The following is a 72,089-nucleotide window of genomic DNA, read 5'->3' on the forward strand; positions in this document are numbered from 1 at the left end:
AGCTAACCCACTTGTTGATTGCAGGTTTGCTCACTAATGATCAGTGAAAAGAACTTCTATGGAGAGCATTTAATGCTTCTACATCAGGCTGCAAGAAAGACATGGAGCCCACTGGAGCAAAGATTCTTTTATATGGAAAGCCAGAATAGCTGTTGCTTCCAGCCAGCTGGAAAATGCAGGAAGACAACCACAGAATACTTTCAGTAGTAAAATTTTTATTTCTAAGAAAAGTTATTTCGAAATTAACAATGAGTTACAGGGTTGGATTTCAAGTGCCTGGAAATTAACCAGGCTGCATTAGAGAAAGACTTCAGGGTGGAAGAATTAAGTAATTTTCCTCAATACGCAGATCTGAGAAGTCATGCGTGGCAGGGTAACAGCTCGTAAGAACTGCTAGAGATGTTGTGAGAAAACCCCAAAACCAAGAAAAACTTCAGCTTCCTTAGGATACAATCTAATGTTTACTAAATGAGCCAAGACAATTCAACACCAGTTGCAAAGGTAGAATGCCATTTTGCAGCTGTTAAGAGATGGAGTAGTTGCACAATTCTGTAGGACTGTTTAATAACAATTAAACCTAAGGAAAAGTTGAGATTTGAGACCATACCTTAAGGCTCATGAAATTGCACATTAGAGAAGATATGGTCAAAATACTGAAATAAAGTGCTTTTTGAATGTTTGCTGCAAATGTGTATCAGATTTAAAACCAGCAATCCGTTCCTGCTTCTTAGTGGTGTATAGCATTGCTGTGGACTGCTGAGTAGCTGTCATGCTATGCAGCCTGGCTGCTTTCCAGTCCTGGGTGAAGCAATCCCCACAACATTTGCATGGAAGAAATGATGGGTTCCTTTGATGTGAATGATCTTGAGTGAATAAAAGGTGGGTATGGGTTTTTCTGGCACTTATAAGAATTCTTTGTTGATGCCTCTTGCTCACAAGTAAAAGCCTATGCCAGGTGTCCCAGAAACTCATCAAAATGTTTAAGTATTCTCTCTGAAGCCCCATGTAGAAAATATCCAATCTTCACATCTTCTGTTATGCTAGCCTTTGCCAAAGCAGAAGGCAATCCCTTCTTCGATAGCTGTTTTTCTTGTATATTCGGGAATTGTCAGCTGCAAGTACACTGTGAATAAGACTGTTCCTTTGATACAAGTGTTTTTTGTCAAAATGCATTTGTTGGTTTAACTTTACAGTTTTAGACAGTTTCTGCAAATAATTTTTGATAATTACTTAAATGTTATTTCATATGAAAGTCATTACTACTAAAATCTGCAGTACCCCATCAGCAAGAGAAAAAAAAAGTGGGCAAAGTTGCAAGCACAGCTCATCTATTGTTTCTGATTCAAGCAGGGTTGCAAATGCTGGAGACTGTCGGCATTTTGAAGTGTCTGGAGACTCCTGCAGTTCTCTGGAATTACATGGTATGCCTCTTGATGCTCCACAGACATCACAGTGGACTCACTGAAAAAAATTAAAGATGCATTTCTCAAAAATGTGTGTAGTATGCTCCACGCCCAATTGGAAACAGGAAACCCATATACTGATGGCTGCCTAGTCAGGCATGCAGAGCCACATGGTCACAGTGGCTTTAGAACAGGTATAACTTTTGTACCATAAAATAACAGAGAGGGCGTGATGCATGATGTGCTCCAAAAGTTCATTGGCCTACTGAAGTCCACCTCTACTCTGAAATTTACCCTTTTGTAACAAGGATCCACTAGCACAGAGGCTTACAGAAAGAGAGGAATAGCATGTCTGCCATTACAAGCAAGTTTACATTAAAACAAGATTCAAACCAATAATCTAGTAAACCCTTAACCTGACTGGGAAGCATTCCCAGACTGTCAGTTTATGTGCCCTTATAGTTTACTACTGGCTTTAAGTGACACTGGCAAATCCATGCATAAGTTTTTGAAAACAGGGGGACCTTGCAGCATAGTGTGTAGGTCAGTAGGAAATTGCTGAAGTTTTTTTAGCATCTGCACAAGACCCAAACATTTCACCAGTGAGGTGTCAGGCAGAGACATCCTCACTTCTTTTTTGTGCTGGACAATGATTATATTAGCCCCATCCAGACCCTGACACCAGTAGAACCATTTGGTGTTTGAAGACTCAGTCAAGAACAAGTGAAGTGTGCTTTCAGCCTCCTCACCCTGCATCTTCATTTTCACAGCTTGGGGATTTCTGCCCTCCCAGGTTTTCTGTCCCGCTTCCATCTGCATCTGTGCTCTGTCAAGATGTGCACCACAGCACCTTGCCCAAGTGTAACAGAGAGCAGCAGCTGAAGTTTGTTGTGAGGTTGCTCTTCTTCAGTGTTGCAGTGCTTCGTTCCCTCTCAGAGACCAAACAGCCCCACAGTAATGTAACCTTTCAAGGAAGATCTGGAGTTTCATCATTTTTTCTAAGGTACTTTTCTAATCTGTTCTGCAATTAGGTTGAAAAATAACCAGTCTAACTAGTAAGTGAGCAGGAACCCAAAATATTAGAAAAGTCTTTCTAGGAAAGGTGTTTCTCCCAGTTTTAGGGCATGTGATTATTTTATAAGCTGAGAAAAATATATTAGTTCCTAAGGCTTTCCAAAAAGTTTATATCCAAATCCAGAGAAACATTTTGTCTAAGAACGAACCATTGCTTCAGTAAAATGAATCTTCTAGTGGGTGCAATAATTTAAGGTACAAAAATAAAACATCTGAAAGTATGTCTAATATTTTATGTCTTCCAGTCACTGGAAGAATAAAGGATGAAAACCAAATGAAGTCAAATTTTTTTGAGGGTCTGTAATTGCAAAGGTTACAAATACTAAAGCTTTACATAAGCATATAGGTTCCAATCAAAGATAATAAACTTTTACTTTAAGGCAACCACCAAAACCTAGGAAAATTTAGGCTCCCAGCTCTGTGACCAAAACAAATATCAATCAATCTCTTCAGCAGGATCTACAGAGAAACAGCACCAGTTAGTCAGGCGCCATAACAATTTTGGTTGTTGCCAAAATTAGTGCCAAGACACTATTCTGGCTTTAAAAAGCTCATTTTAGCACAGGTTAAGTCAATTAAGGTAAACCTAACTGCTGGAAAATTATGAATGGGATGTCCAAACAGGGCTTGCCTCAACTAATCTGCTTCTCAACCAACTTTAAATTTAACCAGGACAGGCTGCTTATTTACACAGGACATACAGAAATTTCTAGGATAGCTTAAACAATCTCCAGTAAGTAGCTTTTATGTTTTCAAATGCTGTAGTATAGAAAGTCTCCTGAAAAACACTGGGGCTGTTAAGTTCCTGTCAAGTATTTGCAGTATCTTTGCACTTCCTGATACATATTAGAAAAGGCAAAAAAGCATTGGGAAGGGGTTTTGGGGGGTTGTTTTTTAGGTTTTTGTTTGGTTGGTTTTGTGTTTGGTTTTTTTATTTCATTTTTAATGTACAGTTACATAGCCTTACACTAGTACTCTGAAGCAGTTTTCTAGAATATCTTTGTTAATATTCAGTCACAAAGGAAATTCCAGTGCAGAAAAGAACAACTACATATAAATGCATTTCTGAAGCAAGCAAACAGAAAAAAGTCACAATAAAAATAGTTGTCCAGACTTCAAAATTCCTCCACGGTGTTTACCTCCCAAGCATTTCAACCCTTGAGTTTAAGACATTTAAACTAATTTCTCCTTGTTGATTTGTGGTGGACAAGGAGACCACCACCACAACGCATCTTGAAAAAACAAGAATAAAAGAAACAACTGGATACCTGTGTTACTCTGAGGTGTTACTGGGGATACAGAAGTATTCAGTTAAATGAAAGTTACCTTCAACTATTCACAAAACTTCATTATTTTCTCCTCCGAATCCCCTTTTAAAGCTCTCCTCTGCCACAGCCGTCACAAAAAAAACCCCCACCCACCACCAAAAAAAACCAAACCACAAAAAAAACAACTCAACTTTAAGGCCACTGGAAGTGCAAATTTTACATCTATGTCTGCTGTTGTCACTCGTCACATTTTTCTTGCAACTACTGAGACCTGTTACACCTTTATTTTTTTTACCCATGTCCATGGAGAATCTTGTGTAACAGAGACCCAGGCTTCATACAGTGCCATCAATTCAGATGAATAATACATTTAAATAATAACACTGAAACCAATAGGGAAAAATTTAGAAGCAGGGAAAAAATAAGGATTGCTAGGGGTGGAAGTCAGTCAGATACTTCCACAGGAGGCTAGAAAGGTTCCATGCATTTGTGTGCCAAGGCTTCTTTATAAGTACCATTTCAGTGCTGATGGCATCAGAAAGGTTTATCCCAATAAGCATGGTTTTTTAATGGTACCAAGATATACCCTGGTCTTGAAATTAATAAATTCAGTCCAGTTTAATACTTAATACAATGTATTCCATTTAATTGGTGGATAAAGAATGTGCTTTTTAATTATGTACAGAGACAGCCTGGATTTAACAAAAAATAAAGTGTAATCCAGAAGCTAGAAATGGTAGGTGTCTAACAGCATTTACACTTTCAATAACCATGGTCAAGTTTTCTTTGTGTAGAGCTCTAAGATAAACTCAAGAGATGATTACTGTAATTAAGGAATTTACAGATCTCTTTCTTTAGAGACAAGCTATTTGGCAGAGATTTTCAGACTGTTGAATAAACTCCCTCCAATCCTCCAAAGTCACTATCTTCTGCTCATTAGGTTCCCAACCAGCATACACATGCTGCTGATATTGGTGTCAGTCAAAGCCCTATCTGAGCCAAATAGCCCTTGCAAATAGAGATATTTTGCAGCATCTGACTTCTCCAGGAACATGGGAGCACTTCCAGACCCAAGGGAGGAGGCAGACTCCAGCAAGCTCCAACCCACCAGGTACTTCAACTCAAGCATTACACAGCCAGCCACTCCAGTTACAGTCCCAACTACATCTAGGTTAATACTAAGTAATTTCTTTAAAAACAGAGGAGAGAAAAAAAAAAAATCCAGATTTACATATGTGTAACTGAAGTCAGATTATTACTTCTCTCCAAGGTTTCGCCCCCCCCCCGTCCAAGTCATTAGGGGTTTATATGACACAACCAGGTATATTACAGATATGCAAAAGAAGGTTATCCCCCGCTAGGAAAGATGGGTTAGAGACAGCACACAAGTCTACATTATGACAGATCTTCCTTCCTGACAACTACATCTCAGATTTCAGCTGGGAATAAGAGCATCTAATCATATGCCACAGACACTGATGCAACTGGCTACATCTTCAGATACGGTATGCTTATCAATGCCTTAGCGAAGCAAGTAGTGACAATACCTCTTTTAGCTCTAATGTAGCATCCAAGTCTGCAATAACCTGAGCTCCCAACTAAATAAAAACTGACTACAGAGTCAACCAAATCAGTGGAGGTTTTCAAGTCAGTGATTTTGGTTGCCCAACTTGAAATACCTCAAGTAGTATGATTTTTTAAAAGATAGGTGGAGGGAAGGTGCTGAACTTCTCAGACTGTACATAGAAAAATTTGTCACCAGCCATAGTTACTAAACTATCCTCAGTGACAAAAAATGGATACAGTAGCAGTAGCTGTTCTCTACATTTAACTCTGTGAAGCCATCACATTTGCAATGCACTTGAGAAGACTGGTTCAAGAGGAAAGGGGACATTCGATTACATTAGAACTTACACTGAGTTTACCACAATTCATGCAGTAGGCTCTGAAATTCATTGCCGCAAGTAAAACAAAAACAAACACCAAAAACATCCCCACACTACTATCCAAAGGCAGATCAAATCTAGACACAGATAAGAATATTTAGAGGAGTTAGAGTCAGCAACCTAAGACGACTGTTGGAAAGGATAAAAGCTCCTGCTTCAGTTTTAGCTCAAATTCTCATTAGAAGGGATTAGAATGAAATTTTCATAGAAGCCTCTAATTCCTATGGGGTCTACCATCCTCATCTCAAGCATCTGGTATGGTCATCAGAGAAATGGTAGTACATTAGACAGACCACAAGCACAATCCAATATGGCAATTACTACATGTTTTCTTCTGCTTGATAAAAAGTTAAACAGTCCATCTGATGCTGCTGTCAAAATGCAATCTTGGAACAAAGCACCAAATAAACATTTGCGTATGGACAAAAGAAAGACTGAATAGGCTCACTAGCAGCAACAATTAATATTCAATTCAGGAAATGCAAGATTACCTACTCAGACCACAGTCTATCCCACCAATCCCTTTGGGTGATATTTTTTGAGAAGTTACTATGTGAATTATTTCTTTAGATTGCAGTAAAAACAAGCATCATCACTAAACTATACAGTTGGGTTAGGAAAAGGCAGAGTTCACTGTATTTTTTTGATCGATGTGGGCATTTCAGTAGGAATTTGCTGCTCAGTGAGAAAGAGCAAAAGAACAAGCAGATGGTTTTCTTCTGAGTATCTTCTCTGTTCTTTGTGGAGCAGGCAGTACAGCAATTCTCTGAGCCAAATGAAAGGGGGAACAAGGAATATTTAAAACTTAAAGTTACTGGAAATACTTTATACATAAAACTCTCCTTTAGCCAAATATAAAAAAGGAAAGGGGGGACAAGAAGTACCATTGTTGCTCACTGCTTTCTCCAAAACAATCACTTCCTAGTAATACACTAAAAAAAGTGACAAATACTACTCACATGACCTCTTTAATTTCTCTTCCTCTTCCTTCCAGTACAACTGTGCAAGGATTACATATTTTATTACCTGTATTTATATAAGTTAGCAAAGATACAATATAGGCCAAATACATGGTGCACTTGAAACTGAGGTTTCAACATTCTCAGACCCTGAAGAAACATAGCCCAGCATCCTGGATCAATCCTAAGCAAATTCTTTCTTAAAAGCAGACATAAGTATCACAGGCACAGCAGACCCACAATGTCAACAATGATCTGCTCACAAACACATTTTCAGGTGAAGTGAGTGTCACGTGTTAACCAGTGTTCCAATACAGCAGCAGCAATAAACCAATTTTACAAACCAAATTTATGAAGACAGCCTCTAAACATACTCATGGTATTTCATTCCTGTCACTGTACCTGGAAGAGATCAAAATGAAATCACTTACAAAGGGGTAAAATCCTATCAGATGTCTCAGACAAGAAGGCATTAGAGACCTTTACTAGCTCCTTTTCCCCTAGAAAGTGTGAAACCATGCAAAAGCAATGGTAGGACAAACAATGGGAAGACACTATTTTTTCAAGCAGAATAAATACATTACTTGCTTAAACTGTACAGCCCAGTATCTACAACGTGGAAAAAGTTTCTCTTGCTTTTGATATGTGGAACAGGGAAGTTATACAAGAAAACATATTTGTAGAGATACTTTAAAATTTCAACTAGTAAGAGGCAAACAGGAAAATAAAACAAAAAAAGGGAGATACAGTCTTTCACAGTACCTTCTATGTCCTCTAATCAGAGCCTAGAGAATGGGACTCTGCAACAAGTGCCCTGAAAGGGTCGCTTCACTTTTATGCCTTCACTCCCCAGCCTAGGCAGGAGAATGATACGTACCCGCCCATAAAAAGGGCTTTGCAATCTACAGACAGCAGGTAGCTTTGAAATGTTGCTATAGAAGAATTGTCTTAATAGGTAAAATACCTACAGAATTATTGAAACATGTTGTTTTCTCTCACTTGATTAGCATCTATTTTTCTTTTTTCTGTCTGCCTATTCAGTGACCAAAAATATTTCACACTGGTTTGCCTGTGCATCATCTTTTCTGTTAACTGGCAAGAAGAAAGCCTTGTTCTCCTGGATCTTACCTCTGGTGCCTTCCAAAATGATATGCAGAATTCAGTGCTTACCTGCTTTGGAGGAGACCTCAGCAGTATGAAGTCATCAGCATAAGCTAAAGCAGAAACACATCCCCAAACCTGAAGAGACTCAGAAAGCAGAGTCTGTGATGTTAACTTCACTCATTTCAGCAGGTGATAACTCTGATGCTAATGAAGGCACTTCAGAAACACCAAATCACATTAACAGTTTTACTGCTAAGCAAAATAAGCAGGTAAGCTTGAAGACATTCATCTCTATTTCAGCCACAAGAACCTTTCCACTAGTCTATGCTAACTGGCTAAATGTTATGTTGCTAGCCAGGATGAGAAACTGAGGAAAGCCTGAAGCATATTTAGCATAGTCTAAAGCTAAAAACATGCATAGAGACACTGCATATTTGCTTATTCTTCCCTACAACAGATTCATTTTTGCAACTTTCTGAAGCACTCTCGGAGGGGAAAAAAAAAAAAGTGTCTGGACAAGTTAGAAAGACATTCCTACACTCCAGAAAGCATTCAGCTCTGGGTAGGAGAGGAGAGGAGAGGAGCCAGGAGAAACTAAAGATGGATAGCCTTTAGGAGGATACAGTGGAGCTGGAAGGGATATGATTAGTTCCATTTCTTGAAAGGATTCGGCTTTCTAACATATGGGGGGGAAGTGGCTTATGTGGCGGGGGAGGGAAAGGAGTAGAAATCAGAGCTTTTCTCAGTCAACAGGCTGATTCGTGCTCTAAGACTACCTTTTATGTGCATATTCTGTGGTAATCACCTAAAACTTTAATGTAACATACTTTACAATCCTAAAATGTAATTTGTGTTTTTTAATCTAGGATGATCCATAGGAATTAAATTGATGGCTAAGACCGTTATTTTTGATACCCATGAAATACTTCAACTGAAAGAAGTGAAAAGGGAGATTTTGTACCTACTAAGCTGATGGAGCTTTCACTGAGAAATGTGAAATTATGCAAATGTAGACTTTAAGAGCAACAGAGGAACTTTCTTCTATTATGCACACACAAGTATGAACAAAAGGTCACACAGTGGTTAGCTAAGATTCAAAGCAAATGCAGACTATTTAGGAACCACGTAATGGTATATAAGGACTTGACACAAGTTATCAACAGCTACAGCAGTGATGTAAATTTGTGAGTTCTGGAATGACTGTTAGTTCTTAGCAGATTTAAACAGGAATAAGCTGCTGTTCTTCGTGGACTCAGATGAGATAGGAAATACCAGCACACCTTGGGCAAACAGTGTTTCCTCCAAAAAGAGGACTATTTGTTTCTCGGGTCAAAAACATAAATATAACACATCTTAATTAAGGTATCTTTCTCCATATTTAGTCATGTTATATCCATAGTTTTTAGGAAATTAGTTTCTTCTTTTTTTAAAATCACATGTCTTTTTGATGAGCACCACATTTCAATACACATGAAGCTTCAAGCCCATGCATATTGAAATGTTTTTGTTAACAATTTGCTCACAAGATGAGTTAGAGGACAGTGAAGTTCCACTAATTCTAGTTACAGAGCCTGAGAAATTGGAACAAGCAAAAAGGAAAAAAAAAAAATCCAGTTTATATCCCTTCAAGATCAGGGCCAGTAGTTCAAAGCTCATTAAAAAGAGGATTGACATTTTTCTTGTACTTTCAAATTTCTGAAGCATAGTTTTGTATTTTATTAATATTTATAATAGAAGATAAGCCATAAAATGGTTCTCTGCTCATGCCAATCATAAAGCAGTTAAAGATATCAGTAGCTATTAATTTCCAGGGGAATTCCCCAATAAATTTAAATTTAATATTAATACAACATGCCAATTTCACATCTACCCCATATGCATTTGAGATCGCTGAGGCTATTTTCCAAACTCTTGGTTCAGAGGCTTTACTCCCCACAGGGTAGGTGTCTAGAATCACCACTTTTTTTTTTAAAGTATTCACATAACTTCATATTCTCATAAGTGTGGATTTCATGTGCATCTAAAGATGCAAACATAGTATCTCATTAAGTGTTCTGAGATCACTGGTTCTCAATACTTTCAAGCAGTCTAGTGCTGGCAGCATATTGACCTTTACAAGTGCCTTGAAATCACAGAGTTTGACTGTATTTAAATTACTACTAAGATGCACTGCATTTGCAAGAAATACCAGACTTCATGCTGAAGAGTAAAAATAACATGATCTCTAATAGAAAGACTGCCCTTAAAACTGCACTATACCTCACGTACTGCTGGAGCATATTGTGGGGTTTATTCATCCAAATGATCAAGCATGAGTGTGAATGTTTGAGCCGAATGCACAATACATAAAAAGCTGATCAAGTCTAATGGTTAGATTTTTTTCAAAAGCTCTGAGCTTTAGATTCATTAAAAAAAATTAAAGCCATCTCTGCTAAACAGATGACTCTGATAACCCACCTGAAGATGAAAAAAAAAAAGTTGCTTCTTATGTTCTTATTTTAAGCAATAATTTTTAAAATTTTTTTTCAGTGAACAAATAAAAGATAACTTTTCTGAATCACATCATACAGTGACTTTCTACACTTTCACAAAAGATACTTTTTTCCTCCCCATGAAGTCATGATCTTTCTCCTCACCACAGAAATAACAGCCAACCATGTAGTATTAGCATGTGAGGTAGGACAAAGGGGAAGTTCATTCGCACCACTGGTCATCATGTCTTACATGTCAGTTTGCAGCACAACACACATACTAGTAACATTTTTACTCAACGATAGCTAAATCTGATTGGGCTTTGAGAGAACTTAATTTATGCCCGAGTTCACAAAGGGGATTAAGTATTTGAGATATCTTACATTATCTTTTATTAAAAATACACAACACATTATAATAAAATTGACCAGAGTATTCCTCAGCCCTGTAACTCCACTCATTTGGATAATTCCATTGCCAGTCACAAACATTTCTAAAAAGCTTCCCAGCTAGACTGAGTTTAAACACTAGTAGAATAACAGATTTTTCGCTGTTATAAAAGCACCAGCAGGTAGATAGAATGTAGAAATAGGAGTTAGATCAGAAGACTTCAAGCTTTATAGCTGCCATTGTAGCCTGTCAATAAGTACAGTGGCTTTCTTGCTTACTTTCTTCTGAGTGGTCTCCTGCTTTTCACCAGCATTTTGCAACATCACACATGTCCTGCGGGCTTTGCCCACTAACCTGAAGTAATCTGCGGTTAGCTGACAGATCACAGTCTTCCCTTACCCCTTTAGAATGACAGACTTTTATTAAAATTGTACGTTCTAATAAAAGGTAAAATGGTTTGAGCTAGTTTCCTGCTAGGCAGTACATTATCTATAAATATAAACAGTGATGTAGCACAGGAAGTGCTAACGTGCAGAGGCAGCTCCCCCACGCTATCCACATGCACAACTGTCAGCTTACTGCTGAAATGACGTTTTAGTGCATTGAACTGGTTACATTTGTTTTGATTTTGCCCTACTGCAACTACATCTCCTGTCTTCAATTCAGTGAAACTGTGTCCACTATATCCAAATCTGGATTTCCCTTGTGACTACACCAACACCCATGCTTTAATGAAAGCTTTTAATAAATCTAAGACTAATTTTTAAGTTGGCCAATGCCCTCAAAAGTTGCAAGACCTGTAAATCCACCCCAGCAGTCTTCCAGCCCAATGGCTGAAGAACTGACTCTTCAGTGATCAAGCACAGATGGGTCTCTGGAACAGGTTTCAAAATTGGTGTCCTTGGCACTTGTATACCAATATCCAATTTCCAGCTATACTTTTAGTGTTACACATATACAGTGTTTTGTCACAGAGAATGGACCACAGCTTTTTAAATATTATCATAAAGGACATCAAGAGGTCATCTTCTGTACCTCACTCCCAGCATAGCATCACCCATGCTTTGATCATTCTTGACAGGTACTCACCCAAGAACTTCTTAGTGTTCTCCAAGAACAGACCATACAGTCTCCCAACGGGATATTTCAGTGTTTCACCTCTTTAACAGATTGTGACCAAAAACCTACTTCTAATCCATCTTCCTGCAGCTCAAGTCCATTACTACTTGGCCTACTCATCACAGAGATGAGACTGTAACTTTGTTTTTAGAGGAGGCTTGCAGACCATTGTGTCATCAGGTTAAAGAATCCAGTCCATTCAGTCTGTCCTCATTCTCCTAACATCTAACGATTCTCAGTGCTTTCCTTTCATCTCTCTGCACTCAGTACAAGTTTTTTCTTGAAATGTAATACAAAAACTGGATACAGAGTTCCAGCTGAAGTCTTACAGTGACAAGGGGCACAGGGGAAATGGTGTCCTTCCTATTATACTCCTGTTGAAATCTTCAGCAAGAGAACACCACAGCTAAATCATATTTCTCTTGTGACTTAGTCAGCACTGGATCCTTCTTTGCAGAATCTCTGCTTGCCCCATTGCTTCTCATCCATATTTACGCAGGCAATTCCTACCACCAAATAATCACTCAACCTCATTGAATTTCATCCTATACTTTTCAGATCACTTCACTTCTAATTTACCAAAACATTTTGAATTCTAATCCCATTCTCAAACACGACTGCAGATCATCTCATTTTTGGTTCATTACAGCCTTTAATGAAGCAGCCAAGTCATCAATGAAACCTTCAAACAGAATTAGGTTCCAAAGAGACCCCTGAGAAAGTCTGTTTGGTAGAGCCTTTCATTTTGGTGGCAAATCTCTAGTAACTCTTCTATGGTACAATTGCCCAACTGATTTTGAGCCTACTTTACAACAGTTTCACCTAGCTCACACGTCTTGAATTCATTATGAAAGTGTTGTGCAAGACAGTTTTAAAAGCTTTTCTGAAGCCAGTATACAGGGGGATTTATTGCTTTGCCTCTATCCACAGATATGTTGCCCTGCCATACAAGGGGGTTACATTAGTTAAACATGATTTGTTCTTGAGATATTTTTGGCTGCTCTTTGTCCTCTGTTTCCTAGGTATTTCCAAACTGCACATTAATTTGTTCCAGAATTTCACCAAAGATTAAAATCAGTCTGACTAGTCTACAAGCTCCCCTGCTCCTTTCCTTCCACCACCTTTTCTCTATTTTAAAAGATAAGCAAGCATTGTCCTTTTCCTCAGGTTTGTAGTACTTCATGCAACCTCCACAAATTTTAGAGAGATGCTTATTAAACAACTGAATAAGTCACTCTATGGTCAAGGACAGGTCCAGATAACACATGAAAAATCCAAGGCTTACTTTCCTATCCACGCAGAAACATCACCCCTTTTTTAGGGGTATTAACTGCACTGGCCAGCTGCATGCAATTGCCCCATTCAGTGACAATGGATACAAAACATTTAAAAACTTTGGCCTTCTCAGCATCCACCATCAGAGACACAGAAAACTGTGTATTACATCCCAGAACTTTACTCTCTTGAAAAAGAGGCAGAACAGTTCCTCTCAACCAGCAAAATGGAGGAAGAAATCCTTCAAGCTTTCAGAGCAGATTGATCACTCAGGAGACACAGCTAACTCGGATAAGTGTCCAAACTCAAGGTTGGTTTCTGAATTGATGCTCTTGAGGTTTGCTCATACCAGTCATTAGTCACTACCATTTATTAGCTTGCAGATAAACTGAAATATATCCTGGGAAAGAAAGAAAAACATTCTCCCAGGACCTTGGTTATTAGTTTTATTTATTAACCAAACTCAAGCTAAGGCAAAATTAATAACTTTCTGCATGTGTAGCAGAAACTTGGAGGAGAGAGGAAGGCTTTATAACACTATGTGAAAGCAGGCCTCTCCCATTTGTATACTTCTGAAGAGGTCAGCTTCTACCATAGGCTTCACAAATTCAGGACCATAAAGATGTGCGAGCATTAAACACCAGGAGACAGGAATGAGGCACACACCAGGTTATTTGGAAGGCATACCAAAGGACTCCACCAGCACAGCCCTCAAATGACCCCTGCCACACTGATTCTCAGACCCTAAACAAACAGGCATGCTCAAAAAGACATTGAATTTCTCATGTCTGACAGATGGGAAATTTGGAGCTGACTAACCACATGCCCAACCCTATATTCTTAGCCCAGATAGCACTTTATTGACCCTTGGCTGATGGAAATGCCAGAAGAGTATCATCTGAATGTGACCTCTTAATGTAGTCCATGTGTGAAAACCTTAAGAAACAGTTCCCTTTCCAGTGGAGGCCAGGAAATGAATGAAAAACGTCCGCTGAAGGCAAGGGATTTACATTGGCATAAATCTGACACAGAAAAGTTAGGGATCCAAACTCTGTTCTCCAAACTGAGACCAAAGGGATCCCAGGCAAAGATCTTCCACAGCAGACTCCATAGCTCTACACCATTGTGTTCAGAAACATAAAATAGTCAGTGCCATATTCTGTAATACTAATGAATACAAAATATTGTCCTGAAATAAGAAAAAGATTCCTTTGAAGATTTTTTTTTTTTTTTGGTAGGCCTGAACACCTTTCCAACTTATGTAAGTTTTGGAAAAGAGTCTAGGGACATAAGGTACTGAAATTGTATTGAAATTCAATAGGAGACTGGCCACTAAATATTATTTCAAAAATCCTAGTGTCAACTAATTATTTGTAAAGAGGGGATCTTCAGAAACTTTTACTTCACTAAATAGATATTCCCAATATGTATGATCTTTGCCAAAACAAATTTGTATTTACTTCAGCACAAACATCTATACACCAATATTTATAGATTATACCACTGTGATTCATTATCAAATGGAGTCCATCTTCTGTGCACCCAGTTGAGTTAAAGAATATTAAAATAAATTCTAACTTCCTTGTTGGTTATGGAAAGACATCCTTTTATTGACATCTTTATTTAGTAAAAATGCTTTGAGAAATGCATTCGGCAAATAATATTGAGCTTACAGATCTCACTGCTTCAGAAACATGACTTCTCTGAGGAAACACAAGATCTTGTAACAGAAATATCTTTAAATCTTTTAGATAGCCAGTCCACAGGGAAAGGTTTAAGAAAGGATCAAAGCTTGTCCTTTCAGCTTGAATTATTCCATTACAGATGAATGTGACATAATTACAAAAGATGTTGGATGTGGAATCTCATCAGGATTATCTGACACTCATCTTTGTTGAAAAAGTCTCCCCAGCTGTTGCTCTGATAGCACAAATGTGACAGGAGTGCAGAGCACAAAAGTAGTTGCAAGTGACTGCTGCTTTTGGGCTGGTTTAGGTTCCCTGCGCCACATTGTGACTTTTCAGTCACCACAAATACTGAGGCTGTTTAGGACTGACTTGCAGGTGAGAGGAAATACCAAGTATGCTGCTGAATTTCTGAGTAAGAAATTAGTTTAAAACAGCCTGTGAGCTAATACCTATGTTATTTAGTTGGTGCACATAAACAATTCATCTTCTTTCTTATGTAAGGTCAACATAATTCAGCGAGTAGCTTGTTGTTTTGGGTTTGGGGTTGTTTTTTTTTCCCCCTCCTTTAAAAAGCCTGATATGTTGTCCAGGTTTGTTTTCACTGAGACAAGAACACAGTGCTGCTTACACCACCTAAGGTAAAACATATTCTCTTTACATTCTACATTTCTCTCTGCACTTGGTGCATTGTAAACCAGCACATGCAACCTCAAACAGCAAGAAGCATGTTTTTTCTTATAATGCCACTATATTTTTGTGTGGTTTTTTTTTTTTTTTTATTCTGTGAAAGGAGCTCAATTGTAAACTATAACATCAAACATCAAATCTTGAATAATTACCCATTCCAGAGGATTTGGTAGCTGTAAAAATACTTTTCTTTCCTTCCTTGTCATGGATTACATTTCCTTCATACATTATTAATGAAGTTAAACTACTAGTAACATGCCAAATGTGCTGCATAGGAGATTTGTGCCTAATCCAGCACAAAACAGGCCCAGTCACATAATGATAGAAAAAAAGAACAAATGTCAACAGTTTCACACTGGGACTAGATTAAGCAGACCATACTTACTGATTCCTTACACAGGGATTATCTCACTTTTTGTGCCATGAGAAGACAAGCCACACTTCTCCCATGTTATTAACACAGAACTGCACCTAAAAAAAAAAGTCCCTGAATCTGCTTCCAGACAGACACACACACACTGCTGCTTATTAAACATAACAAACTCTCCTTTAGAAGATAGACAGAAAAACAGGAATTTAATAGTAATATATGTGAAAAATGCCGTCTTACTGCTTTAGATCTCAATCCAACTTCCAATGGAATTTGTGGATAGCCCTTAAGAAGATATGACTTACAATTAGACTCCAACTGAATCCCAGTTAGATTAAAATAACTAGTGTCTGTGGGGTTTACCTTCCTACCATGGAAAACTTCCTTTGGCTTAGGACCGAAATCATGCCAACAGCTAACAAGTGTTAGCTTGATAACTAAAATGCTCACTGAAGCCAGCAAAACTACACTCAGTCTTAAGCGTTTACCAGGCATTTGGCACAAAACTGCCTGTCAATTAAGAAATAATAATGTCCAAACAGACTAGAATTTACACATTTTAAAAAATCTCCTACCTACAAGCTGTATTCACTAAACCATCTATGACACAGGCAGATGGCACTGACATAGCATAGGCATGGTTTTGTGAGATGAAGAATATTGCTTTAAGATGCTTATTGCTGCATCAGGAATACTGAAGCCACGACACAGACTGCAGAGCCAGTGAAAACTCACTTTGTCATTTCAGATTTGTTAAAAATGTTCAAGGAGTAGCTGTCCCAGCAGACTAGGCAAGATGAGGTGTCATCTGTCTACACCACTCTTAACTTTATGCTGGATCAGGTATCGTCTCTGCTACCGCAAGCTGGCATTGGGCTGGTAGCAACAGCACAGCATGTGTTGTGCCTGGCTCAGCACAGTACAGCCAAGTGCACACACTGATCCAGTCCTAATTAGTATTAGCAGAGATCTGGCAGGAAGGATTGTTGAATCACTAACTAGATTTACAGCTCCAAGTTGCTCTTTTACAGGTAAACAGGCTTTAAGCAGTCTCTCTTCCAACTTTAGCTCCATCTAGTCAGAGCTATCTGGTCTCTGGAAGTTACTAACCCCTTCGTTGCGTCAATTCACCTGCTTGTCAGGCTGGACTCTAAACCAGATCTTTGAAAGGACCCCGGTTTTATAAGTCAAAACATTAAATACATGCTGTGTGCGTGTTTTACATCCTGCGTTGCTTCAGAAATCTAGACAGGAACCTACAAATGGCTCAGTGACAGCACAAGCCATTCCCAATAAAGGCATGCCTTAAGCCAGTTTCGACAGCACTTATGGACAGACATCCTGTAATCGACCTGCCATCTACCCAGGGGAAAATCCAGTCTGTCAGGGATCCCACAATATGCAATATATATAGCAAATAATTAAATGAAAACTTGAGTGTACCCTGTACATTCATATTCTGAGCACTTTTTTCCCCACAGAGGGGGGAAAAATGAGAAAGAAGAAACTAGAAGGTTATCTTGTACAAGGTCTAAAGCATTAGTAAATCCAAATAATTATATAGTCACTAGCACATAAAAATTAATTTGCTTACTAAGAGCCTGGGCTTATATTCCCTTACTGAGAGCATGAATCATTGCAGTCATGAGAACTCATGCCTTTTATTTTCTTCAGATCTTCCATTAAACCCATGAAGAAATCAGTAGATTGTGTCCACCAGACAACCTTCCTGCATTTCTTCTGCACAAACACTACTCGTGACAGGAACTGAATGGGGAATGTCGAAGGCAGAAGATGAAGAAAAATAACCTAAGTACATGCTCAGGAGCTATGACTGGGGTGTATCAACCTCTCTGTAAAGAAATAATCCACAGATTGCTAGAAGGTGCAGCAGACACTATCTCCATGGAGCTCCTCCACTCCATACCAGGCTTAACATTTGTTGCTCTCATAGCACACTCAACCGTGTAACTCTGTGGAGCTACTCTGCTGGAGCTTTCTGCAAATACCCCGTGAAATGAAGTTTCTCACTGCAGAAGGGGGCCCATGAGGAAAACGCTAGTCAGCATCAAATTCTTTCCACAGCCTATGGACATTCATTAATCCAGCCCTTTTCCTCCCTAGTCTGGGGCCTCAGATTTCCCTAAGCTCCATTTGGACCCCACAGGCAGCAAGAAATGGTGTTTCTGAAGAGGCTGAATACAAAGGTTAGGGAATGTCCTAGCATTAAGGTTTCCTGCTTTGCAAATCTCATTGAGCTACATGACTCCATAGCATTGTCTAAAGAGGACATTGAAAAACAAATTTTAAGTTCAAGTCCATGTGACTTTTCTGGCACACTTGCCGTTACTTAAATATTGATTTTTGATCCCATGAAATGTGTTAAGTATGAAATGTCTGGCTTCAAAGCAATATAACACCAGGAACTGCATGCTCAGCTTCAGTAAATTCTAATTCATAATTGCAGCCTATGCTTTACCCAGTTTCAAAGTAGTTACCAAGTCAGAAAACAGTCATTACATTTCATTCAGTAAAAAGAGCACATCACAAATGAGGTGTCTTTAAAGAAAAGAAACAGGACAACTTGCACTGACAACATTTATCCTTTGTACTATGCAAAGCTCTCCTGATTCATCACCTATTCATCTGCTGCAGCCACATCACTGGCCAACATCTGTTTGCATCTTAAATCATAGCCTTACTGTGAACTCTCTCCAGTTACGTTCCCCTGGTAAAGTACAAGTCCCATTCTGACATGTTCTACGGGGAGGAGATCTTGGAACTACTGGAGGATTATAGTGTAAAAATGCCACAACTATTTTTTGTCTTAATTGCTATTTTGCTAATTGTAATATTTCTTTTAATTTGTTAAATTTCACTATTTTGTTGTTTTAGACACTTCAGGTCAGAAAGGTCCAAAGGTAGTACTTTGTTTTAATGCAAAGACAGCCAGTTTCTGGTATTAGTCCATTCTGGAGGGAAATAGCTGAAGTTCAGGACACTGGCCTTATTCATACCTTTTTTTTTTTTGATCTCTGGCTTTCTCCCCCTATACCTAGGCCTGCCCCAGGCATCATGCAAAGGTCTTGTAAGCAACCATCTGCCAGTCATCAAGAACATGTCAATCACTAGCTGTACCAAAGCTAGAAAATTATGACTGAAACAAGTTTTATTTGCCAATATGGAAAACAAACTAGAAGGCTAATTATGGAAAATACGGGCCAAGGAAGCTAACAGATGTAGTGAACAACGATATCTTCTAAGCTTTGTATGCTTGTAGAATTTCACCACCATTCAGGATTTTAGCCTTTAACCAGTAATTTTGTAATGCGCACACAATGTTTTTGACAACTCACGCACTTTTAAAAAAAAAAAAAAAAATGTACCTTGTGATGAGATTTACCCAAGAAGTAGAACAGCGAACACGTGCTCCTGAATCAGAGTATTTAATATTATCAGGCCATATGGGGTTTCTGAAGACACAGTTTGGACATTTATGTCCCAGAGCTACAATACCTTGACCCAAAAGAGCTTTCCTGAGGAAATCTCTCACTGTGCCATGTATTCACACCATTCTCTACTTAACCCATTCCAGGAGAAAGAGAAAGAACTACCTCATTTTTCCCCCATTCATGCCTTACTCCCCAAGACACAAACAACAGAGGTAATCTCCAAACCTTCCTCAAATGCAACAAGCAAGACCACGCGTGCTTATTTCTCCAGACAGACCCAAAGAGGGAAAAAGCTGTTTCCTTAAAGGAATGCTGACACAGTTACACGACAGGCAGGAAGAGTCCCATAAGTCATGTAGGAGAATAGCTTTCACTTGTGCTCCAGGTAACATTTCCATATCAAAAAAAGCCAGGAGGCTTGCAACAAAAGGACACCTATTTGTTGAGCTCTGGGTTTATGTTATACACAGTACAATAAATTAAGCCAATGAATGTTTTACAAGTGTGATATTAGTATTCTATAAGAGATAGTTCTCCATTAGAAAATCCTGATACTTAAAATGGATTCAGAGGGACTAATAAATTGGTCCAGTAGGTGTTAATCAATAATATAAATGAATAACCAATGAAAAACTGTCACTAGTATGCCAAAGGGGAAATCATCCAAGAATGAAATTGGTGCAATAATACAAGTGCATTGTATCCTTCAACAAATATATGTAAAGCATACTGGATAGAGACCAATTCCCAGTACAAAACCATGTGCTCCTTTCAGACAGCCTCAAAATGCCTAGTTTTATACGGGATTTTTTAAGGGATAGATTTTTTTTTAATTGTAAACACTGATAAATTGAATTCAAAGATGCACATACGTTGTGTTTGTGCACTGGATATTTTATTTAAATTTTGTAGGGTTTTTTTTCTCCTTTCTAATTATTCCTGCAGGCAGCGTTTTGCCAGAGCTCTGAACCCTAGAGGAAAATCCCTGGAGATTTACATGAAAAAAAGCTGGCGTCCCCTCTTATTTGCCTATTGAACACACGCACAGTGACAGATTGTCAGGATGGGCAAAGCCTATCCTGTTTTAACATCTGAAACATCTGTCCAAAATCCTCAGACAGTCTCCATGCATTTACAAAGCTCTGACTTTAGTCAGGTTAATAATGCTCATTTTAGCTTTCTGCAGCTTACAGTGCTGCCCATAGCTTCTGCAACACTTGAGCTTGCTGATTTTTGCCACTCAAAATTCCCTCTCAGGTATAAACTACTGGTCTCCTGAGTTCATTTGGCTGTCTACTTTAGGACTTCTGGTAAAGACCCACAGAACACCTGGCACAATTTTTTTTTATGCAAATCCCCTCCACCTTACCTTGTCACTCTGTTTTATGTTATTCCCACTCATCCCCACCACATCTCAAATTATATGGCAAGATCTCTGCTGTAGAGAGCTTGGCCCTATGTCTAAGCTGTATTTTTATTCTGCCTCTTCACAGGAGAAAGGTTGTATCAGCAGGAGTTTTAGATCATATTCACATTTGCTCTCCTTTACCCGTGGACTGGTCCCAGGCACAATAGTTCACACCTAGCTTCATACGGACTCAGAAAGCCGTTCTGGCAGCCAGGAGTTCCTAGTGCATGGAAACGTTACAGCCTACTCACTTTTGCTCAGGAAGGTGTGCTTACACTGAACAGGAAAGCAGAAGCCTTTTCAGGGAGTAGAAGTGCCATCCGGGTGACCTTCTGTCAACAGAGGAGTCTTCCAGTCATGGGTTAAGCCAACATTACAGCTACTTCACACTACCAGGTAGCTAAGCTGGAGACCTTTCTCCCCATCTTTCCTGCAGTCTTGCAAAAGGCTCCATCCAGGAGAAAAAAAAATAGGCGGCCTTTGACAGGCAGCACAAACAGCGTACGTTTTGTCAGTAACGCCATGTAAATCTAGCAACAGATATGATATGTTGACACAGATATAATAATGTGCAGCAGGAGCACAAGTGTGCCTAGCCCTCCCACAGGTATCCAGCAAGCTTTTCATACTCAGATCTGCAGCAACTGGACACATATGGCAGGTGCAGGAGGTTTCAAGATTGCTCTTGCATCCCTGCTGCTGCACAGAGATTTGCTGGCTTTATTTCAGGCATTTACCAGACTCTGCAAGCCCTTCTAGGCTTGGAATTGATAACTGCTAGATTGCACGCAAAAAGATGCTCATTACAGTTGATGTTAAGGGAACTATTGGCACTCCGTGTTTTTAATATTCTGTTCTTTCTTATCTCTGGATTTAGGAATAAAATTTAAAGCACATATTTTTGCAAACTGTGGTTATTATGTCTTCAAAACAAAATGCACTATAGCAATAACCACACAATCACAGGACACTTGAAATGGTGGATAAAATTCTTCAAGCCAATAAGAGACATTCAACTATTACACAGGCTGAAAAAGTGTTATATCCAATATTACCCACCAATGCAACTCAAGTTTATTTTTATTAGCACTCTACAGAGAGCTGCCCCCAGTCACATCAAAGGTGATTGTTATCAGTCCTATATCAACAAGTATTTTAATTGGCTTGCAACAAACTATACGATAAGGAATGAGACTCTCAGTGCATTAAAGAAAAAAAGAGCTAGAATATCTTCATCTATATGTTTCCACCAGACTAATACCTGCCAATCTGCTACTGAACTGGCAAATATCATCCACGTATGCACCCTATATTTACAACATCTTTGTTAATTTTTAATAAAATTCCTCTACATTCAATAAATTGAGCATATAATTTCAACCTATTCTTAAACAAAGATGCAGAATAAATACATTGATTATTTTCTTCAGGTATTAGATTCAGATTTTAGTTCATGTTAACATCGGAGGGACAAATTCATATGAGTTGGACTGACATTCTTAGCTACTGATCCATCATTATAAACCAAAACCCAGTAACACCTTTTTTAACATCAATTATACAAATGTTCACTGCAAAATTCCTGTTCCTACCAGAAAAAGCATGCATAGCCTTACTTCAACTTTTTTTTTTTGCGCAAATCTTTCCCTCTAACTCCTCTTCAATTCAAATTATTTTGCTCAACCACATACAGTATCTTGAAAAATCTGCAGTAGTAAATTTGATTAGTATCAATTCTGGCATTCCTCAAAACCTCAAGGACTTCAGAGAATTGTACCTATTCAGAAATGTTTTCAGCTGTTGAGAGAAAATGTATCATAACATTATGGTTTGCAAAATTATTTCCTGCACTTATTTGGACATGCCTAAATAAGTGACAAGAAATCATCAGTTTGTATCATTCAGGAAATGAAACAATTCACAGTTAGAATAAAGCAGTCTCCCGAGCACCTCCAGGACAGCTGGTCTCTAGTATCCCTATTACTCATTATTAGAGCCTACAATAGATAAATAACAGACCATGAACAGAAACATCTGCACAATTCTACCCAAAAGTTTTTTTGGATCCCCTTATAAACATGATTCGCATTCTGGGTTTTAAGGAAAGTTAGACATAACATTACCAACACCTCCCTGCTTCCATTTTTACTAATTAACATGACTTCATAAAGTTAATAAATGAAGCACATACCTCCACTACTCAAGGTGTGCTCCATGCTTCCTATACTTGACTCCATATGCCTCTCTGAACAGATATTTGTCTGACATGACCGTCCACATGTATATTCTTCAAAAGGCACTCTCATATCTGATTGCAATTTTGATCTCGCTTCTGTCACCTTCACAAGCCTCTGCCATCATTTTTGTTTGACACTCACTATTCACATTTCAGCTTCATCTGACCTGCAGTTTTCCCCAGATAATTCCACCTTCAAAAAAAAAATGCAGGGGAAAGCAGGTGTGAAACAATTCACTAGACAAATAGTCAACACAATGTATCTGCATCTGAAGCTTATTAAACTGGTAAAGTCATTATGGATAAGGAAATCCAAGGATTAGAACACCTTGATCTCCTCGTGCTGCCATAGAAACTTCCAGCACAGCCTTGAGCAAAATACGGTGTCGTCCCCATTATCTGCAAAAATGCAATAATGCTATTCCTACCTCCCAGCCTACAAGAAACTTGGCAGGTCCCAAGGCATTCAGGACCTGCCTACACAAGGCAACACAACACCATGTTCAGTGGGCATTAGAGCCAGCTCTGAGAGAGCAGCTAAGCTCTGCACGCAGTGTGACGCTCAGGGCCTCGGCACCACAGCAAAACTGCAGTGCTCAGCCATCGCAAAGAAGATGCTCCCAGACTCGGCTCAGTCGGTTCATGCTCAAGTAGGCCGTGCCACTTGGCACAGCACGGGTTCAGATGGAAGCTGCGGCCACCCAAACACACAGCCATGGTGAGACCGTGAGCCGATGATGCAGGACAAAGCGACTGACTCCTATCTCAGAATAACCTTCAGGTATGCTGCCATGCAAGAACATGAGAAGGTGACCCATGTGCTTCACTTAAGCTGCTTTCTGTGGGAATGGGTTAAAAATGTGGCTTTACCAGGAGAACTTCGGCATCATCTTGATAAGGACCGAGTTTTTACCCAAAATCTTCACAAATGGATTTTTTCTGATCAAGATGACAGCATGGAGATCTCAGTGATGTTTGACAAAAAGGGATAGAAGGGAAGAACTTTAAGAAATGGGACAACATTGTTTCCCCTGGCCCAAGCAAATTATTTTAAAGAAAGATAGTCACAATTCATTAACTAGTTTGAAAGTTTACGTATTTACAAGAACTAAGCAGGCACAAACTTCTAAAATGTGCATGTAAAAAAAAAAGATATGCAACATCTAGACTTAAGGGGATTTTCTGAATTAACAACTGGATACAGTAAGTCTTACAAGATCCCTAACATTTTTATCGATAAAAAAGGAGAAATTAAACTAGTGAGGGAGTTGTTAGACACGGTTTTGTTTATACTCAGTGTAAAGAAGCAGTTACACAAACTATTAAGAGTCACCAATTTCCTCCCTTCCTTCTACTCATACGCTTACCTCCCACAGACAGGTAGATAAGTTCTTCAGCCACCGTGTTTTTGCTTTGCTGGTAGAAGTGGCGATATAACCAACTCTCCTTACAATTGCTCCCTAATTTGGTAAGTGATTAATCACCAACAAGAATGATGGCCATGCCCACATCTTCAGTGGATTACGTTATCACTACAATACTTTACGCTGCTAAATTCATGTGTGGTTCAGCTCACACTTCACTTAAATATTCAACTAATGAGGACTTTCCTTTGGATATTCTTTCCTGTAACAGCAGCCTTTCCAGATCACAGGAAACCTCTGCAACCAATATTTAACTCTGCAGTAGTCTTAACAATGAATTATTGATTTGGATTTTTTAAACTACCTATATCATCCCAACTATTAGCAGTTACTTCCAAAACAGCAACCAAAAAAAGTGAAGATAAGGTGAAATACGGAAATGCACTGAGACCCTTGCAGCATCAGCTATATTACCTCTCCTTCTGCAAGGCCCCCACCACAGACACACCTTCAACTAATTTTTGCACAGAAAGGTAATAGTGTCATTGTACACACCTTAATTAAGTTTGTAGTAAGAGCATCTGTCTGAAAATAAATCCCAAACATCCCAGCACAGCCAGCAACATCTGGGCCTACAATTGGTGTACAATCTTTTGTCACTCCTTGAGGATGTAGTCCAATGAGATATTATTCTATTGATTCCATCACATTATTGAACTCATGCTCAGAGGTCAGTGGCAGATACAAGTTCTCCACTCTCCATCATTTACAGCAAGCAAAGGAGAGCATTTCAATATCTGTTCTGCAAAAGACATTGCCCACATTACTGAGGAACCAGATTATCACTCAGGAATAGCAGGCATAGCACTGCTGGAAATCAAACTTGGAAAAAAAACTTGGGGTTTTTTTTTTACTGCCCTACACAAGAGAACTTTGGTCACTGCAAGACATCCAAGCAACATAAAACTGACCCCTAAAAAGCCAGCATGACATTCTGACAGTGATGCATTGCTGTTCCTTATGTCAAGGGAGTGCACATCTCAACAGCTGGCTGATGCAGGAATTGGACACACATCCTTATGCTGGAACACAACCTCCTTACGGGCCTTGCCTTCATTCCAGCTTGTCAAGAGAATTTCTTCCACTGCACCCAAACATATTGCAAGTGTTTTCCTGTTTGGTGAAAGGACAACTCTTCATTTGTTTCCTCCCAGTGTGCAAGACACAGCCTTAGGGACTCTTCCTCATACATGAGGCGTTTGTAGATAAAAATGTAATTTAAGGCAATCGATTAAATAATAAGCCAAGTAAGCCACAAGACTCTCTATTAATAGAAGTGTTCTGTAAAAAGGTGATCTAACTCTGAGACACTTTCCATTTCAAATATGTAGAATTGAGATGCCATGTAGAATTTTTTTCATAAATTTAGTTTGAGATGGTTTAAAATACATAGTTTATGACAACTCTATTATGAGAATGAAAAAAGCACTTAGTAAAAGTAATGTTGAATATTGGAATGTAAATCTCCAAACTCCTTATCTTATGAAGTAAGTTTTTTGCGTGCTTAAAATACAGTTCAATGTTAAGTATTTTCCAGAAAACAGGACAAATCCTAGTCTAATCTTTAGACAAAGTTATTTTAAATGCCTAATGCCTATAAAATTATAGCTGTGCCTGGTCTTCAACTTGACGGTCCTTCAACATTTCCATTGTAAAAGTAGCTTTTCAGGGCTTATAACTCAACCATAAAAATTCGATTCACAATGATCTTGGTGTAAGAATGCTGAGCCTGGAATACACATACGAGTTGTGCCCACAGGTAAAAAAAAATATGAAAAAAATTTTTGTCCAGGCTCTCTCTTTAAAAGATGCTATTTGCATTTACAAAATTTATATTTGTACCATTCGCGTACATGGGATCAGTTTCAAGAGAATAGTAAGTAAGCTGCCTTTCTAGCTACCTGCCCCATAAGTCTACACTGAGCAACTGAAGAACAAAAGCCCTCACCTTGTACAGTAAAGTATGGCTATGTGAAAATTCAAAGAGTATTTTAACATTTTAAAAAATAACAATAAAAACGGGCACTTTCAGAACAGGAAAAAAAAGCCACAAAGGCCTGTTCCCAAAAGAGTTTTTCCTAATCTACAGTATTACTTTAAGGTTAAAGTAAGAACCACTTAGATATTGTACTAAATTCCCAAAATTACTCATTTTTTTTAAAACATGATATGGAAAAGAATAAGGGGGCAGGCCACCCTGATGAGGCCTTCCTGCTGGTCTTGGGCAAAGGACTAAGGTAAATTGAGAAGCCGGATCCGATCCTAAAAACTCTCTTCAACAACACGAGACTCTGGCAAGAGCAAAGGGACAGGCTGGCTGGTTATTTTAGCCAAGTGCACGTGTGCTACTGCCTGCAGCTCACAGCTGCTGAATTAGGCAGTGGGAGCAACCAGGCACACAGGCAGGCATCTTTAAGCAGAAAAGGATACAAGCAGCAACGTTTGGATTCGGATTTCAAACATACCAGCGTCCAGTGGCACTGCAGTCCGGCGTTACAGCAGCAGGCACAGCTCTGCTTTCGCTGTGCTCAGCCACAAATTAAAACAAACAGAGGAAGTGTTTGCCCACTCCGCAGTATGGCACCCTAGGAGACTGCCAGCTAGATTAGGATTAGGGCTACCGCTGGCTCTGGAAGTCTATGGGGAAGAGAGGCAGCTGCGGTTGAGGACGCGGGTGCCCAAAACCAGCCATGCTCGCTCCCACTCTCTTCTTGTACGTTTTAAGCGCAGAGACAAGCTACCTTCCAGAGATCAGCCCCATGGCATAGTGAAGAGACAGCTAATCCTTCCTCCCCCTCTTCAGAGTTTGCAACCTAACTGGAGAGACAAAATGCACACAAGTGTGACCAAAAAAAAAATCCACAAAGAAAAGAAACAGCAGGGATAACAATTATAAATACCCACATGTAATCTGACTATAGGAACAACTCAAGTAACAACCGAATCGTATTAAAAACAGCGGGAGACCAGGAAGAGGAGGGAGGGCTCAGCTCAGCTATTTGGTGCCATTTAACTTTTGCCAGTTTCAAGTGCCCTTTACAAACATCCATCTTCCCTTTCCCAGCAACAGCCCATTTCTATTATGCTTGTGGGTTCTGCTAAAGGGAAGAGGAGCGGGGATCTGCCAAGAAGATTCCTGATCACTGCTATGTGCCAAACACCAGTCATAAGCCAAATTCTTTTTTTCCATTGTTTCTGAGGCTGTGTTCTAGACAGCAACAGTCCCCCCCACCCAACGCACACATACTTCAACCCCTGCCTCGCCAACAATCAGGTATGACATGAGTCTTCCTCCCCTCTCTCTCTGCCGGGAGGCTTCCATGCCCTGGGATGTACCTGGGAAATTGCCAAGTGGCTCCTCCCCTACCTTTTTATTTGTAGCTGGCAAAGGTCTTTTAATAAAATGTACAGACTCTTTAGTATTCATATTTGGCACTTAGATCTCAGCCTCACTGAGCTATGTATCAATAGCCAGGCACCTACCCACCAAGCAACTCCTAGACTTTTTCAGAAATTAAAATGCCGTCACAGGCAATTCTAAATTTCACCATTTAGGACGAGACGCAAATCCAAGTCAAAAACAGCTGCTGAACTGCCTAAAGTCAGGCCAAAAGAAAATCCACACCCAGGTTTTTGTGTGGTTTGTTTTATTTTTAATAATGTAATCAAAATGCCTCTTACACACTTGAGAACAACTTAAAACCTAGTGGGCAGTCAAGATTCCATTCATTTCAGTAGATAGCTAAGTTCTGCTTTCCCTCTTCCTCTCCCAGGTCCCTTTCATCATCCCACTATTACGCTGTATCAGTTAACATAAATAACACCACAGCAGCTAGGTCTCCCGTAACTTATCTTAATTTTCTCATTAGTGGGATATATGATAAGTTGACATATATGTTACTAACAACAAATTTAAGATACCAGCTCTTGCTTTATGCACTTAAATTCATATTTTACATGAAAAAGCCTATACCACTGCTGTACAAGTGTAGTGTAACAGACCTGTGTGTGCCTAAAGGATCTGTTGTAATTGTGTGCTGTATATGATCAAGCGCAAAGACAGGCTTATGCGCCTGAAAATTTGCCTATTTTACACTCCCCACCACAAGTCAGCTGCCTGACTGGCAGGAAAGGGATGTTTCACTGGGGGACACAACATACCACCACTGTACTTTGGAAGCAGCAGTGAGTTTGCGTCCATGACAGGTCAAGTAAAAGCTGATAACGAAAAGATTTCATTAGTGCCTTTTGGCCTAATAAGAAAAAAAGTACAGCACTACAGAATACTTGCAAACCTATATAGGACACATTTATAATATAGAGAGCATGAGGAGAAATATTCCAGTAGCACAGACTCCAGCTGAGATGCAGGTCCTAACACACTCAGTGATGCACGTATAGTAAGACCTATGATCTCAGCAGTGCAGTCTATATAGGTCCATCATCATACAATCTACGGAACAACGTTTGTCTCCTGTTCCATATAACAAATTTTGCAAAGAGAATGACAAGTGTTTCTCATATTTACATGGAACAAATATAATTAACCTACTAGTCTTCTTGATAATATATGCTGGACACACACTTAATTTCCTAGACTTCTGTACACGCTGTGTCTGCATATTGGTGCAGATAACCACACCAGCCTGGGGCATGGACTCTAAGGATGAATTCCTCACTCCCACCCAGGCCTTTTTCAGAGCACAGACCCCCACAGGACTCCATGCACATCCCACATGGGCAGCAGTATGAAATGCTTAACAGCAGCCTGCTGGGGGGAGGTAGGGAGAAAAATTTTGGCCCTAATGTTTAAGAGTAGTACAGGGTTGTATTTTAGAGCATTATTTTAGAAGTGGGGACAACGGAATCCAGACACAGAAGATGAAGGGGGATCGTTTTTCAAGTCGGGCTGCATGCAAAGCTTTCCCCTGCACCAACTACAAGAAGAAATCCCACAGGCGCACACACAAAACAAGAGCTTCTAGCTAAAAGCCTTCCTGAATCAAACCTGCCAACTTCTGACCAGAAAGTGAAGACCAGAAGCTGACATTAGCTATTAACTCCACGGTACGGTCATCTGGAGAGCTGATTGTTTTTATACAGCTTTTCTCCACATGACTCCTATGGGACTTTCACCCACAGAACAAGTGTTTATGTCCTGGATGTGTTGTTGTACTGAACTCTGGCCAGGGGGAAGATATAATCAAGTATAACTAGCAGCTCCTTGCTTCTTTATATTTCTCTTCAACAGCTAAATTTTTTTTTTTTTTTTAAGGTGTAAGGTTCTTTCTTGAATGGAAAAATGCATTTCTGTTGCAAAAGCAAGCAATCTGTAGGTCTTTACATTCCTTGAAGCATCCTTTACACCTTCCCTATTAACTCACCTCAACCAATAAATATTTGATTTACAATAAAAAAAAAAAAATTAAGACAAGCATGGATACTATGCTTCCCAGTACGATGAAATAGCCTAAAAAAAATCACCATAGGCAAACATACTTCAAGACAGAACACATATGATGGCTTCACTGATCAAGAAGTACCTCAAGATGTTCCGTGACATGAAGCACAAAAGTACAAATCTCAAGATTATCCAAAGTGTTCAAGTCTGTTTTGCAAACTATGAAGCAGAAAGCATAAGGTTTCATTGTAAACACACGTTTCTTTCAGTATTTTTCTACTTGAGATGCTGCTACATTCACAACTTATTCCACCATGGTTTGGGTGGTTTTCTTTGGCTTTTTTTTTTTTTAGTCAAAGGATGCCAGTCATTTTCTGGTTAAAACTATTCTATGCAAAGAATTCAGAACACTAACAAATCATTTGCCTCTGACTGTACACACACACAGTGTGCATATATATATTTACATATATACTTCTATTTTGTACCTGATACCTAATAAGAATACTGCACCTGGAAACAAGTATTTACATCACAGTTCCAGTTATCCAATTCTAGTTTGAGTAGGATTTTATGTAACATTTAGATAGTATATAATGAAGCCAAGTGCTCAGTTTCCCATGCAAGTCCACAAGAAAATTTCAAGATCTCAAACTTGTTTTAAGGTATGTGTTTACAATTCAGAGAAATCTTGAAGGGCTAAGTAAACATCATCACCATCAGCAAAATTGGAGTATTCCTGGAAGCCTTCATCTTTATCCAAAAACAACAACTTAGTAGAAGAGATTTTTAATGCAGTCAGTACAGTACACATTCCCCGACATGTTAAGGTGCATAGGTACAGTTCTGTAGAACACCACCACAAATAAAACCTTTTAGGCAGTAATGCACAGGTAACAAGAGGTTAAACTGCACAGTTTGTCCAATTTCCATTTTAACTTGTAGTAGATTCTGACTACGAGAACAAATCAAAACCAAAAACATTTTTCAAGTAAAGCCACAGTAATATTTTTTTTAAATACTCCCAGTATTCTTGGCTGCAAAATCTCTTCTGGCCAAAAGACAGACTGAAATAAACCAGAAAAGAAAATTATAAATATGCTTGCATGGATACTAGATTGAAGGAACTGCACTCACTTTTGGTGTAAATTACCTAGAATAGCGTGCATCCTCATTTTATGTTCAGCCTGAATGCCTCCACTAGCCTACATTGCAAACTCTTTTTTCATTCAGTGATCTTAACACATTTTAAGCAGATGTATCATCAAATGTATTACATGCCAATCTGTTTATCATTAAAATGAAAAATCAATATGTCCAATTCAAGCGTAAACAGGAGTTGAATGTTCAAGCTGTCATTGAAGATGACATATAATTATAGAATATGATTTGTACTTGGTAAATCATTATTTCCTGAAAAGGGCAACAGACAGTAGCAAGAAACTTTTCACAGCAAGTCAGTATAGTGCCACTTATAGCCAGGGAATTAGTTTTATGAATGCAGAAAGATACCTATGCAGCCAAAAGAAGTAATAAGCAAACAATCACTGTTAAATTTAATCATTATGTATGTTTAGCTGATGAGAGAACATGTAGCTTTATGTTACTGGGCTGAGTCCAGATTTTTATTTAAAACAGGAGTTATGAAAATAAGAACTTCAAAAAATACTACGAGGTTTCTGTTCTGGACCATTAATTTTTCAGTCAAATCAAACTATCATTTAATTGAATCCTGATGCTAGAACTTGGATTCAACATGAAAAACTTGAAACTAAAGCACATAGAATAATTTGTTATGTTGAGCTATTCAGCCCAATATGTCTAGAAAAAAAAAAAAAAGAAGAGAGACAAACTCAAAATAAAGTTAGTCTACTTTCTGTGATGACACAGAACTAATAACAAAAGGAAACAAACCTTTGTCCTGGCCAAGAAACTAAGCCATTAACTACCATTTCTTTCTAGTGGATGCTTAATTTAAAAACACACTTGCAAAATGACAGAAAATACTCAGCAGGAATGCAATATTTATCAGTACTACTTGCAAAAAAAAAAAATACACAAAAAAAACAACACACAAGGACTTTCAAAGGCAACTGGCAATTTCAGGCATCCTCTCTGAGCCAGTACAAAAAACCTTGGCTTTCAGGAGTAGAGAGCAATCTCCAAACAAAGAAAACTACCTCTAAAACTGTGACAAATCAAATATTTAAACACTATGGGGATAGAGCAAGGGGTCGTACTCTTAATTTGATACCTAAAGGAGATTTCCACTTCAGAAAAGGAAATGAGAATCCTTCCTCTCCGATTTTGAATTGCAACTTACAGAAGCCTCTATGGCATTTTGGGGGCTTCAGTTAACATTTTGCTCCTCCTTGCATCTCATCATTCTTATTCTCCCCCACTGCTAAGTCACTAGTTAGCACCATCTGCATGATGAAAGAGGAAAGTCCCTCCATGTCATTCAACTAACCAGCTGTGAATTTTTTCAGCCAGACAAGAACATGATGAAAGTATATGGCAGCCTTCAGCTGAGGAGCTGAAAGTATCCTGGTTCTGCTGAACAGTTGACAGCTTCTATTTGCACGTGAACCAAAGCATCTCAGTCTTTAAATAGCCTTGGTACACCAGAAACCATCTGAGATTCCAAATAACAATGATAAAGAAGCCCATATGCTGCTAGGTCATAAATACTAACAAACCTGAAAATCTCCATTGAATCTTCCTATTATCAGACATATAGACTAGGACAAAAGGCAAGTGGGTGCAGAAGGAGGAGGGTGGCGGGTGGGGAATCAGTGTTCTGATTATGGTCTTCCATTTTGCCTACAAATCACTTGCACTCTTCTCCAGTTAGAGTCCACAGCTGCAGTCTATCAAGATATTGGTATTTCTACTTTGCAGATAGAAGAAAACATTAGCTTCAACATTTTCACACGTAAAGATCAGCTAAAATGACAAAGTAAGAGGAGCATTTTTATCCTAATCAGATGATTAAGAAGAGTAAATTTTATAACTGTAGCACTCTGCAGTATCTTTATTCCACTAACATTAATAAGAGCACTAAGCACTTGGTATATCTACAAAATGTACCAGCAATATCACTGCCAGAAGTTAAACACCTGAGCACTAATTTTGATACTGCTAAACATATTCTTATTATTACATTTCCCTCCTTCCCCTCAGTTCAGACTGCTTACAGAACTGAAATGTACATTAATATCTGCATTACATGTGCATTTAACAAACTCGTCAAAGATGCAGCAGACTCCAGACACCCAATTGATATTCTAGCATACACACCAAACAAAACAGTTTTCAAAATGCATGCGTTGAATTAGCACAGTTTTTTATTGAGCAAGAACATGCAGACAGGCTTTAATCTCAAAAAAACCTTCTGTAAAATACTTGGAACTGAAGCTATTGTATGATACCTCTAATAAATATAACAGCTCAATGATTTAGAACTCCAAGCTTTGCTAAAGACCTTTTAAATGCTAGCCTACTAAATAAGCTTAAAATTCCCTAATATACTAAAACTCAGATTTACTTTGCCCAAAAATACCATCACCTATATTACTGCTAAAACTAGGACTGTCTAACCTTTAGGAAGAGAACAGGGAAGAGTTTTGACATATTTAAGATAGGGATACAATAAGACAGGATAAAGCAAATTGGCTTTTTCTGTTACTTGCTTTGGTTATAACATAGAGCACAATTCTCTTGTGTATTCATTTACATATATTCAAAATATTAACACTATTAAGTCAGAAATGTAGCAATCCGGATGCACTCAGTACAGTATCAGAGAATCTAATAATAAAGCCAGAAAGGAAGAGGAAAAAAAGACGACCTAGTTTGCCTTCCTTTCATGCACCAAAAAAAAAAAAAGAAAGAAAAAATCAGGAAAAACAAGGGACTGTTGTACCAAAGAGCAGAAAAAAAGACACCCTAAAAACCCCAGGTGCCTACTTCCCTCAAAAACTTTACGCAGAGAGAGCTGATGGAACAATAGCACAAAGCATAAAACCCAACATCTCAGATACACAGTAATTGCCAAATCTAGGACTAAGGGAGGTCATGAGACTATAGAAAAGCAGAAGTTTTATGTATAGTAGAAATATTGCTAGCTAAGAACAGTCCACAGGCTTTTACCTACCACATCACCCACAGGTAAAACCCTCTTAACCACAGGTCAGCCTAGTTCACTCCTTAAGCACATGGGTTTTTCCCAAATCCCATTTTGTCACATTAGCCAGTCAGAAGACATAGCTGATACCCTACCACCAAGGATAGTCTGATCTTCTCCAGCTTGTACACAGCTACTAGAAGACATGGACTAATTCAACCACCCACACAAAGAAGCCACCTGAGAGACAGGTAAACAGACTAAGACATTAACTCTATGGATTTAAGGTATCCACAGCTTACCTTCTTGAACTGAATTACTTAAATTTGAAGTAATTTTCTGAATATTAACTCAAAGCTTAGTTCTGCTTGTTATTAGGAATTATTAAGAAGCACGAGTAACTAAACATTACCTCAGTGGAGAAGAAAAAACTTCCAGAAAACATCAAATCCATTAAATGAGCCAGGAGCATCAGATCTTTCCTGATAAATATACACACACACCCCCCATATGTGTGCACACTTACATTGCCCTTAGGGGTAGGAAAGAAATGGGAGAGAGAAAAAAAAAAAAAAACAACAAATTACGAAAAACAAAACAAACCCTGGCTCTGCACTATATTTTTGGAATAGAGCAAAGCCTGTCTAAAGCTTCCCAAGACAAGCAAACCCTCAACCCCCACAAAAATAGTCCTCTTAGAGCTGGTATTTAAAGTGCCAACACCTGACTGGGGTTAACAGGTGTTAGGAGTTATGGAAATGGGGCTGTTGTAGTAGTAACTGGGTGTGCTTTCCTCTTGTACTCATGGTTCCCTCTCACTGACTGTGATAAGACCCGTATTTTTGGTTGCCTGTAACAATGCTCAAATTTAATGGGGAAAGCAGCACCTTTCTGTTTTGAAGAAGTATTCTAGGGAAAAAAAGTGAACCTTTGAAAAGCCAGTAACTTATCGGAAGAGAAAGGCAAAACATTTTCACACTCTTAAAAAATTACATGTTAAAAAGAAAAAGCCTCTATGCTTGAGAAGTTTCAGCATGCCTATGTTTTTTCAGTAATACCTAGCATTTTGGAGAAGGTGAGGTTCTGCACTGGGATGAGTTTTCTGTATCTCTAGGAAAATGCATAAGGCTAAATTCTAATCCTCATATATACTGTGTGTACACATCCTCAGAATGGAAACCTGGAGTAAATGTGCGAGACCAAAAATCTGGAGAACTGGTGTAGGAGAGAGAGAGACACTAAAGGAACAAGGAAAGAGTCTCAAAAAGTGGGTCCTCTGGCAGGGCACAGGGATAGGAAGATCATAATCAACTCTGTAGTTCAACCTTCCGAGTCAAGCACAAAAAACTTAAGGAATGCCTAAATGACCTAAAGGTGCCTTTCTTTTGTATTATCATATCATCTGCAAATACAGAATTACTTACTGCTTGTACCATAGCTCAACAGGCATGACAAACAGCCCAACAGTGGAACACTCTGTGCTTCAGCAAGTTAGAAAAACCCACAGACAGGTTTTCCAAAGAAACAGCCTGTCATTTGATATAGACTGGGCAGCCACAGCCTCCGCTGCACGTGAGCTGACGTTGCCTGCCCTCTTCGGGTACCAGGCAGAGACGGAGTTTGGCAGGCAGCGATGCTGCTGCCCATCACACCCATTTCTGTGCCCACTGCTGCTATTTCAGCCTGTGCAGGCACTACAGAGCTCCCTACCTGCTTGTTCCCAGGAAAACTTCTGCCATAGCAGCAGCTGTGACTCCTGCTTTAGTATCTGGAAATCTTTTTCTCTCACCCCCCTGTCTGTGAAGTGCCAAGAGGCAGCCCAGCTGTTCAGCATTTCATTGCTGATTTCTTTGGGAAGGCCTGGAGAAGCCACAAGTGGGCTGCTTTGCTTTTCTGTGGGAGAAGAGGAGCCTTTTTAAATGAAAAAAAAAAAAAAGAAGAAAGAAAAGCAGCTCGAGACTTTTTCTCGCTCTCTTGCTCTGTGTGAACTGAAGAGTCTCAAAATCTTCACACTCAACCATATTTTGAGCCTCTCTGTTCTTTCACAGGTCTTGGAGCAGCAGAGGGAGTGTCTCTGCCTGTTATTTGTTGCAGGGCTATACATGAGGCAAAGCCCATATTTCAGGCTTCTCATCTCTTTGCAGAGACAGTGCAGTCTGCTACTGAGCACACTCAAAAGAGATCTTATCGTGCCTTTTGAAAGGAATTTTCTCCCAAACCAAGCAAAGTGGGAGTGGCCAATGTCATCTATATTCATGCCATGTTTTATAGCTCAAACATCAGATCGTTCCTGCTGTAACCCAGTTTGTAAAGCGTGTTTGGAGGGAATGAAAACAAAGCAAAAAAGTTGTGGGATTTTTTCACTGCTTGCAGATCAAAAGGCTTACATGCTGTACTTTCACCACAAAGCAAATGTTTGTGCTATGTAAACTCCCAACAATTGAGATTATAATGAAAGCACTAACAGCCATTTTTGTTGACCTAAAGCTCACTTATAATCACAGGTATGTTCAGTAGCTTTTAAAATCTGAGAAGACAGAAATAACTTCCTGGCTGTTCTTATTATGCAGTGTTTTCTGAGCCTTCCTGCTTTAATTCAGGCTTTCATTCCATGGCAAGGTGGTTGCCACAAAGTGTTTGTGGCCCTTTGTGTTCCCAATGCTCCAAGGCAAAATGGAAAATAAATTAGACAAATGGGCTGTGTGAAAATGTTTGGTCTCAGAAATCAGGAGAGAAAACAATAACCAGAATCAGCTATAGCTGCCCAGTAGCAGGTAGAGACAGAGAAAGCAGCTGCAGAAAGATCTCCTCCTGTCTCCAGCAACTATTGTCTGCCAAATTTAAAAGGCCTCTTTCTTTTCTCCCCAAAGGTTACATGGGGAATATATTCATTTAAACAGTGTGATGCTAACTAGAGGAAGGCAGCATGGCTCTTTTCCCCTGGTGGCTTGGGTAAACCCTGCCCAGGATGGTAAAAGCCTGCAAAATAAGGCCAGTAGACAGCAGATGAAAAAAGTGAGATACACTGGTGCCGGAAGAGTTCAGTCGTGAGATCGATGGTTGTAGTTACCACGAGCGACTCCATAAACAGGTGTTCCACAGTAGTCCATGGAGCATAGCTAGATAGGGTCGACGGCGCAGGGATGGCCCAGCTGAATGGAGAACTGCTTTATGTGCTATGCTGTCCTCATGAGATTGTATCAATACCATCAGAGAAAGCAGTTGGAAAGGAGCCTGCTCCTCGCTGCACCAAGCCGTGCCTGTGCTCATCAGGGTGGTACAACGCCAGCAGAACCAGCAGGCACGCTGCTCTCCTGGGAAGCAAGGTTCCCGAAAGGAGCAAGGTGCAGAAAAGAAACCTGCTTGCAGGCTCTCCTCTTTTTTGTCTACTGGAGTAGTTTGAACTCACTGAATACTTTTTTTTCATGATTCCCAAAAAGAAGCACTAAGTACATCTTACCTTTCCTCTCCAAGTCCAATCCGACCCCAAAGTCAGTGTCTCTTCTGCCTGGGGGAAACGAAGACACTCCTATAATGTACCTATAAACTTGTCTTTTAGTTGTCTTTGCGTGTTCTTTTTTTTTAACCTGGTGATCTTTCCAACTCTATTCTGCATTTTATTATACCCACATTCTGTTTCCAAACACTTTTTGGTAAGCTGTCCAAACATGCCTGAAAGTATGGCTTTATGTGATTGCCACGATGTCATCAAAAACCATTTTATCTAACCTACCACATTAAGCTAACCATAAATTTGAATAGCAGATCATGTCATAAATTCCATCAGAACAAATATTTTTCTAAAAGCATTCAACATTTTCTTTGATGGGGGCTGTCGGAATGGTTTCATATAGAAGTAGTGAAAGGGGAAAAAAAAAATAAAGTAGGGAGCAGCCCTCAACTGGTGAGGAAAATTTACCATTATGTTTCCAAATGAAACACTTTTTAAAAGCAGTGTCTAATAAGGAGCCAGCTCTTTGACACGGTGTATTACAGCGAGTAAGAGAGCTTGGCCATACTCCCAGACAAAGAACGACCCACTGAGTGCCGCCGCCTTTGCCCTTCCTCGAGTGATTTCCCCAAATGCCGCTTAATACTTCAACCTTTCCAAAGCACCGAGGCTTTCCAAAGGCTGGGACACAGCCTGACCAGCCGTCCCGACCTCCCAGCAGCCGCTTCGGGGCACAGGGAGTGTGGCCGAGGGGCTGGCGCTGGGGTGGCAAGGCCTTCCCGGCGGGGTGGGGGTGCCAGGGCCAGAGCCTCCCCTCACAGCGACAGGGGTTATGCAGCCATCCCACTTAAGCAGCCAGGCTGCTTTAAGCTGTTTCCCTTGCTTTCAGCCGGCTCCTTTGGGCACTGAAACCTGTCTCGAGGGGAGGCCACGTCCCGTCTCCTCCCACCATAGAGGAAGGCAGCAGCAAGTGTCCCTTCTACCCAGGAGCAGGGCCTCCCTAGGCCAGGCAGGATTTTCCCCTCCTTCTCCCCACCCCACCGCCCACGGGGATGGCTGTTCGTGATACCCTGCACTCCTGGATGGGTTTTGTACTTGTCCCAGCCATGGGCGAGGAGGCCACAGGCGAGGACGCACGGTGGTGGCAGTGGGGCTGCTGGGCGGCCGCCATGAGCCACCATGGCCCAGCCACGGATGATTCCAGCTGGCTCTGAAGGCCAGGTAGTGGGACAGCCCTGCCACACACCAAAACCTGTCTGTGGCACCCCAAAATCTCACCCCAAAACTTCAAAGACAAAACTTCTTGCTCATGAGCTGGCAGGCCTCATTGAGAGGGCTTTAAACTAGATTTGGAGGGTGGAGGGGATAAAACCGGGCTCACTAGAGTTGAACCTAGGGGTAGGTTCAACGTGCCAGAGTTGAAATCTATAGCCCGGCTCAGGTGCATCTACACCAATGCACGCAGCATGGGCACCAAACAGGAGGAGCTGGAAGCCATTGTGCAGCGCGACAGCTATGACGTAGTTGCCATCACAGAAACATGGTGGGATGCTTCTCATGACTGGAGTGCTGCAATGGATGGCTATAAGCTCTTCCGAAGGGATAGGCAGGGAAGGAGAGGCGGTGGGGTGGCTCTGTATGTTAGGGAGTGTTTTGATTGCATAGAAATCGAAGATTGTGAAGACCAAGTAGAGTGCTTGTGGGTAAGGATGAGGGGGAAGGCCAATGAGGCAGACATCCTGCTGGGAGTCTGTTACAGGCCACCCAACCAGGATGAAGAGACGGATGAGACATTCTATAAGCGACTGGCGGAGGTCTCGCATTCGCTGGCCCTTGTTCTTGTGGGGGACTTCAACCTACCGGACATCTGCTGGAAGTATAACACGGCAGAGAGGAAACAGTCTAGGAGGTTCCTGGAGTGTGTGGAGGATAACTTCCTGATGCAGCTGGTGAGTGAGCCCACCAGGGGAGGTGCCTTGCTGGACCTGCTGTTTACAAACAGAGAAGGACTGGTGAGAGATGTGTTGGTCGGAGGCCATCTTGGGCTTAGCGACCACGACATGATAGAATTCTCAGTTGTGAGTGAAGTAAGGAGAGGACTCAGCAAAACTGCTATCATGGACTTCCGGAGGGCAGACTTTGGCCTGTTCAGGTCACTGGTTGAGAGAGTCCCTTGGGAGACAGTCCTGAAGGACAAAGGGGTCCAGGAAGGCTGGACAGTCTTCAAGAAGGAAATCTTAAAGGCGCAGGAACAGGCGGTCCCCATGTGCCGTAAGAAGAGCTGGCGGGGAAGGCGACCGGCCTGGCTGAACAGGGAGATTTTGCTGGGACTCAGGGAAAAGAGGAGAGTTTATCACCTCTGGAAGAAGGGGAAGGCAACTCATGAAGAGTACAAGGACCTCGTTAGGTCAAGCAGGGACAAAATTAGAAAGGCAAAAGCCCAGCTAGAGCTCAGTCTGGCCACAGTCGTAAAGGATAATAAAAAATGTTTTTACAAATATATTAACAACAAAAAGAGAGGCAAGGAGAATCTCCATCCCCTACTGGATATGGCGGGGAACATTGTCTCCAAGGACGAGGACAAGGCTGAGGTACTTAATGCCTTCTTCGCCTCAGTCTTTAATAGCCAGTCCAGGTATCCGCAGGGTATTCAGCCCCCTGAGCTGGAAGACGGGGATGGAGAGCACAATGTACTCCTCATAATCCAGGAGGAAGCAGTCAAGGACATGCTAAGCCACCTGGACACCCACAAGTCTATGGGGCCTGATGGGATCCACCCGAGAGTACTGAGAGAGCTGGCGGAGGAGCTTGCCAAGCCACTCTCCATCGTTTATCAGCAGTCCTGGTTAACAGGGGAGGTCCCAGAACACTGGAGGCTTGCCAATGTGACGCCCGTCTACAAGAAAGGCCGGAAGGAGGATCCTGGGAACTACAGGCCTGTCAGCCTGACCTCTGTTCCAGGGAAGATTATGGAGCGGTTGGTTTTGAGAGTGCTCACAGGGCATCTGCAGAACAGCCAAAGGATCAGGCCCAGCCAGCATGGGTTCATGAAAGGCAGGTCCTGCTTGACCAACCTGATCTCCTTCTATGACCAGGTGACCCGCCTAGTGGATGAGGGAAAGGCAGTGGACGTTGTCTACCCGGACTTTAGTAAAGCCTTTGACAGCGTCTCCCACAGCATTCTCCTGGAGAAACTGGCGGCTCGTGGCTTAGACGGGTTTACTCTTCGCTGGGTGAGGAACTGGCTGGATGGCCGAGCCCAGAGAGTTGTGGTGAATGGTGTTAAATCCGGCTGGCGGCCGGTCACGAGTGGTGTTCCTCAGGGCTCGGTTCTGGGACCAGTCTTGTTCAATATCTTTATAGATGATCTGGATGAGGGAATTGAGTGCTCCCTCAGTAAGTTTGCAGATGACACCAAGCTGAGTGGGAGTGTTGATCTGCTGGAGGGTAGGAGGGCTCTGCAGAGGGATCTGGACAGGCTGGATCGATGGGCAGAGGCCAACTGTATGAGGTTTAATAAGGCCAAGTGCAGGGTCCTGCACTTTGGCCACAACAACCCCATGCAATGCTACAGGCTTGGGGAGGAGTGGCTGGAGAGTAGCCCGGTGGAAAGGGACCTGGGTGTGTTGGTTGACACCCGGCTGAATATGAGCCGGCAGTGTGCCCAGGTGGCCAAGAAGGCCAACAGCGTCCTGGCCTGTATCAGAACTAGTGTGGCCAGCAGGAGTAGGGAAGTGATTGTGCCCCTGTACTCGGCACTGGTGAGGCCGCACCTTGAATATTGTGTTCAGTTTTGGGCCTCTCACTACAAGAAGGATGTTGAGGTGCTGGAGCGTGTCCAGAGAAGGGCAACGAAGCTGGTGAGGGGTCTGGAGCACATGTCTTATGAGGAGCGGCTGAGGGAACTGGGGTTGTTTAGTCTGGAGAAGAGGAGGCTGAGGGGAGACCTTATCACTCTCTACAACTACCTGAAAGGGGGTTGTGGCGATGAGGGTGTTGGTCTCTTCTCCCAAGTAACTAGTGATAGGACGAGAGGAAATGGCCTCAAGTTGCGCCAGGGGAGGTTTAGATTGGATATTAGGAAAAATTTCTTCACTGAGAGGGTGGTCAGGCATTGGAACAGGCTGCCCAGGGAGGTGGTGGAGTCGCCATCCCTGGAAGCGTTCAAAAAACGTGTGGATGTGGCGCTTCAGGACATGGTTTAGGGAACATGGTGGTGCTGGATTAATGGTTGGACTTGATGATCTTAAAGGTCCTTTCCAACCTAGTGATTCTGTGATTCTGTGAAAGCACACACAGCACCTCTTCCCAAACCTTCTTAACAAAAAGACCCGGCAGCCACAGGGTGGGAGATGCGCTCTGGGGGCCTCCATGGCAAAGGGGCGCAAGTGCCCTGAGGGACTGCGGCCACGGGCAACCTGCAGCGGGGCAGGGACAGCCCGGAGAAAGCAGAAAGAAGAGAAAATGGTTTGCTGTAAGGAATGATGTGAGGTCAGATGCAGGTGGATATTTACTGTGTGCACCTACCTTTTCAGCAACGTGCAGTTCAGCAAAGATACCAAAGCCCAGGAACAGATCAGTCGCAGGTCATTGCACTGGATGACCACGAAACCATGTGTGAGAGGAGAGCAAAACCTAAGCAATGCACGTTTACCTCATCTTCTTCAGTAAGCTTCTTCACAATTACGTCATGCTCAACAAACAAAATAAAAGTAAGAAGAGGTACTCTCTCTTGTAACAAAGCCACAATATACAGATAATTCGGGGTCATTCTGGCATCATTTCTCCCCCTTCTCCTTCAGAAACATTCAAAGACCGCTTTAAGAGCAGCACTTTCTGCCTTGAGGGATGGAGACTGGCAGCAGAGGCAAGTGAGACACAGGAGAAGCAGTCACTTGACGAGCGTGACAGAGGCTCCCTGAAGAGGGTGAGCGCAAACACTGCCGGTACTCACAGCGTGAGGGATGGGTCCCTCCACGCCGTGACAGGCAGGAGGTGTGACACCTGCCTGCTTTCCAGGCGAGAGAAGCGGGGAGGCTCTGACGGTCCAACACTGGCAGCACTGTTGTGTCGTACCTGTTTTTTGAAAAATGTGACATTCCCTTCAGCCTACACCTGCAGCACTTACCAAAAGGTCTAATTTTACCAGGTATGAATGAAAACGAATTAAGCAACTATACAGAGATCCTGGGTTTCCATAAGCTTTGGAAAAGGTCTTCAAAGCAACATGGCAAGCCATGTCAGAAAAAAATCCAAGTGGCACCCCATCTAAGGTTCCTCTGCTAAGCTCCCAAATCCCCCAAATTTGAATCAAGCTCCTGTAAGATAACAAGGGGTGGTTTCATTCATTCCCTTTGCTACAACATGATGCTGCTGAGAACGAAGTCCAGTGATGGTACTGCAAAGTGTCAGGCATGTAGGGACAAGATAGACATGTTAAGTATACTGTGCTGGATACAGGATACGAGCAAGCTATGGACTGAAAAGTCTAGTCACAAGTGACTGAAGCCATACAATGAGGCTTGAAAACAAGTGCTAGGCCGTCTAATCCTTACTGATAAGTGTTGCCACCCTACAAACCAGACTTTGAGGCTAAACAGGGAGTGTAAGACTCAGGTGTAACCAGACAGTTCTGGTTGCCATAGCTGAGCAGCCAACACATTGGAAATGGGAAAGGGGTGGCCTACACAGACAGCAGGGACATCGCCAGCCCTGCTCAACGGGGAGACATGATCTGGCAGGATTGGCATTTGCTGAGAAAGGACAATGCCCCTTCAAAGCTAACAAGGGCACAAAATGCTAAGCAAAAGCCTGCTGAGCATTCGCAGCCTGGGTCCGGCCACTGCTGCGAGGTGGACAGTATCAGAGATGCCAAAATAAGTGCTAATCCTGTCCCTCAGCTTTCTGACACCAAAATAAAGAACAACCACACATAAGGGGGGGGGGGGGTGTAAAAAAATAGAAAGAAAAAAGAGAGAGAGAAGGCATGGGAGGGGGAGATGATGCCCATAAATGCTGGTTTGCTTTGTCCTGCAGAAACAGCAGCCAGAGCAGGAAGAAGAAGGAATGTGCCTGTGTGTGCGCACCATGTGGGACAAAGGCAGCATATTCCTCTTCAGCCAAGAGCACTGCTGTCATCCGCTAGTGCTGTACGCCTGTCTACAAGAAACACCGAACACTGTGTGCCTTCCAGTGCCTTCAACAATAGGTTTTTCGTGTCAATGTCTTCAACTGAATTTTCCTTTCGGCTCCACTGCCCAAAGTGTATGCATCTAGTTTTGATGTCACACAAAAAGAGCTGGCTGCAGACAAGTCACAGGCTTGCACGTCCAGTGGGGTGTAACACACGCACACACGTGTGCGCGCACACACACCCCTCGCCCTGACCTCTCTCCCTTCCCCTCTGCAATGAGCGGCATTTGAAACGTTGTCTTCTGCACCTCCCTTCCCAGGCTCTCCTCCCTGGCCCCGGAGGGCTGCCCCCCAGACCTGCCCTCGGCCCGGGTGAAGGACAGCGGGGCCCGGGGGTGCACTCGGCCTTGGTCACCGGCCCCTGCGCGGGGCCCCGCGGCTGCTCCGCGCCCGCGGACTCTCCGGGTCGCTGCCCCAATGGACCGAGAGCGGGGGGCTGCGAGGAGCGGAGGCGAGGGCACCTGAGGACCCACAGGGCTGCGGTTGCAGCGGCGGGAACAGGGGGCGAGAGGAGTTTCTGAGTGGTTAAAAAAGTTCGGATAAACAAACTCTGTTGCTGTCAAAGATTCCCCCCCCCTTTTTTTCCCCTGCCTCCCCCCCTCCTTTTTTTTTATTTTTAAGGCAGTTGATGTGGTAATTAAGAATATTGTGAGAGCCCGGTCAGGTCACCTCGTTTCTCAGATCAGAGCCCCATCAGAAATTCTTTCAAGTGTCCTTCTGCGTCGCCAAAGATGACAACAGCAAATCAATAAGTGCTTGAAATGAAAGGGGTTGCTGGCTAGCCCCCGAGGCTACAGATTTTCGCACTGCCGGTCTGGGGGTTTTTTTCTTCTTCTTTTTTTTCTTTTTCTTTTTTTTTCTTCCCCCCTGAACCTCTTGCATTCCTTTGCACTGCCTCTCCTAGGAAGAGCTACCTTTTTTACCCCTAGCCTCATGCGGAAGGTAAGTGCCCTGTTAGCATCCCTAGTCGGTCGCTGCCGGGAAAGTGCAAGCCCAGAGCATCCCCGGGCACGCCCGCCAGCCCGCCGGCTCGCCCCGGCCGGCAGCAGCGCCGGAGCCAACCGGGAGGTATTTGCCTTTCCTCTTCTTTATTCCTCCTTCCAAAAAAAAAAAAAAAAAAAATTAATAGAAGAGGGGTAAGGGATCAAAGCAAAGGAAAATAAATACGGGAGTCGCTGCGTGAAGCTTAGATTACTCCGTCTTAACGGAGGTTGCGCCGCTCCGGTTCGCACCATCATCCTCACCCCTAACGTGCCCCGGTGTAACCACCTTCGTAACGACCGACGTCCTCGGGACGTTTTAATTAGGCAATTCATTAGCGAGTCAATACAGACATTTATATATTCTTTTAGCTCAAGTGGTTAAGCGCTAATTTCGAAATGATTATAAAACACTGGAATACGCAAGGCATAGTAATTTTAATTTATATGCAAATCAACGGGTTCATTTGAAACGCTTAAATTTTTAACAATTATTGTACTGTAGCATCGGGACGAGCCGCCTGAACGTGCAATTTTGAAAGCAGATCTGGACAGGAAGGAAAAATTCGAGCAGCCCAGCAAATCGATAATGTTTGAGCGTGTTAAACATAGCCAGCCATAGGTATTTACATACTCGTTTGCTGTCAGTAAGGCGCTCGGAGGGGCGGGAGGAGAGGCTGGGGGGGCAGGCGGGAAGGATTGCTTGCCAGGGCTGAGACCATAATCCGGGAACGAGGAAAGTAAATGGTGGCGAGCTGCCCCGCCGCACGCTGTCGAGGATAAACTCCCTTTTCCGCCAGCCCCGCAGCGCCGGCGGCGGTGCCAGAACCGGGGGGTGCCTGAAACACGGCTCCGTCCCCAGCCGCCGCCCCCAGATGTGCTTTCCCCTTTGCTGTCGTTGATGCTGCTCGTGTTGGTTGTTTTGGGTTTTTTCCTTCCCCCATCCCTGGGCAAAACCCTCCCGGGCCGGCAGCGGGGGAGCAGACCGGGTCCTCCTTCGGCTCGCCCACTCCGAGACCCGGGATCACGCGGGGAGAAGCCACACGGGTCCCGCCGCCGTCGGCAGCGCCGCGGGCCGCGCCAGGTGCCTGCGGACGGATAGTCGCGATGGGCATTTTACGAAAACACCTTTTTCGCCCGTCGGGGCGAGGAACAGCCCCGGGCCTCTTTCCTAGCCGTTCGGAAAGCTGGCGTGCCTGCCGAGGGCCGGGCCGGAGGGCTCCCGGCCGGGCCGGGGTGCCGGTGGCCAGCCCGCCGCCGCTGCTCGCCTCAGCCCGCCGAGGAAACGCGCCCTCGGCTCGTCGGGGCTTTTAAAGCTGTTGTCACCGAGCTGGCGGAGGGGGGTGAGCCGGCTATAAATACACCCGCCGCGGCCTTTGCTCGCCCTGAAATCTATTATTACATTTATTGCTTTGACAGAAGAGGGGCGGGGGGTGACGGGGAAATTTTGAAATCCGCGTATTTAGTCGGCTCCATAGTTTCCAGACACCCTGGAACCCCTCTTCCACGGCAGCATGTCTAATGTATTCCCTGGTGATTCTGGGCATTAATTAGTTGTTTAATAGGAGTATGACTAAAAATGTAAAAGAAGGATTAGGAGCGTGAAACGTATGTCCAGCTCCTTCCGCGCACTCGAGGAGGGAATGAAAATCACTCTGTATCTTATGTTTCTGCGGGAGCCATTTGCATTTCCCACCAGCTGCTCACTTCAGCCGCCCTGCCTCCGCGGCGGCCGGAGCCCATGCCGCCGGGCGCGGAGCCGCTGGTAAGCCCGTTCCGCGGCCGCGCTGCCAACGAGGGCGCCGCCGACCTTGCCTTGCTTTCCCTGTCCAAAACACAACGGGGCTGGGGGGGATGCGCACCGACGCAAGTAGTTCGCTTTTCCCGGAGAAACACCAGTACGAGGCGAGAGCCGGGAGTCCCCCCTCGCTCCCGCTCCTGCCTCGGACGCGCGGGGAAACTGGATTTCGCCCGGCAGCGAGCTCCCAAGGAGAGGAGGCGCAGGTAGCCAACGACACAATCAATTGATTTCTCCCTAGAAAAACTCCCGCACGATTTAATTTTCCTGCGGGAGGAGGCAGCCCTCTCCGCCGGGCTTCCCCCGAGCCGCTTGCCGACACGGCCCGCCGAAAACTCGTCCGCTTCCACGGCTTCGCTTTCCCCCTTCGGCAATAATCGCCTCGCCCCCTGCCCACGCCTACGAATAACTAAAATTCACTCCGGGCTGAAATGATTTAAAAATAGCCACAAATAGATCAGGTGCAGCCTCCGAGTTAAGAAAGCGCCTAGTTTTATTTTCGCGTTGTCCCTCTATATAAGCAAAGCCGCGGAAATGCTGCGAGAAAACGCGATCGCTTTAGTTTGGTCTAAATAGAGATATCCGACTTCGTTATTTTCTTAAACACGGAAAACATCACAAAATCGAAAATAAATTCCCCCCTGGCGCCAGCTCGGTGTCGTTTGGGGAAAAGAGGGAGAGAGGCTGCCGTCGTGCTTTTTCTTGCTGTCATCCGCGAACGAGGCAGGGCGAGTAACAGAGATGAGCGGCAGCGTTTCGGCTACCCCGGCCCTGCGCTAGACCACGGGCACGAGCAAGCAGCGCCGGGATTGGGGGGGGGGGGGGGGGGGGAAGAAAAAAACAAAAAAGAAAACAAACAAACAAACAAAAAAAACCCACCAAAAAGGTGGGTTAAAAAGGAAACCGAGAACTCTCGCAACGGACTGGCGATCCCTCTTCACTCCTGGTGCAAGGACAGCCGCCGGCTCGGCCCGGGAAACTTTGGCCGCAGTTACTTGCGCCCCCTCCCCAGCCGGGCGGGGCGGAGAGGGGCGCGCCCTGCGCGGGCGCGGAGGGGCCGCGGCCCTGCTGGCTCACCTCGGTGCTCCTCCGGCTACCCCTAGCCCGCGCCGCGCCGCCGCCGCCGCCTTTTCTCCTTTCCCCTTGCCCCCTCCGCGCCAGCCGCCGCGCCCGCGGAGCGCCGCGCAGCGCCGCGGAGCCGCCCGGCCCGGCTCGGCCCGGCCCCGCGGCGGCGGCGGCGGCGTGACGTCAGGGCCCGGGGAGGCGGGCGGGGCGGGGCGGGGGCGCGGGAGGGCCGGGGCAGGAGGGAGCCGGCGGCGACGGCGGCTCCGCGGCCCCGCAGCCAGCGCAGGAGCCCGGCGCGGCCCCGCTGCCCCCGGCAGCACCGGCACCAGCGGCACCAGCGGCGCCAGCGGCGGGGCGGACAGCGCAGCCGGCCCTGGTGAGTGCGGGGCCCGGGGGGCGTCGGCGGGACGGGCGCGGGGCTGCGGACGCGGCCAGTCCCGGCTCTGTGCAGCCCGGGCCGGGCGGCGGGGCCGGGCGGGCCGGGGGCTGCCGCTGCCCTCCCGGGCGTCTGCGGCGCGTCCCGCGGGGCTGCGGCGAGAGCTGCCGCCGCGCTGTTTTCCCGCCGTGCCGGGGCCCCGGCTTCCCCCGCGGGGCGGGCACGGGGGAATGGGCCCCGCAGAGCGGCCGCGCAGACAGCGCCTTCCCGCCGCGGTCTTCGCGGCCGGGACCCGCCGGCAGCCGCCCGCGGGGGAGTGGCGGGGCCTGGCTGTCCCTGCGCGCTCCGCGGACGGGCAGGCCCCGCATAGAGCCCCCCTTTCGTTTGAGAGGCACCGGCAGTGGCCGCCGGCCCCGGACAAAAACCCGCCCGCCGCAATCACGGACCTGAGTATTTCGGCCGTTGCTGAGATATTTGCCAGGGGATCTGTTTTTGGGGGAGTTGTGTTGGGTTTTGGGGTTTGTTGTTTGGTTTTTTTTCCCCTCCTCGAAAGAATAGCGATAGATACCAATGGGGGGGGGGGGGAAACCACAAAACCAATGTGTGCCACCGCCTTTTTGTTATAGCCGGGATGCTCCGAGCAGGTTGCTGCTGAGCGGGCCCCGCAAGGCCGCGGGCAAAGGGAAAGCTCGCCCGGCTGGCGCAGGGTCTGGGGGTGCCCGGGGCATTTAGCTGCGAGCGGAGGAGCGCTCGGAGAATTGGAAAAGGGAGCGGAGTCAGGGCCGGGCTGCGGGCAACGAGAAGAGGCTTCTCGCTGTCGTGTGGCTTTGCAGCAAAAAATTAAAAAGAGGATGCGGAGCGGAGAAAGGGAAGGAGCAGTGCGGGCAACGGGGAGCGAGGAAGGAATCGTAATCCGTCCGGGAAAGGCGCTTTTCTCCGAGGAGAGCGGCGATCCGGGAGAGAGGAAAAACTTCCCCTCGGTGGCGGTGCGTGTGCGTGGGGGGAGCTGCGTGTCTCCACTCGGGAGACAAATCAGCCAGCGAGGCAGGCGGCGGGAGAGGGCAGCTGAATTTTTCATGCAGGACTGATCTTGACGGAGACCTACCCCGCTTTAAGGACCATCGGCGAAGAATTAAGGTTTCCCCTAACCGCCTCCCAGCCCACCGGAGCGCAGCCCGTGCGCGGGGCCCAGCTGCGGGCGGGAGCGAAGCTTCTCCCGGACGTCCTTTGCCTTTCGATAGGAACCGCCGCCTCCCGCGAGACCCGGAGCCGTCCCCACAACCGCACCTTCCCGTGTCCCCCCTCGTTTTCCCTTCCTCCCCTCCTCCGCTCCCCGTTTTTCCCGGGTCCCAGCCGGGGCGGCGGGGCCCCGCACGGCGGGCGCTGCGGCCGCCGCTGCTCGTCCCGGCCGCCCCTCGGCTCCCGCCGCCGCCTTTCTAAGCGCCAGCTAATAATGCGCCCGCTTCCGACATTAAAAAAGAGGCGAAGAAGAAGGAGAAAAGATTACCGAAATGATGGTGACATGCAAATTTCCCCCGAAATTATCATAAGTAAACATTTGAAGCCTGGACTAATAAAATCCCATCTGTGTTACTTCATATCGAGTTAGTAGAGAGCTGTGATAATGAATTTTGTAATATCTCAAGAACAGACATCTCAATCAGGCACTAATCCCGCGATTTTACTGCCCAAACTCTCAGGCCGAGGGAGGCGCAGCCGGGGAGCGGGGCCGGTGCCCGCTGCCCCACGGCACCCCACGGCACCGGGGCCGGGGCGTCCTGGAGCAGCATACGGCGGCGAGGCTCAGGGACCTTCCTCCACGTCCCCAAATAACGAGTGAGGGAGGGCCGAGCGGTGCGATGGGCCGGTAAACCGCCACGGCGGTTTGCGCGCCTCCCGTGGGGTGACTCGGGTGGGACCCGAGGTTGAGGCTGGGAGAAGGGGCACCCTGCGGATATCGGCGGGAAAAGGTGGGGGTCCCGACCGCATCGCGGCGGGGCGGCTCCCGGGCCGGCTGGGTTTCTTTGTTTGAATTTATTTTTCACTTCCCAAATAATAGTTTTAACACGGGGATGCCTTCATCTTTTGCAGAGAGCGGGTAATGGAGTCCAACTGTCGCAAACTTGTCTCCGCCTGTGTCCAGCTAGGTAAGAGAAATCACCGCCCGCCAGGCCGGGGGCACCGCCGCCCCGCTGCGCTGCGGTGCGCGGATGCGGAGCCAGACGGGGCGCTGACCGCCCCCGTGTCCCCATCGCCCACCGCCGCCGAGGAGGCGAACATCAAAAGGGGGGAGCTGGGGGGGGCACAGGCCGCCCGGTGCCCCTGGCAGCCCCTCCGCTCCCCTCCGCGCCCCTCCGCGGGCCGCGCTGACCCGGAGCTGCGCGCCGGGCCCGCCTGCGCGGCGCCAGGGCGCCCTCTGCTGCCCGCCGGCGGCGCGGCTTTGCGCCCGGGCGCCGCTTGCGCCCGGAGATGCGCGGCCGCGGGGAAAGGGGCGGACAAAAAAGGACGGTGCGGGGACACCCCCGCGGCGGCCAGCGCGCGTGTGTGTGTCTCTCCCCAAAAAAAGCGTCGCTGCCAGCGCGCCCTTCGGATACCGGCAGCGTCGCGCTCGGGTTTTTTTTGGTTGTGGGTTTTTTTTTTTTTGACCCCCCGCCGGCCGTAAGCGAGGCGCCAGCCCTCTCCCGCCCCAGAAGGCAGGCACCCCCGCAGCGCCCCGACTGCAGGCAGAGCGTGCTCCTGCCTTCTCGTCCCCTGCCCGTTTCAGGGGGTCTGGTAGGTGAGCCCTACCAGGAAAACAGCAATGCAAACATATTACAAAGAAGAAAACAAGCGCTCTGTATTTCGAGAGACTGTTTAATCCAAGATAAACGTAATTTTGTTTAAATAAAATATATTAACCTGAATTAATAATACAGGAAACTAGAGTGAATTAATAATGCACGTATCCCTGGTCTCGTGGTTAAACACTTCCTTGTAAGAATAGTGTATTAACCCTGTTTGGCCAAACAGCTCGCTATTTCTCCCAGAACACCCGGTGATTTCAGGAGGAGCCGCGTCCCCTTCCCGAGTCCACCCTCCCTGGGAGACCTTAAGCAGGATTTGCTAGCTGGACATCAAAACCCCCAGGAGAAGGAACGCTTAGGCTGAAGGAAGGTTAGCGAGCAAAATCCGCGGTAATTCCAAACGCGAAGGTATTAGGAGCCGATAATTTTTAATCCCGGAAACATACATGATATTAAATTGTGCACAAATAGGCTTTACCAGGGTCTGGCCCTTTTTCTCTCGGCCAGTAATAAGTGTTAAACAATGTGGAAAGGAAGGGTGACATCGCTTTATATATGGTTTGCAAATAAGAAAGGCCTTTTTACCCTCCCCTGCCTTTTCCTCCCGACGAACAGGTGGTCTTAATCAAAGCCCTTCGCACGATCTAACGGGCAAGCGGGGACCTCTCCGATAGAATAAATTTATGAGCCCTTCCAAGTCAGCTTTATTCGACTAAGTATTTATAAAAGTAATATCCACATATGCTCCCTGACACGGTAACTTTTACTTCCTCTGCCGAGAAACAAATGGTTATTTTCTTAACCATCAATTATGAACCCGGATTATTGTAGTACACGCAAAATTTCCTGCCTTGTTACCGTATCGGCCGGCCTGGTTCTTACCCGTCAGGCTGCAGGGGAAATTGCTATCTAAACACCTTTAATGCCATTAATTAAAACCTAAGTCCGAGCCGAAGAAGCACCACGGGGTTGCCTGACCATTATAAACCTTCCCGTTTACGGGGGAGGGAAGGGCGGAACGACCGCGGGTGTGGGGATGTCTCCCTGCGGATGCGGGGATGATCCCGCATCCCTGTGCGACGGATAACGGCGAGACCCGAGGCGCCCGCAAATCGTAGAAATCACGCGTGTTTCCTCGGGATTCGGGCGGGTTTTGCTGGGGTTTGGCTCTGATTTGCTTTAAATCGCGCCGCTGCTCGTTGGGTTTTTGTCTTGCCTGACCGTCAGGACTTCGTGCTTTTTGGGATTTACCTCCCCAGGACGCCTGGTGCTTGGGGCGGGCTGGGCGGGAGGCGGGGAAGCGGAGCAGGGGATTATTCGGGACCCGCTCGGTCAGAGTTCCGTGTCGGAAATCACGAGGGCGGTCAGGTAATTTGGCGAGCTAAGTATCGTCCGTGGGCACAAGGAGCATGGCCGCTAACTAGCAGCATCAGTAATAATACTAAAAAAATGCGAGTGTTTGGTCGGGTCGATGCTCCCGTGAAAGGAGGAAACGAAATTCAGTGGGAGACCCCGCAAAACGACACGGGCGCCTTGGGTTCCCGCGGGGAAGGGAGGGTTATTCCAGAAGAAATGGGTCTGTGGCGACACCGGGGAAAAGCAATTGGAAAGTATGGAAATATTATTGCAGCCTGGAGTGTCAAACGCAGCCCGGCGGGTATCATGTTGACCCAGGGAGAGGGGAAAACCGCTGCTGGGTGACCAGTCCCACAAAATTAGGAAAATTTCAACACAGGTTTCCACAGCCCCACAGCACGCGTAAATGGCTGCTGGTGGGTTTAGTCGAATATTTTTTATACAGGGCGGGAGGATGCTTAAAGTATTTGTGTGTATAAGTGTGTATATATACATATAATCTATACAATTCGTTTGCTGTGTGAATTCTACTTAAGGAATCCTTTCCTGTAATCGATAATCTGGGTATTGCCGAAACAGCAGCCGCCAACATAAAACGTTGAAATTACATTCCGCCCCATATCATCCTTCAGCGTCACGAATTGATTGTTTCAACTCTTAAAAAAAAAAAAAGAAATTATTCTTTCGTCTGAATATTCCACAATTTAACTTTTTTTTTTTTTTTTGTCAAAACCTAAACCCCAGCGCTGATGCAGCTTTCCGTCCAGATCAGCTGAAGAGACGGCAGCGTGCAAAGCCAAGGTCCCTGGTGCCTTTTTTTTTTTTTCCCTAGCTCCGGGAGGAGGTGGGGGCGCAGCCTCCGCCCCGCTGGAGGGAGCGGGCACGGGTGGGGGGCGACTGAGGCGGAGCCGGGGCGGGGGAGCCGGGGGGTCGCAGAGGCACCCCCTCCCCGCCACATAGCGTGGCCAAATTTGTCCCTGGAGCCGCGACCACTGGAGCCGGGCTCTCCCCTGGCAGGGGCGGAGGCACTCCGCGGGTGCGCAGCCCCTGCGCGCCTCTTCCCGCAGCCCCCGCTAAGCGCAAATTAAAAGTTATTTATTGCGCTTCGGATGTATAATTTTTTGTTGTTGTTGTTCCCCGCGTCGTCGTCTGAGAATAATACATGCAGCAGTTGTTAGCCTCGCTCCAGGGAAAACTAAATGTATAACGAAAGCGTATTCGTGAGCAGGAATATACTAACGGAACGAGCTGATGTCGTCTTAATCCCACGTAAAAAGCTCTGTAGTCTTCCCAATATTGACTGAATGGGTAATTAATGGCTCTTCATCGAGGAGAATACCCGGTAATCCGAGATAGGCGAAAGACAACAAGCCAAAGGTAAAAGACAACAGGACTAGCTGGAGACTCTGCGTAAGAACCGATTTATCCGTTTAGGAGAGTATTACGCCTAGAAACAACGATCCCGTAAGGAGATAAAGGAAAAGTGGGAAAATAAATACCCGCAGTAGGTCTGCCCCCCCGCGCCGAGCCGCCCAGCTCCCGACCCCGCACCGGGGATCCGAAAAACACCCTCTGGGACGGGAAAAAAAAAAAAAAAAAAAAAAAAAAATTAAAAAGGAACGGCAAAAGGTGGAGCGGGTTGGGGAGCAGCCCCGAATCCTCATTTTTCTCAGCCGGCGGATGCCCTCCGGCCCACCGGGGCGCGTCCCCGGCAAACCTTGCAGCTCCGGGCGGAAGGGGAACGGGGGAAATTCCCCCAAATAGTTGATGTTTTTTTTTTTTTTTTTTTTGAGTGGGTGGCAGTCCTGCGCAGCAGGCGCGGACAACCGGTACGCGGGTGAACCGGCCGGGGCGGCTTCGCGGCCAGGTCCCGAGCCCCAAAGGGGATGGGAGCTTCCAGTAAGAAAAAAAAAAAAAAAGAGGAAAAATAAAAAAACCCACTTTTGACATTTTAATTGAAACCTTTACCGCTAATATATTACTTGGGTGACTACAATTAGGTTGTTTTTCTGTTGGCTGACAGCTTTTAAAATATTATTTCACTCGGGAAATAAAAGCTTCATCTCAGATTATAGGTGGGTATTTTTGGATTTACGTGATTTATGGTCACCATGACAACTAATGCCGCCTGGTGGCTCCCCTTCTGCCCGGGGTGGGGGAGTTTTAATCAAAGGCCTGTAAGGAAATGGTGGTACCCCCTCCCTTTGGGCCACCGGGGCCCGGGACGCTGCTGTGCCCCTCTTTTGGGGACCAACTTGCCCCCGCCGAGTGTCCGGGGATAGAGAGGGAGGCGGCGGGGCGGGCACCGGCGCTGAGACCTGCGAGCGCCTTAAAGCGCGTAAAAAGCGCCCTGCACCGCGCAGGAGGCGGGAGGGACTTTTCGTTTCTAGTCGCGGCGGAAAAAAAGGGCAGCATTTCCCCAAACTAACTAAAAATAAATGAATGCCAAAAAAAGAAGGGGAAAAAAAAAAAAAAGGGAAAGGGCTCACCTGCGAGAGGGCTGCAGTGCCCCGCTGGGAAAAAAAAAGGGAAGGGAGGGGAGGGGATCCCACCGTGTCCCCCCTCCCTCCGGCTCCCCCTCCCCAGGGCTTTGCAGGCTGGTTACAAGCCCTGCGTGGGGCCGGGCCCCCTCCCACAGCCCCTTGCAGCGCGGCCGGCCCCGTCGTGGGGAAAGGCTGGGGGGGGAGGCAATTTCTGGGTGCGGGACCGCGGGAGGGAGCGAGAGGTTAAGAAGAAACGGGGATATGATTGGTAAACAAATTGTGCAGAATGGAGCTGGATTCATATTGACTTAGTTATAGGTCATCTGCTGCCGGTGCAAAGGGAGGAAATATTTACTTTACACATATACTTTATGATCTTGGGGGAATTAGAGGAAATTCAATAAGAAAACGGCTAGAATCATTTTAAACCCCCTATTTAAAAGACTTAAGCAAATTAGAGTCTTATCAGATTAAAATCCACTACAAATGTAAGAGCATTGTCTCCGTCGAAACGCTGTGGGGTCTGAGGAAAGAGATTCTTTGCCAAATCTCAGGGATAAAAACACGTCATTTAAACACTAGATAATGAGCAGAATGTAAATTAATTTAACCTTCTTTACTAACAGGCTGCGAAAGTAATATGTATAATTTAGCGATAAGTAAGATGGCGAGGGATGATACGCACCTCGAACGAGCATCAGCGACTCGGAGGGACCCTCGCGGGAGCGGGGGGCGAGTGGGCTACGGACCGGTTTGGGCGCTGGGATGTGGGTGCGGAGGGCCACGTCAAGGGGAAGCTTTCGGTAACTTTTCGGTGACCGTGGCCGCGCGGAGGGATCGGGGGTAGAGGCGCAACCTGCATTTTCCGCGCCTGGGCTCGCCGCGGGGGCAGTGCCGGCTCCGTGGGGCAGGCCTCGGGGACTGGCTCCTCCGCCCCGCGAGATCCTGACCCACGCGGGTGAGCAACCTTGCCCTCGCGTCTTAGACCCGCTGGAAAACAGCCCCTCTCCTCCTCCCTCCTGCCAGACCCGGGTCCACAGCAGCCTCGCCCACGCGCTATAAGCAGGCCCCGTGAGCGTGGACGGCGGGACAGCGCAGCCCGTCCCCTCTGATGCCCGTGGGCGAGGGGTCAAATCCTACCCCCCGCTCCCCCAAACCCGAGAAAGGCGGGGTTGGTTGGGTGGCCGCGTGTGCGAGATGCGTGTGCCGGCGCCCGGCCCCGGCACGGGGCTTGGCCAAACTCTGCGAGGGACTTCCGTGGGCGCGGGGTGGGGGCTACCCGCCACTTTCCCCCGTTTTCTCCGCCGCCGGTGCAGGCGGAGGGAGGCCGGGCCGCGGGGCAGGGGTGCACAGGCCCTGCCTCGCTGCTCGGAGCGCGACGTGAAGAACCCGCGTCCGTGGCGCGCCGTGCCGCGGCTGACGCCGTCGCTGGCGTTCCGCTGTGACGGCGGCGGCTGCTCCGCGGCTGCTGCTGTCACCAGTCGGCGATCCGCCGTCTAACCAGCCGCGACACCCTCCCGTTAGTTTCCCGCCCCCTCCATAACGAGGGGACGGGGCCTGCGGCTCCCTCCCTTTCCTCCTCCGCGCTGCAGCCCCCGGCTTTTGCCGCCCCTCGCCCCGCGGCTCCACCAGCGCGGGAGGCAGCGCGGCGAGGGGCGCGGAGCGGGCGTTACCCGGAGCCGCCCCGCCGGGGCGCTCCGTGGGCCGGTCGGCGAGGCCCGGGCTCTCCGGGCGCGGGTGCCCCCCGCGGGGGAAACCGGGCGAAAAGCGCCAGGTTTTGGGGGCGGGCGGGGCCGCTGCCGCGAGAGCGCGGGGAACGGCCGGTTAGGGGGGCGGGGCACGGGGCGGGGGCGGGGCGCGGCGGGCGGTGGAGGGGCGGGGCGCGGGCGGGGCGGGGCGGGGCGGGTGACGCGCCGGCGCGGGGAAGGCCGCCGCCGGTTTAAGATGTCAGGCCGAGCGGGCGGCGGCTGAGCTGGCGCGGTGCGGGGCCGGCCGCGGCGCGGCGCGGGTCCATGAGCGGGCAGCGGAGAGGAGCGCCCCGCGGAGCGCCGCCGCGCCTCGCCGCCCCCGCCCCGCGGAGCCCGGCGGCGGGCCGGGGGCCGCCGGTCGGGGAGCAGCAGCCACCGCCTCGCCGTGACGGCTCTTGCAGGACCGGACTCGCCCGCTCGCCTGCGGCCGCCGCGCCCCCCCGGGCGGCGGGGGCTTCTGGGCTCGCCGTGCCGCCCGGGCGCTAGCCGAGCGCCGCCCGGCAGCCCTGACTCCCCGGAGCCGCGGGGCTGCTCCGCGCCCGCGGAGGGGGCGCCGCGCCTCCTATACGTACCGACACCTACAGACACACGCACACCTCCTCCGGCCGAGCCCCCAGGCGCGCACGTAGACTTTGGCGTCCTTTTGCCGATGAACTGCATGAAGGACCCGTTAAGCCTGGAGCGCCTGGGAGCCGGGAATAAGCTGTGCTCCTCCTCACCTTCCTCCTCCTCCTCCTCCTCCTCTTCATCATCTTGCCACCACCACCCGCCCGCGCTGGCCATGGCGACGGCGCTGGCGCCGGGGCAGGCGCGCTCCTCCCTGGAGGCCGCCAAGCACCGGCTGGAGGTGCACACCATCTCCGACACCTCCAGCCCCGAGGCCGCAGGTAAGAGGGGGCGAGCGGCAGGGACCCCCGCCCCACCTCGCCCTGCCCCGGCCGGCAGCCCCGCCGCCCCTCTGCCCGGGAGCGCCCCGCACCCGAGCCGAGACCCGTTTCGTGTTTTTTTTCTCGCGTGGGGTGTCCGTGTGCCGGCGTACAGAAAGATAATGACGTGTGTAAGGATGGGCGAATGGCATGTACACCGGTGGCGAGTGACAAGGATGCAGATGGGCGATTAATGTGGATACAGATCGACGGATAATATGGGTATAGACGGACGGGTGATTTGGGGATAGACGGGCGAATGACGTGGATACGGATGGGCGCACGATCCGGCGACAGGCAGAGGAACAGCACGATATGGGCAGGAGAATAACATGGGTACAGGCGGGCAAATGATGCGGGTCACACGTATCCGGACGGGAGAGCAATGCGGGTACGGGCAGCCGAAAAACTCTCATACGCGGACGGGCGAAAGACCTGCACACAGACAGGCGGAGGGGCCGCTCCGTCCCTCTCCCCCCGGCGGTGGCTGTTCCTCCTGGAGGAGCCCACCCGTGGGTGCCCGCGGGGCGCGGAGGGGCCGGGCGGGTTAATGGTTAATCGTTAATCGTCAGGGGCAGTCCGCGGGCCCCGGCCGCTCTGGGGACGAGCCCTTCCCCGGGAGCCGGAGAGGAGGCGTCGGAGGCTGAGGCGCCCTCGTTTTTCCTCTTTGTTGTTTTGGTTTTGTTGTTGTTTCCCCCATTACAGAGAAAGATAAGAGCCAGCAGAGCAAGAGCGAGGATGCGGGGCCCGAGGACCCCTCCAAGAAGAAGCGGCAGCGGCGGCAGCGGACTCACTTCACCAGCCAGCAGCTGCAGGAGCTGGAGGCCACCTTCCAGCGGAATCGCTACCCGGACATGTCCACCCGGGAGGAGATCGCCGTCTGGACCAACCTCACCGAGGCCAGGGTTCGGGTAAGTCGCGACACGACACCCCGTCTCCGAGCAGCGAGGGTCGGGGAGGGGGATGGAAAGGGGAGGGAGGGCTGAAATGTTTGCAGCTGCTTTCGATTTCGGTTTGTACGCAAACTGCAGAGCCTTTGCAGAAAAGCGGGGCAGAGGAGGACATTTCTGTCAAAGCGAGACAGATTGGGATCTCTGTCTCTCCGGAATATGGTTTGCTGCACGTTTCGCCCTCACCGTGCAACGCGTCCTGCTCCTTTTGATCGAAACGCTAATGAAAACACTAGCCAAGAAAGCAACTTGGAACAGGCTGCAACCTGCGCTGACTCTAATGAGAAAAAGATGTAAAATACACAAGGGCTTTTACTTCACTCCGAGGCACTCCCGACGTGCCCTTCCTTGCATTTGCTCCTTCTTTTGGTTTCCCAATTCGACGAGCGTCTCTCTCCGCCCTTTCCCCCCCTCTGAGATTTATGGGACCATCACGGCGCTGCAGAGATACCGTGGCCGGACCTTGCTCGCGTGTAAACGCCGCGCGGGGGGAGGGACACCCACCAAAAAAGGCCTCCAAACGGGCAGAAACCCCAGATTTTCGGAAATCCTCCATAAATCCTCTCCCCGCGGCTGCTTGAGGAAAGCGAGGCGGTGGGAGCCGGTGGCAGCAGCCCGCGGGGCCGGGGCAGCCCCACGGCGGGGAGCGGGGCCCGGCCGGGGCTGCTGCCTCGCCGGAGCACGGAGCGGTGTTGGTCGCGGCGCCTTTTTCTGGGGGGCGAGTTGGTTTCAGTCGGGGCGGTGGAGCCAGTCGGGGCCCGTCCCCGTGGTGTCCGGGCGGCCCCGGCCTGGCTCGGCCAGGGGGCTCCAATACACAGGGTAAGGCTGCTGCTGGCGGCTGCCCGGCGGGTCAGACCCCCAGATGTGGATTGGGAAAGGGCATGTTTTCCTCATTGTCTGCGGGGAGGGTCCCTTCGATCCCATTTAGCACGTTGTTAAATGGCGAAATTTTGTTTATTCTCTTCCCCCCCCCCCCCCCTTTTTTTTCGCTAAAGAGCAGTCGAACAAGTTTGTTTAGAAGGTGGTTTTCGGCTCTGGAACCTTTAGCGCTGGAGGAACTTGTAGCTTTAACAAACTGAAGCAAGGATTTATTAGTTGCTGGCTTCCCCCTACGTCCCCGTAATAGGAAACATCGCCTTAAAATTCCGCGGGTTTCCAGGCGTTTTGCCTTCGCTTTTGCACTTTTGTATTTCCTCTGGATGGCTCCAGTGTGGAGGAAGCCAAGGAAGGGGGGGAAGAAAGAAAGAAAAGGAGAGAAACGGGGGGGGGATGGTGTAAATAAAGCGACAGAAGGAAGCGTTGGCCTCTGTGCGGTGCGGCTTAGAGCACCGCAAATCACGCGGTGGGGGTGCGGGGGGATGGCGCTGCCCCGGCCCTGCCTCGCCGGGGCGCGGGGGTGCGCGGCGGCCCCGGCAGCGCGTCGCTGCCCCGACCCAGCGCCGGGCTCCGCGGAGGAGGCGGTGAACCGGGAGATGTGTGTATATAGGTGTACGTACACACTTGTGTATGGATATAGGGACACACTCGGCTGTTGCTCCGAGCGCTGGTGGAGGGCTGCGATGGCGGTTCCTGACTAACTGGCGTCTCCCATCTCCCCCCCCCTCTTCCCTCCCTCTCCCCCCGCTTCCAAAGGTTTGGTTCAAGAACCGCAGAGCCAAATGGAGAAAGAGAGAAAGGAACCAGCAAGCCGAGCTTTGCAAAAACGGCTTCGGTCCACAGTTTAACGGCCTCATGCAGCCCTACGACGACATGTACCCCGGCTACTCGTACAACAACTGGGCAGCCAAGGGGCTGACCTCCGCTTCCCTCTCCACCAAAAGTTTTCCTTTCTTCAACTCCATGAATGTCAACCCTCTGTCTTCTCAGAGCATGTTCTCCCCTCCAAACTCCATCTCCTCCATGAGTATGTCTTCAAGCATGGTGCCCTCTGCGGTCACCGGGGTCCCTGGCTCCAGCCTCAACAGCCTGAATAACTTGAACAACTTGAGCAATCCCTCCCTGAATTCTGCGGTGCCGACGCCAGCCTGTCCTTATGCTCCTCCAACACCTCCGTATGTTTATAGGGACACATGTAACTCGAGCTTGGCGAGTCTGAGACTTAAAGCCAAGCAGCACTCCAGTTTTGGCTATGCCAGTGTGCAGAACCCCGCTTCCAACCTGAGCGCTTGCCAGTATGCGGTGGACAGACCCGTGTGAGACACCCGAGTAGGAAACACTGCATGGGAATCCCTCCCCACTTCCCGCAGAGACTGAGAATTACACTAGAAAGTAATGGGCACTAGAGAGAAAGCAAGCAGGAAAAATCAGGCAGAGGCACAGAGAGGGAGAGAGGGGGGAAAAAGAGAGAGAGGAGGAAAAAAAAAGGAGGAAACCACTGAAATAAGATAGTTCCTTTGTTTTCAAAGGACCTCCTACAGATTCTGAGATCTTTCTTTCACTAAGAGTATTTCAGCAGTTACAAGGACATATATATATATATATATGGACAAATGTTTGACTGGATATGATATGACATTTTAATGTTACTATAAGCTTGTTATTTTTTAAGTTTAGCATTGTTAACATAAAAATGACTGAAAGGATGTATATATATCGAAATGTCAAATTAATTTTATAAAAGCAGTTGTTAGTAATATCACAACAGTGTTTTTAAAAGGTTAGGCTTTAAAATAAAGCATGTTACACAGAAGCGATTAGGATTTTTTCGCTTGCGAGCAAGGGAATGTATATACTAAATGCGACACTGTATGTTTCTAACATATAATTATTAAAAAAAAAAATCCATTGTGTGAATATCAGTTTTAGAATAGTACCTCTGGTGGATGCAATGATGTTTCGGATATTGCAATGTAAAACATGCCCTGTGTATAACATTTCGTACGATATTACTGTTTTACTTTTCAGCAAACATGAAAAAAAATGTGTTTTATTTCATGGGAGTAAAATATACAGCATACACTTTTGTCTGGATTTTTATTTACTGAGCCAAGCTGCGCAGCGGTAACAGGGCTGCAGTGATTGACTGATCGCTGATACTGGATCTCCTTCTCTGGAAACGCAGGACAGTACTTTTTATTGCAATGCAAGTAAATGCTGGCATTTTTTTCGCGTTAAAAAACCCCAAAACCCCCCAAAAAACAACACCGCTTGCGCTAACGTTGAGAAACGCGGAGCTTGGGCGTGCTGCCTTCCGTGCAGCAGGATCCCTTTTATTTCCCCCGCACAGCCCCGAAAAAATGGATTATTTGACATCGTTGGCCTCGAGAATTACCAGCCACAAAGTCGCTGTATCTCGAACATAAATTTCTCCCGCTGTGAAGGAAGCTTTTATTACATTAAAGAGGGGGTGGGAGGGGAGAGGGGGGAAAAAAAAAAGAGGAAAAGAAAAACCAGTTGGCAAAAAACTGCTCCTGTTCAAAATAATCTGTCCCCTTTGCCGCCCGTTGCGCTCACCTTCTCCCTTCAGCGGGGAGATCCTTCACGTAATATTATATTTCTATTTCCAAATCCCCCTTTCAGACATGAAGGGAAACAAAGAGCAGCCCAAAATCACCGCAACCCGGCGGGTTGAGAGGTTAGCCCCGAGTTTCCTGCGACTTCGTGCTGCAACACGTCGTTGAAGGGAAAGGTCGTGCTCTCGGCGTGTTTGCTTTTAAATAATATCGACCCATTCGTTCTCAACCTGCTTGTTCGTGAAATTATACAGGATTATAACTTTGCCATCGCCGGACAATTGAAACAAATCAAGATGAATTGCTGCTCGGCCCTCCCCATGGCCTCACACCCCGAGCGGGCAAGGAGGGGCTGGCGGAGGAGGAGGAGGAGAAGGAGGAAGGGAGCAGGAACCGGCGGGGATATCGATATAGGAAGAAATTCCGCAGGCGCGTTAGCCGGCGAGGTGCGCAAGGGAGGAAACTCACCGCCGGGGGGTGGCGGGGGGAGGTGCGGCCTTTGCGCGCTCCTTTGCGCGGTGTTGTGAGGCCGGGAGGAGCCGCCGGGGGAGCCGGGGGGGCCCCCCCGAGGGCTCCGGGAGCGCGCAATTTGCGCGCTCGCGGAGCCCTCGGCCCCCCCCCCCCCCCCCCCGGCTCTCCCGGCGGGCGGGCGGGCGGATACCCACGGGGAAAACTCTTCCCCTACCTGAAAGCGAGGTGTCCCCCCGTGTTCCCATTTGCGGAGTGGGCCGACCTCAGCCCTCACTTTTTTCCGCCTCCCTATTTTTTTCCCCCCCTTTTTTAATAATTTGATTTTTTTTTCTCCGCTCTCGGTTGTGTTATTTTTTGTTGTTGTTGTTGTTGTTTTTGTTGGGTTTTTTTTACCCGTTTTTCTGTTTTCTTTTCCTCTGTGTCTTGTTGCCAGGGGGTCGGTGAAACGAGGTCCGTGCTCGGGGCGGGAGAAAGGCGGGCAGCCCATCCCTGGCGTGCCGGGCCTCGCCGCCGCCCCGACCTAACGCTGCTCCCCTCGGTTTTTCCGCACCGTGTCAACACCTCACCCGGGTGAGTGCCAGGGGTTTCCAAAAATGTCCCCCTTCCTCCTCCTTCTCCTCCTCCTCCTCGGTGGGCTGCGGGTGGAAGGGCTGGGGGCGACTCCGGCGTGGGGCTGAGCCCCCCTCGGGGGTCGGGGAAGCCGCAGAAACGCGGGTGCTTTTTCTGCCCAAACCCTCTCGGCGGGACGGGCTTGGAAATCAGCGGGCGGATGGCTGCGGGTATCGGCACGGTGTTTTGCACGCTCTTTTCGGCTTTCCTTTCTTCTCTGTGGCACTGCTTATTTATAGTCCTCTCTTTTACATATATATTTATATTTTTATATATATAAAAAGTGTCCGCGTATATATTTAGAATATGTGTGTGCGTGCAGAAAAGATATATATATAAAATATATAGTATACGCATATACGCTTAGCAGAATAATATATACCGTTTCCGGACCAAAAAATATCGGATCAGAGTTTTCCACTCTACTGTGTAATGGCTCAAACGATGAAAAATCAACGTGACCGCTCAGAGAGGACATAAATCACTCCGAGTGTAATCTGAATTTCTCTTTCTCCCCCTAGCTGAAGCCTTGAGGGTCATCATTTTTCTGCGCCACTTGACCAAAGATATAATGTTTTGATTAGGTCGTAAATCAAAATCTTGGGTCGTGGGTTTTCTTTTTTTCTTTTTTTCTTTTTTTTTTTTTTGTTCGTTTTCCGGGGGCTTTCCTTCCCCGTATCGGCGGTGGCAGTGGGAACCTGGAACAATGGAGGCCGTAGAGACGGGGAGGGGGCGGGGGGGGGTGTCGGAAAAAAAACCACAACGAAACGTGGAATTTGCAAAATACCTTTTTGGAGAAGCGGAGGGAGGAGAGGGCTGAAACTGCGGGCTCGCCCCCCCGGTTCACCCCGGCCCTCGGGGAGGCCGCTCCGGGCCGCCTGCTGCGCGGCTCCCCGCGCCGGGCGTGCGAGCGGGCAGCGCCGTCTGCCTCCCATCCACATCCCAATCCACATCCCAATCCACATCCCAATCCACATCCCAATCCACGGCCCCCGCCGGCCCCGGCCCGCGCAGCCGCTGCGCAGTCCCCCGCGGGTCGGGGGCCGTGTCCCGGCTCCTCTCTTTTGTTCCCGGGGACTGCCTTCTCGCACTTCGAGCTGCCGCACCGCCGCGCCTCGCCAAGGTGAAAATTAAAACGTAAATATCGATATAGATATATATATATGTCCCTCGGCTGATTTTCTGCGCACTTCCCTCTGCCCTCGCTTTGCATTGCTTTTTTGTACGTGTGCGCTCATCCGCGTGTGCCTTCCTAAAACAGCCCGGCACCGCTCTTTACATACCTGTACATTTGTTTATACCTATAAAATAAAAGAGTATTTTATTTTATTTTATTTTATTTTATTTTATTTTATTTTATTTTATTTTATTTTATTTTTCCCTTATGAGATGCATCAGCATTTTTGGAGGGAAATAACGTCCTTGGGAAAATAGTTGACATCTGAGCCCGGGAAAGGTTGGTTTTTGTTTTTTTTTTTCTCCCCTAAAGCCGTTTTGTCGCGCCGTGGGGCAAGTCCCGCAGCCCACTGTCTCCCGCGGCCACCGCTGCGCGGGCGCGGAGCGGGTTGCGGGTGGGGTGGGAGGATCGCACACCCCGGTTCAAGCCAAAGAGAGAGGTGAGGGGACCGCCTCACGGCTCGTACCTGCGCCTTTTCGGGGCATATAATTCCCCTTTGCGAAATGCCTGCTTGAGTACCTTGTGGGTCTCAATATTGCGCACCCGAGGGACTGTAGCAGTCAATCATCCAGGAACTAGGAAGGATTTACACCCTCGGAGCTCCGTACGACGCCGGACTAACTGCTAAATGTGAAATTTTCTAAACACGAGCCGTTTCTGGAATGATTTCTCCAGTCGCCTGCATCTTCTCGGCAGAGAACAGAGAGCAAATGAAGGAAACCCTCTCCTGCGAATTTTTAGTGTCGAGGCCTTTTTTTTTCCCCCCCTTTTAATTAAAAAAAAAAGGCGGGGGAGGGGGCTGAGGCGCTTTTCGCCAGCTCGGCCCCCGCTTGCGCCGGGCCGAGCCGCGGGGCTGGAGCGGGCTCAGCCCCGCCGCTGCTCCGCGCCCCTGCGCGGGGAGCTCCGCGCCCTGCGGGCCGGCGCTCGGCCGCTGCCGCACGGGTGCCCCCCGGTCGGTTCGTGGTTTCGGGGGCGAGGGGTGGCTTGTTTGCTCCCCGCGGCTGCCCCGAAAGGCGGAGGAGGGCTGCGGAGGGCCAAAGCGGGAAGGGGGCCGGCCCTGCCTGCTCGGGGGGCGGGCTCGCGCCCTCACAGGCTTCAGCCCCACGGGAGGAAGGTAGCGTGACCGAGGTGGGGACAGGTCATGTCCCACCGCACCGCCTCGGGAGGAGCCCGGGCCTGACCCCACGCGGGGAGCGGGCGGCCGGGCCGCTCGGGCAGGTAGAGCCCCGCAAAGCCCCGGAGTACCGGGACCGAGGCGGGCCCAGCCCCGCGGGCGGGGAAAGGAGAGAAAAAAACCAAACCCACCAGGCCCCCAGCGGCCCACCCGGGAGCGGGAGCCCGCGGGTGCCTCGCTCCGGCAGTGAGGAAAAGCCGGGAGCCCTTCGGCCTCAGCCCCCTGCCCGGGCCGCGGGAAGGAGCCGTGTGTGTGTGTAAGTGCCGCATATATATATATATACATACGTGTATATGTGTGTATATATATATATATACACGACATGCACATATATACCCGCACGTGTTCGCGCACAGCAAGAGCGCTGCGTGGGCTCTGCCTGGAGCCGCTGCCCCGCGGATGAGGGATCCTCCGCCGGGCTGTAGCCCTCCACGGCCACGCAGGGGCTGTCCACGCACAGACCGCATCGGTGAAACCCTACGCCCTGATTGGAGCGGGTGTGGGGGGGAGCGTGATCGCCCTCCACTCTCTCCTTCCGCCTGACCCTTTTTTTAAGGCTTTTCCCCCACCTCCGCCAAGCCGGGCCGCGGGGCAGTCCCTGGCCGCGGGCTTGTGCCACCTCCCTGCCCGGCCCGCGTTGAACATTAACCGGCTGGAGCGGCCCCGCGGTGTAACGCGCTACCTATAAAAAATGAATCATCTCCCAGGTTGTAGTAAAACGTCCTGTAAAGTCCACCTATAAATCTTGGTATGCACTTAGTGCGCTCGGCTTCACGTCTCACCGTCGCTACGGAGTATTTGCCACCCCCTCGTCTCCCCCCTTCTCCCTCTCCCGAAATCCCGCCGGCCTCCTGCGGTCCTAACCCCGGTCCCGCCTGCCGCGGGGGGAGGGCAGTGCGGGCAGCCCGGAGCAGGCGGGATGCAGGCTCTCCCCAGGGAAGAGAGTGGGGACCCCCGGGGGCACACCCGAGGTGCCGCCCCGCTTCCCCCAAACTGCGGGAAGGGAGGAAGAACAAGCGGGACAGACCCCTTAGCCCCTGCCGGGCGGCAGGAGCCCACTGCCTCCGGGGCCAGCCAAGGTGGAGCGGCCCCCAGACGTCCCGGGGGACCGTCCCTCTCTGTGCGATAAGAAGAGATACTCATATATGGCAGCAAGGTCCTATAAAACCCAGTAGGCCTCCCCTCTGCAAATTCGTTATGTATTTTACTCCAGATTAAAGGGAAAAAAAGGAAGAATATTTAATCCCGAGGGATCGCAGCGCTGCGCAGCCTCGGTGGGTTGGCACGGGCAAGGATCGATGAGCGTGCGGCAATCAATGCAGCCCCACAGTTTAAATCCGCGACCAAAGATCCATGCAATTTGAAAGGACCTCGAGGAACAAGCGCCTGGCCGGCTGGGTATGTGTGTGTGTGTAGAAATGGCAGCACTCAGGGAAAACGCGAGGGTGGAGCTGGGCTCACCACTTGATGCGTGTATTTAGTGTGGTGGTAGTTCCGCTGGCTCGCAGGGGACTGCTTCCATGCTTACAGTTATCCACATGCTTGAGTGATTTGCTGGATTGTGGCCATATGTAAAGCAATAAATTTAAGAGGCTACTTCTGTGCAAATAAGAGATCCAGAGGTCTCACAAGTAATTTTCCAGCAGATCCAGACCTTGCACTGTTAAGATAAAAGTGAAGAGAAGTTTCTCCCATTCAATTAAAAAACCCACCAACAATTAAGGTCACTGGGACAATACAAGCATAAAGGAACATAAAGCCTTTCCTTTATGAAAATCCTTGCTGGGCGCTTTCAAGGCTGCGTTATCTGGAGAGGAGCAGGGACCTACAAGCCCTGTACCTATGCAGTTGTTTTCAACCTCCTGAGCTGCAAATTCTTGCACTCGCTTTGGTGGATGCAGAGCTAAGGAATGAAGGGCTTTCTTGCCAGGCTGGAGGACGGCGTGTCGGTGTGAGAGCGGGTCCCAGCCCTTTCGGTGCTCCTTTGAAGTCAGCAGAGCCGGAGCTGGCAGTGCTGAGTGTGAGGAGAGTTCCCAAGCGAGCAGAAACTCTCCCTATGAAGCTCAGGGCGGTTGAATTCCCATGATTTCTCCAGGGAAGGTCACGCGTGCTTCCCACTCCTCAGCTGGGATGGAAAGAGCAGCAGAGACAGAGGTGGCTCTTCTGCCCTTTTCTCCTCTATCTGTGGAGCCAGAGTCTCTGGCAATTTGCATTTTTTTCGAGCAAAGTAAAACAGAGTTTGATTAAAATAATGATATCCAGCTTTTGGCAATGCTTCCTATAAATTCATGGCTTTAGCCTGGACTGTCTCATGGCCAGACTGTAAATTTTCGCGTTCTAACTCCCTGTGACAAATCTCTAGCCCCAGTCATTGTTATTTCCTTCAGCTTTCACATCCTGCTGGCAAAAACCTCCAACTCTGCTATTCTTCCCCCAAAACAGAAATTCCTACCACAAGGGCCATTACTCTGAGAACATTTTTTAATAAACATGTTTGGAAAATGAAAACAAGACACATAAAATATATGAATGCGAGTAACATCAAATGGGGACTTGGAAGCAGTTTCAAGTAGTCTAACAAATAGGAAATAGCTTTCCAGAGATAAAAATACTCCATGTGTTTTGTTAACACCAACACGCAGTCGGGCTTTATTCTCATGGTTTATTTGGATGTTAAGGGACACCTTTGTCCTACTTGATGTACTTGTAACTGCTGGCTGAGCCAGGAGGTCAGAGACTTTAGCTTGTAATCAGTGGGTGACCGGCAACATCCCTGACAAATAATGTCGGCGTGACACGATCAGGGCGACAGCAGTTCTCGCATGTCAACAGCTGTGGCTCAGCGAGTCTGAGCAAAGGACGTGGGGGGGGACGTTTCATAGCACAGGCCATTTTTTTAAGTCCGGGTCCATGCACCTGAGGTGCTGTTCGAGACATCAGCCCCCAATACAGAGCAGGGAAAATGGCTCCCACTGACAGGGGTGGTTTAGGCTTCCCCCCCCACCAAAAGGGATATTAATTACCCTGAGAAGCAGCCTTGTCGCTGACTTAGTGACAGTTGTAGGCTCTCAGCATCTTATAGGGTGTTTCCTTTTAATTGTCTAGGGCTCAGGGAACGTTGCATTTTTCTGTCTTCTTAGCAAAAAGGCTTCTGAAACTGGAGCGCAGCCCTGACATTTCTCTCTGTGACAATGGAGTACTTAATTCTTGCGATGGCCAGGCACCGCCATTTGAGACCGCTCAAATCCCCTCCGGTAGAGTTGGCAATTCTGGGGACATAAATAACACAGCTTGGGGACACGAGCAAGGATTGTGTACATGGCAATATTATGGGTCTGCACTGGTCAGCGCAGCGTCTTCCTCCCGGCGCCGCAAGGAGCAGCAGCTGTGACGCGCGCGCCGATCCATGTATGCGTATGCTTAAATCCCATCGGCTCCCAAGGTAAAATTGGCAGGTGCTCATCTTGTACCGGAGCAGGAACGGAGCGTGTGCCCACAGGCCATGCTGAATCAGGACCAGGCTCCACGGCTGGAGAGAAAGGGCTGGGAACAGCTTCCCTTCTTATGGCCTTAGACAGGCTCATTTCATCTCGTGTGGCTGGGCCAGGAGAATAACCGGGCAGGTTCTACTGTGCCTGGAAAAAAAAAATTCCCAACCAGAAAATACTTAATCTCCTGCCACAGAAACAGATCAGCTGTTTGGGACCAGGCTGTATCTGACGTTTAGGGAAATGGATGAATTAGAATTGGAGGCAACCCTCCGAAGGAGCTGCGTGAAGGCTTTTCATGGAGTAAGGAGGAGACTCTGCAGCCCAGGCTACCACGCTGACCCTGTCTGGAGGCTGTGGGCATGCACAGATGCCAACGCAGCCTTGTGTTAGAAACACGTTGTATTAGAAATCACAGAGCGGTTTCCCTTACTTTTCTGGATGGAGAAATGAAGCCAAAAGGGGAGTAAGAAGAAAAGATGAATCCTCCTGAGAAGAAGAAAAGAGATCTTATTTCTGGTTCCTGTGAGGTTTCTTGCGCAGAGACGGTCACAAGAAGAAACCTCATCGAATACAATGCCACCGAAGCCAATGTGTGGTCATATTAAGAAAAGTCTACGTGCTCTCTAGATCAGCTGAGGGGTGGTATGTTATAGGAGTGATAATTCTGAATCTCATACTTTGGTGATGAAACCCCAGCAATTATGTTTTACTGATTTATTTTAATGGCAGACTTTCACTTTCTTAAAAGAAAAAAAGAAAGCTAGTTGAAATAAGCTTGCAGAGGGAAAACGGGAGAGCTAAGTTGGTCATCTTAATGTAGTTTCTATCAAGGCAATGATGATTCTCACCATTTTTTCTTTGTTATTCTTCATGGCATCTGATTAATTTCACTGCAAAATTTAGATTACACATATATGCAAGCAAAGCACGTGGAGCCTTGCGGGCAGAATGCCCACCCTGACTATCCCAGAGGATTATGAGTGCCAGACTGTAAGGAAGAGAATACCAGAGCCTAGCACAGGCCTTAAGAAGAAACCCACGGGTCCTGTTCTGCCACAGCTTCCACTGGAGGGAACTGTGGGGTGCTTCCCTTTGAGAAGACACCTGCTCAAGGAGTTGTCCTCAGCGCAGCGAGGTCTCCCAGGGCGCAAAGAAAAGCCTCGCTCTGTCCATCAGCAGATGCCTGATTTGAGGCTGCAAACATGGACTTTAGCCAAATGAGTGAAAAGCAGTTCTTGATATCCTGGCAAGAAATTCAAGACTGCATCTGACACTCGTCTACGCATAATGCTATAGTCCAACACTACTTAACTCTTAAGAGCATGACATTAGATATGTAATCCTGGCTCTGTGGCCTCTGTGATTAAAACGCAGTCATGCAAACTACGTTAGTAACTGGTGCTGGATGCACTTACAAATACCCCAAGGGACTCTTGATGTTTTAGACTGTAGCTGAGGGACTCCTGCGAGAGTTGCTGTGGACTGGAGACACTGTACTAACCCATCTTTCAGCTGCTTGCCGCTCCCCCGTTGGCCCTGGGAAGCGTTTATGGATGGGACCTCTCTTTCCTCTGAAAGTGAATTCTTCTCTCCCAACTCCCTCTGCGAGCAAACAGTAAAACCCCAGGGGGGCTGGGGGCTGAGTCGCGTTTGGGTCCCTTGCACCAAGAGGATGAGACAGTTTCTGGGCACTATGCGAGTGCAGAACGACCCCGTGCCTTTAGCACAGAGGGTCAGACAGACACACCATGTCTCCTGGAACCTTCTACATGTAGGGCCCTTGGCCTCACTGTTACTGGCCCATCCTGCAAAACAGCAGCTCCTAAAGCTGAGCCCAGCTAACAAGGAGTCAAATAGGCTGAGCATCTGCTGAACTCGGCAAAATGGAGGACACCGGCGCTAGTTCACGTTTCAGGCACATGGACAAGGTCAAGCCACTAAGACTGTGGTTAAACTGATGGATCTGGGATGCTTCCAGATCTTCAGATCCAGGTGCATATCCTGGCCATCGAGTTTGGTATAATGCTCTAAGCAGTCAAAACCATGTTGAATAGTCATATATATTCAACCACAGGAAGGAAACCAGGCAGGCAAGCGAGCTAAGAGGGAACCATAATCTGTTCCTCTCAAGTCCTCGGTGTGTGCCAGAGGAGATGGGCATCTGGAAAGTCCTGCATAGTTCATATATCACGCAGGCTTGGTTCAGACTGACTTTGTCAGGTACCACTTTCACCTGCTCTTACCTGAACTAGAGCAACAATTGTTTCCCACGTGGTGCGAAGATAAAAGAGGGTTGCGAAACGCTCAGCCGTCTTGGTGAGGAAGATAATCTCGGTATATGGACAGCAAAATAAACTGTTAATTTCTACCTAGAAATGAGCAATTATTGGGCATAATGCACCCATTAATTTTTGTTAATTCTTTTTTTGGGGGGTATACAAAAGATTAGCAGTTCCAACTCCAGGCCTTTCATTCAGCTGAAGAGCAAAATCTTCATAAAAGTCTCTAGAGACAAAAGGTGGTTTGCTGGCCTCTAAACTGGAAATAGCCTACCTCCACGAAGCACCACAAAAGGTTTCAATCAAAAAGGCAAGCGTAGCTACAGGAGAAACTGACTCAGAATGAAGCGGCAACCTCACTGCAACATCATTAAGGAAAGACTTTAATAGGCTGGGACAGATTTATAATAATTAATACAACTTGCTCATTATCTGAAACAAAGCATCTACAGTATATAGCATGTCTCCGCATGAAATTGTAGACTTATTTGCACAAGTGTGGGCTGATTATATTACATGTAAGTAGCAGGGTGAAGCAGGACGTTTGGTCCAAATACATGTAAATAGAGTACCTAATAGTTTAGAGAAAGTCATGTCGTGGGTGATTTATACCTCCCTACTTTGTCAAATCATGTTGACCAGGTTAGGCCTTGTCATTTCGTCCGCCCAGGGAAAAGAGCATAGCATTTTAGGGACTCGTCTCCAGAAAAAAGTGCCACAGTGGTAGAGATGCCAACTTTTCATTTTCCCAGTGGGTGGTCTGCTGTGAAATCCCTAAAAGGCGAAGGATCTAGCACTAGCCAGGGCCTCCCTTAAGCTGAGGCGTTTAAGAGATTTTTATGTGTAATTTAAGATGTTTGCTGAGAAATAGAGACTCTGATTTAACTATTTGCAGCTTATGATTTTTCCATTAGAAAATCTTAAGGAACCATCAGCACATTCCATATTTGAGTGACCACAAAATCACAATTTTTCCCCTCAAATCTATTGCCCCACAGCAACGTCCTTTGTTCTTCTCCTCTCTCATTTGGCTTGCACTTATTTGGAAATTGTCAGAGAAGACACTCGACCACTGTTATTCACACCAAGCAATATGAGCCTCTAAAAAGATTGCCAGTAGCTTCTTCTGTGGCAATTTGCAAAGCAAGGGTTTCATCTGCAAGGCTGGGTGGACTGACATCCCTGCCTAACGTTTAATACAGCTCCCCCAAACACCCAAAGGTTCCGCTCGGCCCTTTCTGCGCAGACCCCCCTCTTTAACACCCCGGGAGCTGAAACTGAAGAGAAGGCGAGCGGCACACAGCATTCTTGCATGTAAAAACCTCCCAGTCATCCCCAAGCTGTTGGAGCTGCATTGCAATAGGCAAATGCAACTACATCTAAATGTCTCCCTTATTTAAGTGTTACATTTTTTGCAGGAACCATGTAACTTTTGTTTGACAGTGCAACAGGGTGGTCTTCTTTAAGTAGTCAAAAGAACCTGGAGCCAGTTCCCGCTCCCCCCCCAGTAAGCTCTTTTTAAGGAA

At 46.9% G+C, this 72,089-nt stretch overlaps 1 protein-coding gene across 2 annotated transcripts; it reads left to right on the forward strand.

Moving 5' to 3' along the window:
• Positions 1-49,765: 49,765 nt before the first annotated feature.
• Positions 49,766-60,106, forward strand: PITX2 (paired like homeodomain 2; the record flags this gene model as incomplete). 2 transcript variants are annotated; one of them, XM_081998757.1, is made up of 4 exons in its annotated part: positions 49,766-49,811; positions 56,652-56,921; positions 57,666-57,871; positions 59,543-60,106. In XM_081998757.1, the coding sequence occupies 4 exons, from the start codon at positions 49,766-49,768 to the stop codon at positions 60,104-60,106; spliced, it is 1,086 nt and encodes a 361-aa protein (XP_081854883.1). The 2 variants fall into 2 exon arrangements, with proteins under 2 accessions (XP_081854883.1, XP_081854884.1); XM_081998758.1 differs by lacking the exon at positions 56,652-56,921.
• Between the last annotated feature and the right edge of the window lie 11,983 nt (positions 60,107-72,089).

The sequence above is a fragment of the Phaethon aethereus genome (assembly GCF_964289735.1).
Source record: "Phaethon aethereus genome assembly, chromosome: 4".
Classification (NCBI taxonomy): domain Eukaryota; kingdom Metazoa; phylum Chordata; class Aves; order Phaethontiformes; family Phaethontidae; genus Phaethon; species Phaethon aethereus.